This window comes from Lygodium microphyllum, chromosome 13 (assembly GCF_053477565.2).
Source record: "Lygodium microphyllum isolate KBCC chromosome 13, Lygodium_microphyllum_v1.1.10, whole genome shotgun sequence".
In the NCBI taxonomy this organism is placed as follows: Eukaryota; Viridiplantae; Streptophyta; class Polypodiopsida; order Schizaeales; family Lygodiaceae; genus Lygodium; species Lygodium microphyllum.
In genome coordinates, this window is record NC_141147.1 from 71,555,588 (window position 1) to 71,627,676 (window position 72,089).

Sequence of the window (72,089 nt, forward strand, 5' to 3'; positions counted from 1 at the left end):
TCCTGAAGAATTATTTGTAGCCCTTATACACCAACCATGATCAGTGTCTACAGGCCATGCATCATTTTCATACAATCCATGCTCAATGACATTTATCTCAAAACCATGGTCAAGTAAAGCAACACAAGGAGTTTCACGTTCCCCTATTTTTACTACTGTTTCAGTGGTAACTCCAACCAAATGATTTTTTGTATAATGACTTCGAGGAATAAATCATAGAGTCTCTTCCCTATATTGTTGCATCTGCCTTACACCACCATGCATATTGCTACAAGACAATGCATCTTCAGCCACTTTCTTCTCTTTTCCACATGCTATCCACTGATTAGTAGCATCCTGCATCGATAATCTAGTACTTACTTCATGCTTATATTCAGCCCGAATACCCAACAAACCAGTTTACTCTTCAAATTGCAGCAATGCACTAGTGGTATCACCAAAACTGATGCTTCCTCTTAACTATGTCAATGATCTCATCATAAAATTCTCGCTTGGCAATGCCAAGCAGCTCTCCCAAGGTGAATTCCACCCGACTATTTAAGATCCATTCTTCAAGAACCTTCTTAATATCTGTGGCTGTCTCAATGTCAGATTGCAACTTATATCCTAGCTGCTTGCCCTTCTTTTTGCCCTCTTGTTTGTTATCATGTTTTTGCTCCTAATTGACCTCTTCCATAACATGCTTGGGAGGTGGCTGATTTGCAGCTTTAGGCTAATCCACACTTCTTCTTGTCATTCTTTTAGATGTCCTTGCATTATCTTCATCTCTTTTTCATTTCTCTTCCACAAGTACATTCGTGTTTCGTACCTTTGCTAAATATGCATACATTGCATATGCATCTACCGGTGATTCGTAACTAGTTTTACCACGAATGTCTTGCCTTGCATGAGACATTTCACTATCAGTGGCCTTTCTCTTTTCAATTGCATGTAAAGCATGTGTCCATATTTCGGCCTTTGGACCAAGCATCACTTGGTCATGCATTCTATCCAACTATAGACCAAAAGTAGAAGCATGTACCACCACATAAGCATTTCGAACAGCCAAGTCTTCCAACAACTTGTGCATACCTCCCTTTCGAAAATTCAAAACAAGAGGTAGTCCCGTTTCTTGTGCATGGATCTTTCCATCTTTCAAAAAGATGAGCTATCGTGCCAAGGCCTCCTGAGAGGCAGCACAATCCTTTCTCTCATGCTGCAAACTGTCACACCACATACATCTTTTTCCTGGCTTTGGGGCTGCTGTCGGTCCCCTTTCCTCTTGTCCTCTTTCATCCAATTGTGCAACCTTTAATTGAAGATCCCTCATGCCTTTGACCAATTCATCTAAGACATCTTCCCTAACAGACAGAATAATAGCAGGTACAACCATAGGGTTAACCACAAAAGTAGGTGGCTTACTGGATACATCAATTATCTTGCCGATAACATTGGGCAAGCTAGAGGCATGCAAACTTTCTCTTCTTCTATGCCTCTTCACAGGTGCAGTAACAACTTCCTTGACATGTATCCACTTTGTTTTAAGACCTATCAGCTGCCTGTAGAAACAATTCAATTTTCTGACTTGGAAGAGCTTGCTGTTCTACAAGATCCAACTACTCAAATTGACTTTTAAATTCTCTTAACAATTATGTAGCCACAAGACCCTTATTGGGTTGTAAAACCCACTCTTGAAAAGTCTTGCAGGTAATCAAACTAGAATCTTCAATGTAAAATTCTTCCCTGGGTGTCTTCTTGAAAGCTACCCAGTCAGCATCTTGCATGTATAATTCAGTAATCTGCACTTTCAGTTCATGTACAGTAACACGTACAAAATACCATCTCCATGTAGGTTGAGCCACCCCAAAGAATCCCATCTTCTAAGCATAGGTATGTACATATGCAAATACATTCCTACCATTGAATAACTTCACCTCACACTCAACTGTTTCCAAAGATTTCATCACAACACTTTCTGTTTGAGCAGAATCTTGCATCTCCTATTGTTGTTGTTGTACTTGCATAAGCATATTCTTATTTTGCACCAACTGTTGCAAAACATCACTGGAGATTGTGTTCAAAGGTTCTCCTATCTTGTGTTACCTTCTTCTAACAACCTTTCATATCGGGTTCACCAATGTCATAGGGGTTTTTGTCGAAAGGTCGAATCCACCGGGGATCAAAGGTAGAAGGAAGTAGAGATATGAGATGGAAGAGAAGAAAGAGAATATACAAGTGGTAAACATGACAAAGACAAAGCATAATGATTGAATCAATATGTATTGAAAGAGCATGGAATCCTTGCACTAGTTAGAAGCAATCTCTAGGCATTAGATCTCTTGGAGCTTCTTTGTAGAATAAAACGTGCATCAAAATTATAGCTCCTTCTCTGCTACTCAAAACCCAAATCTGATGGCTCCGTTGGCTCTGAAAGAGGGGTAAAACCGTAGGACATTGGCTCACAGATCTCCGAGATCACTCCTTCCTCTTTTAGTTCAAATTGCAGTTTTCAGCCTGTTGATAGTAAATAATATAAAAAAGCAACTTGTTGAAAATCCCATAACTGGCTGAAAAGCAACTTACTTTTTGCATGTCATCCTAATCTAGAAGCTTTTCTAACTTTTTCAGATTTTTACAATAAATAATATTAAAAATAGGCTAAAATTATCCAAAAATCTAGTATTTTTGGATAATCCATGCAACTCACACTAGTACTAACACTCAGATCACATTGACTCTCTAGATCAATAAAGAAGTCGAATGATCATGCATTCCATGCTTTTTCAGACTATGTCCACAGAACATCACGATAGCGTGGTCACTATCCATTATCTGTTCATGTACTTGCGAATTATTAGTGTGGAGAAAGAGAGCTTGTGGAGTATGTGAGATGTCCCTTAAGCATTATACTCTTGTCATATTGGATTCTTATTCCTAGTTACATCTTGTGCATTGTCTCTTTCATTGATCTTGTGTCTTTCATTATTCCGTTGTGTGTTTTTTTGTTCTAACAGTTAAAGGCTACATGTGCTTAGCCACCTATATTTACTTATATACGGTACCTGCACACTTGTATACTATAGGTTGTGGGTGGACCGCATTATTACTTTGTTCTTTATTCATTTAGTGACAATGGAATAAGAAAAGACAAGTCACACATTGTGACTATTGGAGTTTCCACATACTAGTCTCTTCTTCTTGCTTGAACCTCAATAGCTCTTGCTCCTTTCTTGCTTCCACTCGTACTTCCACTTCCACTCAACCTTGAGCCCACCTTTTGCTCAACTCTTCAACTAGTATTAGAGTAAGCATTTGAGGAGCTTCATCACCACTTTCTTCAGTCTAGGAAGAAGAGCTTCACTTCAATCTTTCATGGCTATCCACCATTCATTCATTCAAGGTATACATTGAGTCCCTACATCTTGTCTGCCTTATTCTATGATCTCACTATGGGTGCATTGAGCACTATTGAGTGCTTGCTAAGCTTCAGCATTGGCAATAGAGCAACTAGTTATAAACATGTAGATTGCACCTATGTTTCCAAGCCCTTATACTTCATCTGTCAGCTACCTACTCACTTGGATATTGCCTCCTAGCACTTAGGTAATACTTTGAAACATTTTTATAGCTCATCTACTTCAACTTTGACACTAATTGAAGCAAGAGATTTGAGCCATTACCCCACTCTTTCAAATATTTTATTGTATAGTACTTGTTGAATATCATATTCTTTAGCTAGGGGATGTACCTTATATAACATGTATGATTACCATGTGAGTTCAAAAGAAAGGGTATTTTATTTAGTAAAATTTACATGATTATATTTATAAAAAGGGGTTTTTAATTAAAATTTTAAAAAATTTGTAATTTTACTACAGTAAATGAAGTCATTTTATGACTTTATAGTATATAAAGAAATGATATTTCTTAATATCCTTTGAATACATGTTATATAGATGATTTCTTGCAGTGCACTCCCTCGAGATTCTTCATTATGTAGAGATTTTTTAATGCTAATACACATATTTATTGATGTTGGAATCTTGGTAGATCATTGTGGATGCTCTTTTGGATTGATTTGAGCTTCCTTTGCTCAACCCATTGAAGATTTCTTATTGTAATGCACAGTAACCTCGAGTAAGTTACTCATGAATATATGTGTGCATCACATGATTTCAAAATAAGGTATTTTTAAAATACCATTTTTATATGTTTTTTACATACAAAAGGGTGTAATATAAAGGTGTTATTTACAAATTGAATAGAAAAGGGTTATGTTTAATTTAGGAATAAATAATAGATAATGATATTTATAAATAGGCCTTGAACGCACGTGATGTAGAGGATATATATATAGTAACTTCCTTGAGATAGTAATTGGCAGGTTTCCAAGTTGCAAGTCTATGCTTTAGATAGTTACAAGTGCTTCAGGTGTTCTACATGCTTATATAGATGTTTAACATTATTATACATTCTTATATACGCTTATGATGCACTTGGAGCTTTGCATTTCAACTCCCTTGGATATATTAGGGCTTTAATGAACATTTTCTTCCATAATCATTCACTTCCAGATTTGAAGACATATTGGATATACATACTCTTGAATGTATTTATGATATAGTTGGGCTTCTCGCATTCTATGATACTTATGTGTTAAGCTTTCCTTGATCACTTTGCATTCTACACGCACTTCTAGTGGGGGTGACACTTGTATTTACTTTGCAAAGCTTGGTTCTTTAGAGATAGTAGGAGTCTCTTGCCTATGTACATACTCAATTGATATACATATGTACTATTCTTGCAAATACTGACTCTTGTGGGTTGATTTTCTTTTAAGCTTTTGGATATCCTATATCTATCTTTGTCAATGGGTTGGCATTGGTAGTGGATGCTTGACAAGCATTGAGTGTATACATCTATATATTTGACATTTTGTATGGTTTGACAATTCTTGGTCCTTGGTTTCTATATATCCCAAATTGCTACCCCAATATTCCTAATAGTGGGAACTTACTCTATATTGATAATTTGCCTGCCCATATATAGTCATTTACTATAGTTTTGTGGATAATAATATTTAATACATTTTTGAGTAATTTCTTTGGGCATAAACACCTTGTTTGAGCACTCTACTACCTATTGTTTGTGGATAGCTATATACTCTATTATTCCCTACCTCTTATCCGTCCTTTTGGCTCATTTTTGGGGCCATTTCTCTATATTTACAATAGCCCATACTCTTGTACTTTGTAATCATTCATAGTTATTATGGAAGGTACTTCTAATGCATTAGTCATTCGATAGTACTATTTTCAACATTAAAAAGCTTGATGGTAACAACTAGCATGAAGAAGGGCATTGCTATGTCTACTCACTTAAATGAGTTCCACCCTATTTTTAGTCAAGTTATCTTGTAGAACATCAAGTTTGAGGATAACATAAAGTGTTTATTCTTCCTTATCACACTATCAAATTCATGGGATAGATTTCATGCTACTATGATAGCTCATTCTCCTAAGGATGGTTTTAAATGCAATGATGTAGAGAGTGTTTTACTTATAGAGAAAGTAAAAAGGAAGGATATCGATGTAGCCCACACTTCTCATGCACTCAAAGTTAGAGACAAAAATGGTAGAAATGGTAATGACACCTTTGGTAGAGACTCATAACCCAACAGGAGCAAGTCTCAATTTGTGCAATCTCATAATAAGTCCTACGGTTCTAAGTTCTCTTGCATGTCATTATTATAGGCAGTAGGTGTCACATTGGGCCGTAGTGCCATGAAATATGTAATGATAGGTGCAATGAGAAAGGAAAGGGAAAAGCATAGGAAAATAAAAAATCAATTGTGATTGTGTCTAAGTCCAATGTGAAGACAGAGGAAATAAATGCCTTGGAGTATAATTCTGATAACTATATTCTTGTAGCTTCATCTCTTGATGCTACTCAATTGGCTGATGCATTATCTACTTGCTTTTAGTGTTGGCTTCTTGATTTGGGGGCTTCATTCCATGATACCCCATATCATCATTTATTTGATAGCTACCATATTGTTATTGATTTTTTTAGACGAGGTGATGACATTGCATTTGATATAATTGGGATAGGTGATGCTATACTGTTGTGATACTAGTTCTTCTTTTGTGCTTCTTTAAAAACTTGGCATCAAATGTTGACTAGAATTGGGTACAAACTTCATCACAAAAAATAATAAACATGGATATTTGGACTTGACACAAAGAAATGCAAATATGGCAAATACTTCATATCACAAACAATAGAGAACAGAATAAAGACAATAGTTCATGAATACGCTTCCATTACTCTGAGCACATGAATAAAAAAGAAAACATATACTATATGTCCATAACCAAATTACAATGAATAAGTTACATCCATACAATAATGCGATTGCACAACAAGCCAATTGATAGATATGAATTGGCACAACTATATGCCTCTTGACCTTTCAACACTATAGCATCCAAAAGAATCAGATGCTGCTACTATAGTGCGAACCATTGTGTCCAATGGCCAAGACGTAGCATGCATGGTGGACTTAAACCTACTAGTCCTAGAATCTAGTGCTATAGGAGGTAGCCTTCAATATTGCTCAGATCATCCTAATTAAGCATAGCAAGTGGGACATGTACATTAGCTAGAGCTAGAATAGGTGTTGTTGCATGGATTGGACTAGGAGGAAGATAAATATGAACTTGAGGTTAGAGAGGGCCAAGAACCAGAACACGTGGAAGAGGATTTCTAAGGATAGAAACTAGATTCAAAAAAGAAGGCCAATTCCAAACTGGAACCAAACTAGGAAGTTGAGGTGGTAGGGGAGGGAGTGGGTGATAATTAAGATGGTGTTCCTAGATCCAAAGATCCATCCTATTTCATTGAGGAAGCTAAGGGATATTGTAGAAGACCACTTTAGTAGCCAATACATGTAGAAAGATAGCTCCAAGTCACAAATCATGAAGCAAATGATTTCGCTCCACTATAATGATGACAAGATATTGCTCCAAATAGTCCACATGATTCTTATAACTTTTCTCACATTCTCTAGATCATATATCCTCAGCAAGAAATTATTTGAGAGTGCTTCCATAGATGGGGCTTGGAGTTGCATGAATTCGGAGTATGCTTGGATGTCCCAACTTGATTTTGGTTCCTCATTCAATGGTTGATTCAGCTACGTAGTAAACTACATTTTGTAGTAGGCATGTTAGCATTCCCAAAACTGTCATCTTTAGTGAAAGGCATGGTCTACCAAGTTCTAGATCCTTTGTGCACAAAGGGAACTAGAGCCAAGTTAGAAGAATTTTGCATGCAAAAAGGAAGAGGAGAACATTGTATCCATCGATCTAGCATCTTGCAAATGACTAGTGGAATATCTTTGAGCAAATACTCAACTTCATCATCCATATCTACCAACAAGTATTATTGATCATTCTGGAGAACTTAAACTTGCTCCTCCAACTCAATCTTTTACGCTTTCATTGCTTTGCCATGTTCCACCAATAGTTTCCTCTTTGGATCATCTACATTGCTACTCTCATTGGAAAGTCGAAGAAATTTGGGATCGGGCCAATAGTTAGTTGCTCATTCCCATCACTGACAAGAAGAGGCTCCTTCAACACTTTTCCCTTAGCTTTACCAAAACAATCTAAGTTGGGAACAACCTCAACTAGGCTGGTCAAAATCGACTAAATCTAAAGTGTGTTGGACTAGAATCCAGAGCCATAGGTTTTCTAGGCTTGAGCCATGAAACCTTTTGTTGAGGGAGAATGGATAGGGGTAGAAGAAGGTGGAGCCACAGAAGTTGAAATTGATCATAGGGCAAACAAAAAAAAGATGAGCTAGTGGCTATTGAGCATCTACATCCAAATAGTTGTCACTAGTGGAAAGACATGGGAACTGGGAACAAGGATCTTGCATAGCCACCCTAAATCAGCACAGTGCTTCCTCAACTCCTCATGTAGTTAATGTTGAAAAGCAAGTTGCATTTCTTTGAGAGACTCCAAGGACAAGACTCCAAGCTATCCAATTAGGCACTGAAGTCTACATAAATGATCATAGAGCAAATTAAAAAAGATGAGCTTCTGGTGATTGAGCATCTACATCCGGATCACTATCATTGGTGGGAAGAGAAGGAAACTAGGTGCAAGGATCCCACATAGCCATCCTAAATCAGTGCAGTGCTTTTTCCCACTCCTCGTGTAGTTCATGTTGAAAAGAAAATTGTAGTTCTTTGAGAGACTCCAGGACATCCAATTGGGCACGCATTAAAATAGCTCCACCTCCGTATGGTGCAAGCAATTATGAATGGAATCCATAAAATCTAGCTATGCCATCTAACACACTAGAAGTCATTGCCACTTCTCTCGAGATTCCACCTATTGAGCTGGCACACTTGAGCACACATAGAGGCATTATCCTATTTCAATGCAACCACCTCTACCTGTAAGAAGTCCGATTTTGAGATTGTTAGCCTAACCTGGCCATGACATAGTTTATGCAACATTGAGCAAAGTTCAAATTAAACATTGCTAGAAACTATTCTAGAGGCAGAAATGACAAATGCATTAAATGCACTAGTGCTTGGGTAGCCACATTAATTTCACTAGGGTCACATCTGCACCATGTCTATCTCCTTGAGATGCCATGTCAACCTAGGTTTTCTTTTGACTTGTTTGAGTAGGGTGAGTGGAGACTTGAAGTCCATCTTGCAAATATTGAGCATGTGGGAGTGCTAGCCTAGAGTAGTTTTAGAGGCTCCTAAAAGCCTCAAGCTTTGTCAAGGCTATTGAGGTTTCTCATGTACCTTCTACTACTGCTCCTATGCCTCCTGCATAGAGTCTACCTCCACACTTGTTGGAACTAGTTGCTATTGTTGTTCAATGGCACCTTCCACATGGAAAGATATAGGGACTATGGGGCCAACATTACTAAGACTCCTCAAAGGATCTTTAGAGCCAAGAGCTGGGAATTAAAAGGTCTGATGCGAACCACTCATGTCCCACATAGAACGAACACATGCACCACAAGTAGCCACCTACTTGTTGTCTTGAGTAGCCATTCACACATTAGATTGGTCTACTTGATTTGGGGGAATTCTAGTAGAAAAAATAGGGAGGTAACCTAGCATGAGATGTTGAAGATCTTGGCCTACATGTAGAGCATCTCCATGAGAAACTTTAGGATATCAAGATTTGATTGGTGGGCCTCCTATAGCTTGTGTAGCCAACACTCACTGGCGATTATGATGCCAGGGCGCATATTCCACAGTGGATTTCGTGAGGTTTTGCGGTGGATTCCATAAAATTATATTTGCCGGGGCTTATACACAAGGTGGATTTCTTATGCCATAAGTTGATGGGGACGCTTGTCATTTTTGGGCATCATGTTAATTTAAAGTGCAAGTGGGTGATTCCATAGCAGGTGATTCCACAAAATACATATTTAAATTAATGGATGTTTATGAGTTTAGAGTGCGCACTCGTATTAAATTAAGGTTAGGACAGAGTTTCAACCTATTTATTTATTTTGTAGCTGAAGACTGCTAGGTATTCATTTTTGTCAATTTAATTTTATTATTTTCTAACAATTGTGAATGCTTCAATTGATGTGTAGAGCAGGCGGTGGTGGCGCTGAGAAGCACTGGGCGATAGCGTGTATTCAAATTATTTAGGAGAAATTATTATTTTTCATGGGTGCGCGTCTTAGGCGTGGCGCCAACATTTATTTTGACGCACTTATTTATTGAAGTGCTTGATATATATTTATTATTTTGTACGGGCATGGGTGTACGATTTAAATATTCATTATTGGTCAATGTATTTGGGCACAACCCGACTCTTGGGGCGCCCAACCACTTTATTCTTTATTTGGACAAAAGCAAACACAAAAGCTAAAGCATGCTAATTGTAAATTTGGGCTATTTTTTAGCTTGAAGATGAATAAAATATTAAATACATACTTTGCGGAGCACTCACACAAGGCATGGGGGAAGATTGTACCCAATTGATCTTTTTGCTTCATGTCATGTAAGTCTATTCTCTTGGATTTTGAGCAAAAAGTAGAGTTCTTTGTTCTTGGGGACCTTCTAGTGCTTGCTACATATGCATACGACATTCGATTTGTGCACCAGTGGTATCAGAGCGAAGCTGAGATCAAGGGCTTTCAATCGCTTATCATCGCAGTCGAAGGCGAAGCTGCTGGAACAATTGAGATCTATAATCAATCTTGTGACAATCCATCAATACCAGTGCGTTCCTAGCGGTGAAGAACCCTCTGCTATGCAGTCGAATTGCAAAGGACCAGCCTCTATTGACGGAGGACCACCTGGGAAGCTCCCTTATCAACACTTTTTTTTTCTCAGTTAGTAGAGAGAAGAGAGAGATTAAAGTTTAAAAGCTTAATAATCTTTCTAAAAAAAGCTTATCTTCATCAATTCAAATGTTTGCGGCAAGAGTATGTTTTGACCCTCGTCGATTACGTTGATGACATGCCACTGTCCTAGTCGTGATGATTAAGAAAACAAATGTTTTAATTAAGCTTTTAAGGATAAAGCTTAAAACTCTTTAAGCTCTTAAGCTTAAACTTTCAAAACTCAAATCTCTCCCATAGCAAGAGTTCACACACAATAACTCCCGAACCGGTTTTTAACCTCTCTGCAAGCCCCTGTTCACACTTGCGTTGTGACAGAGACGAATTCTAGCAATCAAAGAATCACACTTAGACTATACGGAAGACGTATCCGCTTGGAAGAAGATCGACATGAATTTTCGTAACCATGAAAAAGAAATATTGCTAAAAAACCACTTCAAAAAAACTCAAGCCTTGCAAGCCTGACCTTGAGCTACACTCATCCCGCTAACAGGATTTTGAGTGTGTGAGGTTGTTTGAAATTTTACAGGATGATCGATCAAAATATAGAAGATTTTATGGCCGAAGGTGATTTGTCGGAACCAATGATGGAACAAAAACTGGACCTAATTATGATGCAGCTTCAAGAGGAACGAAGACCACGTCAAACTTTGCAAGCTCAATTGGCCAGTCTTCAACAATCTACTGTAAATCAAGATGGACTGCAATCTGAAGATATTATACAACGCACGATCGATGTGACACACGAAGCACAATCTATTCGGAAAGAAGCCAAGATAAGTAAAAGAAATTTCAAATTTTATACTTTCAATGGGTTATGCGATGGAAAGACTATACTTGCCTTTATCAGTCAGTTTAATGATTATTTCCATGAAGAACAGTATGTCGAAAAAGAAAAAATTAAGTATGTCACTAATCATTTAGTGGACAGAGCATCGCTATGGTGGACTGTTGTCCACAAAAGCATTGATTGTCCTACTACTTGGGAGACTTTCCAAAAGAATTTTTTGTAGAATTTTCTTCCACCCCAATTCCACGAAAAAGCAATCAAACAGTGGGATCTTCTGCAACAAAGAGATCGTGAGCCTATTTCACAATATACTGAGCGTTTCTGGAATGCTTTATTGCAACTTCGAATGCTAGAAGATGTACCTTAGGCGACCCATAATCACAAGTTTATGTCTGTTTTACTTGGTCACTTCTATGTGAAAGTGAACATGTTCAAGCCAACGACTCTTGAGGATGCGATTTCCTTGGCCCATGATGCTGAAGAAAAAATTCAACGAGAGAAGCGACCACAAAAATTCTCAAACAATGGTAACTTTGGTACAAATAAATTCAATTCTAAATTTCAAAGATTCAATCAAAACCACTTTGTTCCATCTTCATTCCGTAAATCTTGGACACGACCCCCTGCTTTACCATGAAACACAAATCCAAATCCTAAGCTATCTCTTCAGCCAGATCCCAACATTCCTAAACTTCCCGCTATTACCAATAATGTTTCTAAAGCCAAATCCATAGTCTTTTATAAATGCCATCAACCTGGACATCTAGCAGTGAATTGTCAATCCAAATAGCCAACTGTTCACATCAACTACTTGGGAGCGACTGAAGATGAAGACCATGAAGAAATGCTAGATTTCATGGAAGACGATGACAATAATGGCACCACTTCAGATACTTTACCAAGTATACCAAATCCCCATTCTTTATTAACAATGAAATGTCTTGTGCATGGTAAAGAAAGGACTATTTTACATAATGATGGGAGCACATATGATTTTATTTCTATAAAATTGGTCAAAGAATTAAATTTACATATCGTTTCCACTCATTATCGCATTAAGGTTGCATTCTTAGGCACTAGATACAATGGAACACAAGAAGTGAATGACTTAGAAATTAAAATTGGTGATTATGCTGAATGTAGAAATTTATTAGTTGTGCCTTTGCAATCTAGTGACATTATCTTAGGAATGTCTTGGTTCCATCAATATAATCCCGATATAGATTTTTCCACACACTCAATGAAGATCCATTATAATGGAAAACAAATCACATTGCATGATATGCACACTTCTGATAATTTTCCATTGCTTAGTCATACACAGGCTAAACGTGCGTTAAGAAAAGGTAGTAAATCCTACTTAATCTGGGTGAATGAAATTGAAATTAAGGAAAATAAGATGCATCCTATGCACGCACAATTTCTTTTACAATTTAAAGATTCTTTTGTTGTTGACTTACCATTTGGTTTACCACCCACACGTCCTGACGATCATAAAATAAACTTAATTCTAGATTCTCAACCACCATGTAAAGCACCTTATCAACATAATCAAATTGAATAGAAAGAAATTCAAACTCAAGTTGAAGAATTGTTAACCCGAGGACTCATTAGGCCCAGTAGTTCTCCATTTGGTGCACATGTCCTATTAGTTTTAAAAAAACAATACCTATAGGATGTGCATTGATTATCGTGCCCTAAATAAGATCACTGTCAAGAATAGATATCCGATCCCTAGGGTAGACGGCCTCATGGATAAACTACAAGGGATTGCAATATTTAGCAAAATAGATATTAAATCTGGATACCATCAAGTACGATTGGACACATCTGACATTTTCAAAACTGCATTTAGAACTCAATTTGGACATTATGAATTCCTTGTTATGCCTTTTGGTTTAACTAATGCACCAGCCACATTCAGTCGTATGATAAATCGCATATTTTTGAAGCATCAACATTGTGTCATTGTTTTCTTTGATGACATACTGGTTTTCAATAAGAATGAGAACGAGCATTATGAACATTAATCTTTGGTTTTCAAATTATTGAAAGAGAATCAATTATATGAAAACCTTGAAAAGAATGAATTTTTTCAAACCATCATGATGCATGCTCTATACGGTGGACTGTTTCCTCTTCCTGTTGAAGCAGCAGAAACTTTCATCTTGGTGGAAAAAAGTTTGGAAACAAATTGAAGAGCAGGAAAAGAGAGAATGATCATTCATGGAAGATTTAGTATTCATTGAGAAGTTTCCAGACATCATCAAGTGGGAGATTGTGAAGAAGCTCCAAGAGTCGTGGTTTGTGGAGGTTCACGAAAACAAGGAGGAAAAGAGTTGGAATTTGTTTGTGGATGCTCAATAGCAAGATACGTGGGATGCTTGATGCACTGGCAATCTTCTTTTGATAATTTCAGAATGGAATATCTCCCCCTCTGTAGTGGTTTGAAAGCCGAATTCAGAGATGTTGAAAAGAAGGAAGTAGAAGAGATGTTGGCTAGAGAATCCTCAAGAGACTAAAGATCTATTTGATTCTATTTGTTGAGTACAGACCAATTGGTTGGAGCCAAGCCCCTGATGAATGACGCAATTAAGATGCAAGCGTTAGAATGAGTCCAGAGGTATGTGATAAGAGAGAAGGAAAAAATCAAGGCTAAGAACGAGCTCGCAGCAGTAGAAGCTTCCTTTGACGCCCTAAAAGCACTCTTTACAAAATTTCCCATGGCAACTCAAGCTCCCCTTCCTAGTCAGATTCTGACAGGCCAGCAAATGTAGTTCCATTGCCAGTTTTTAAAGATACAATGAAGTGATTTAGGACATATTGTTTCATTTGAAGGTATTAAAGTTGACCCTAAAAATATAGAAGTAATTTTGAATTGGACGATGCCTAGAAATGTGCATGAATTACGTTCTTTCTTAGGTCTTGCTAGCTTTTACAAAAAATTTGTGAAAAAAATTTCATTGCTTGCATTACCTTTGACAAGATTATTAAAGAAAGGTATTGTATATCATTGGTCTGAAAATCAGCAAAAGTCTTTTGATTTATTAAACATGCTTTAACACATGCTCCTATATTGCAACTTCTTGACTTTCATAGACCATTTTTCGTAGTAGTCACTGATGCTAGTGGATCTAGAATAGGAGCTGTCCTTATGCAAGATTCCCATCCCATAGCCTACTCTAGCTGCAAGCTTAAACCCTCTGAACTTAAGTATTCTACCTATGATAAGGAATTGCTAGCTGTAGTGCTTTACGTCAATATTGGAAGCACTATTTGATGGGATCTGAATTCATGATTAAAACTGACCAACAAAGTATCAAACATCTCTTTAGTCAACCACAAATCTTTGACCGACACATTAAATGGGCTACTTTTATTCAAAGTTTTCATCTACTTATCCAATATCAACCCGAAAAAGAAAATGTTATTGCCGATGCCTTGAGTAGAAGACCAACTATTCATAATATCTATGTGATCTCTCTTGATTCCCTTATCCCTATGAAAGATACTTATGATCAAGACCCCTTCAAGCTCATTGAAATAAATTAATTACCAATAACTAGACTCCAATTGATTCATTGTCTTATGTTGATGGATTTATGTTTAATGAGAAAAGGTTATGTGTAACGGTTCCATTTAGATCATTTGTGTTGCATGAACTTCATTGCCCTCATATCAAGGCCATAGAGGTATTATTTCCACTTTACTTACATCGATTGAAGATTTTTACTGGCCACAGATGGAATTTGATGTTTCTAACTTTGTATCTGAGTGTTTAATTTGTCAAAGAGTTAAGCGACACCGTGGTAAGCAGTATGGTTTGTTAATGCCTTTACCAATTCTTGAAAGACCATTGGAACATATTTCAATGGATTTTATTATTGGTTTGTCTAATACTAGAGCTAATCATGATATGATTTGGACTATTGTAGATTGGTTTAGCAAACAGGCATATTTTATTCCATGCAAGAAAACATTAACTGCATCTCAAGCTGCTCAATTGTTTCTGAAAACTGTTTTCACTAACCATGGTTTACCAAAAGTTATTATTTCTGATCATGATTCTAGATTTTGCAATAATTTTTGGACTACTTTGTTTGCAAACTTAGGAACATTATTCATCTGTATTTCATCTTGAAACAAATGGGAAAATAGAAGCTATAAACAATACAATCTTGGATCTTTTGTGTGCATACACAATTTCAAAACCACAAACATGGGATACACACTTGCATTTACTTCAGTTTGCATATAATAACACTCCACATACAGCTACACTGAAAGCACCTTTTGAAATCATTAATGGATATAGATTGCCTACACCTATTACTTCATTGCCAAACAAAGTTAAAGCTGCTGATGATATTGCCAATATGCATGCTACTATTTTTGATGAAGTTAAAGATACGATTGCAAAAGCCCAACAATCATATACTAAACAAGCAAACAAGAAAAGAAAAGCTATGAATTTCACAGTTAAGATTATGTTTGGTTACGAATTGAAAAGTGAAGACTACAAAGTGTCGAGAAACACCCTGTTGTAAAGTTAGCTCTTAGATTTTATGGACCTTTCAAAATCATTCAAAAAAATCAATGACAATATATGATGCCAGGAGGCATATTCCACGGTGGATTCTATAAGGTTTTGCGGTGGATTCCGCAAAATTATATTTGCCGAGGTCATACACAAGGTGGATTCCTTGTGCGAAAAGTTAATGGGGGTGCCTATCCTTTTCGGGCGTCACGTTAATGTAATGTGCAAGTGGGTGATTCCGTAAAATACATATTTAAATTACTGGACGTTTATGAGTTTAGAGTGCCCACTCGTATTAAATTAAGGTTAGGATAGAGTTCCAACCTATTTATTTATTTTGTAGTTGAAGACTGCTAGGTATTCATTTTTGTCGATTTAATTTTATTATTTTCTAAAAATTGTGAATGCTTCAGTTTGATGTGTAGAGCAGGCAGCGGTGGCGTTGAGAAGCACAGGGCAATAGCATGTATTCAAGTTATTTAGAAGAAATAATCATTTTTTATGGGCGTCCGTCTTAGGCGTGGTGCCAATATTTATTTTGACGCGCTTATTTATTGAAGCACTTGATATATATTTATTATTTTGTATATGCATAGGTGTATGATTTAAATATTCATTATTGGTCACTGTATTTGGGCACAACTTGACTCTTGGGATGCCCAACCGCTTTATTCTTTATTTGCACAAAAGAAAACACAAAAGCTAAAGCATGCTAATTGTAAATTTGGGCTATTTTTAAGCTTGGAGATGAATAAAATATTAAATACATGCTTTGTGGAGTGCTCACACAAGGCATGGAGGGAGATTGTACCCAATTGGTCTTTTTGCTTCATGTCGTGCAAGTCTATTCTCTTGGATTTTGAGCAAAAAGTAGAGTTCTTTATTCTTGGGGACTTTTCGACGCTTGCTATGTACGCATACGGCATCAGATTTGCGCACCAAATTGGGGCACCAAAAATCTCCTCCATTTGGGGTAGTGTGAGTGTAGACTAGGGCTCCCGATTGCCACTTCCAAATAGTAATAGAGCTACCCCTAAACGCATTGTGAGGTAAGCTTGTATTGATGGCCATTGATATAAATGGGAGATTCTTTATGAAGTTGAGTGAGGATGTGGATAACTACAAGGTGCACCATCATAACCACCCATGGCAATGTTACAAACTTGTAAAATCGCAATGCCTACACCATCTCTTGTATTGTATCCCTATGTCTAGGTAGCACAAGTGTAACCCTCTCAAATAAGATCTAAGAATCACATTTCATGGTGATAATAGAGAGTGTAGGCATGTGACAAGCACATAGAGCAAAAGATCACAATGATGTAGATGAGCAAGAGGAAAGAACACAAAAGGCAAAGAAGGAGAACACCATTAGGACCAAAATACTTCAAAAAAGGAACTTGTATTGATGGCCATTGATATAAATGGGAGACTCTTTATGAAGTTGAGTGAGGATGTGGATAACTACAGGGTGCACCAGCGTAACCACCCATGGCAATGTTACAAACTTGTAAAATCACAATGCCTACACCATCTCTTGTATTGTATCCCTATGCTTAGGTAGCACACGTGTAACCCTCTCAAATAAGATCTAAGAATTACATTTCATGGTGATAATAGAGAGTGTAGGCATGTGACAAGCATGTAGAGAAAAAGATCACAATGATGTAGATGAGGGAGAGGAAGAGGACGTAGATAATAGAGAGTATAGGCATGTGACAAGCATGTAGAGTAAAAGATCACAATGACGTAGATGAGCAAGAGGAAAGAACACAAAAGGCAAAGAAGGAGAGCACCATTAGGACCAAAACACTTCAAAAAAAGAACTTATAAGAAAATGATTAAGTTACTAATTATCTAAGGTTTTAGAAGAATGAATGCTCCAAATTTATCCATTTAGATGCGATTAATGAGAGAATATATTGTTCATTTAAGAGGTCAACCATTTAATACCTACGGACGACGAATTCATGTTAGGGGTCACCTTTTGGCAATTATTATTTCCTCTTGAATGGCTATATATTCTACTATCATATTTTTCCACTAAAATCACGTTTTTTTAAAAAAAATAGCAATCATTTGAACCATCATTCTCTCATCTTCTCTTTGTTTCTTAGTTCTCATAGCAGATTATATTTTATTGTAAATGTTCTCACCAAAATCACATCTCATTCTTGTTTAGTTTTAAGTCTATCAAGATATAAGAAGGATCAACCTAGCAATAGATAAAAGTATTAGTGACATTGTTCATCATATCCGCTTCAAAATTGAGAGGATCTCATGTGTGCAAGATGCTTCGGAGAATATGAAGCCGGATATAACTTTTTACTTGATATTATCTCTTGGAAGTCATTTTCTCATCATACTCTCAACTGTAATTGTTGTAGCACTATTGGATTTCAATATCCTCGAATGATATTCTTAGAAGCACTATCATATTTCAATACTTGGATGTTGGCTTGATGTCATAATATTGCCTATATTATCCTATCCTTCACAATCTCTTAAGATCTCTTTCCTTGATCTATAGCAGGAAGAAACAGAAAGGACTTGACTGTATTTCTTCCTCTCATAACTATAATTCTAATGCATATTAATTTTAGGATTGAAATTATCACTACACTATTGATGCCTTATCCTTGTATATCTTTCTTTAAATGTAATATATCTCATATTTTACAAAAAAATATCCATTAAAAATAATCATTGTGATGATAGATCTCCTTTACTCTATATCATTCATGATCTTATCTATTTTTTAATAATGACTTAAAGAGTATTGTATGATGCTATACAAAGTTCTCTACATGAAATAACATGAAATTTTGATAAGTCAATAGAGTTAGTTTGAAAAAAGCATCACTAGTCCTATATATAATGATATGAACTTTTCCTAATTTATTGGAGTTAAATAAATAAGTCATTAGTAATAAAATTTTTATAAAAACCCATGACAATAGATATAATTATTCAATGGCTCTTCAATCTTTTTCTACAAGTCAAAAGGATAGAATATATGATTTAGTAAAGGTATACTATACTCAATAACTCTTCAAAAAGATAGTCTCTCCTAAATAAAAGTAAATTAGTGAATTGATAGAATTATTAGTAAAAAATGGCAAAGAATACATATTATTCCAAACTATTCAAGACCTCTTGTATATTTTTAAAGCTCCTAAATAAGATACTCTAGACTACCTATAAGATAAGAAATGTCTTGAGAGCGGATTTGAAAGCTAGGATTTAAGTACAGAAAGACCACGAGAGGCCTAAAATAGCAAATTTTTATAAAAAATGAAACGATTGCTGATCAAGGAGTTGGAGTTTTTCTAAATGCATTTCCTTGTCAAGAATCCAATGCAAGTGTTCATTCATCAATTGGAATCTATTTGAACCCCCATTTAAGGTTGCAAGGTTTGGTGTTATGAAGTAGTTACCAGAGTCGAAAGCCAAAAAGTATATGATGGATGCCAAATCTATAGTTTTCGATGCAAAAAGAGTCACACATCCAGTCAAATCGCAAAGCATTTATCCCCTCAACTAGTCCAAAACCACTTGCACTTAACTGTGAGCACTCCAAATTGAACTAGTTAGTTTAAAGCTTAAGCTTAAAAGAAGCTTAAGAGAGCTAAAAGCTCTCAAAATGAAATGAGATGGTGGGGCATTTCTTTCAGTGCCTCAAATTGTAATATTCCCGTTCAAAAAATATTACTAAACCCGACTTCCCGCACACCAGGTAAACCCTGTGCAAGGGCATATTCCGTATGGAAATTACCGACAATTTATTTCGTAACCCGCATGTGTGGCAATCGTGACCTCCGCATTGGCAAACTGAGCCCGGCGGTTCAAATCTGCAAACTGTGGGTAAACACCCTCTTGGGAGGGGATTAAGTGGATAATGTGCTAATAAATTGCAATTTTTTTTTGCTGATTTTTCCCCAGCCAATGTGTGGCTGAGGGAAGGGGATGGGCTAGGTAGGAGAGGTGGGTTACAAGAGGGAGTCGTGGGCTGCATGCACAGCCCACGTGGGGGAGGTCCCCTCTCCCCCCCTGATCCAGATAACCCCCCCCCCCCCCCCTTAGCCTTGTGGGGGAGAGGAAGAAGGCCAGAGGCTGCCTGAGGAAGGAGGGAGAGCACAGGGATGCCATGCAGAGAGTTTGAGAGACTACCGACCAGCAAGGAGCTGCTGCTGTGCCGCGGGAAGGGCCGCCGAGTTAATCGCCAACTGTCGATGCAGCGTTGACAGCCGCCGCCATCTCCTTGACAAGTCCATTTTTTTTTCCCTCCATTCGACATCATCTCCTATTTCGTTTAATCCTTAATCATTCCCCTTGACCACGTGCTTCGTGGGGAAGCAGAAGCTTCCTATGCTTTGGAAGCTTCTTAAAAAAAAACAAGGCCTAAGACCTTGTGCACATGGGGTCTATCCCGGGGGTTAAAAGCCCTCCCTTAAAGCCCATTTCCCATAAGCCTAATTCCCGCAGCTTCATTCGCAATAGGCCTTTTCCACAAATAGGCTTCAAAGCCCACAAGCCGTCCGTAAACCCATGCCTAGCCACCCCGATTTTCCCTAAAGAAGCTCATAAAGCCTCCTTTCCCACAAGCACCATTCAGATCTAAAGTCCCACAAAGGTATCTCCTTTGTACAAGGGAGAAAGGCAAAAATCTTGAGGCTACATACCAAGGCGAGTGAATTCGTAGACCGCGAAGGCAAACCAGAAGCCGAATTCATGCCTATGATGGCCCCTAAAAAGTCTCAAGGCCCACCTATAGGAGGTTCATCTCCTAGTATTCAGGTGGATATTTCCCCGAGCCCACAAGTCTAAGTTTTTTTTCTATTTTGATTTCACATAGAAATATTGCATTATGCACGATACTTTCATGGATTAGGATGCACCTATGCATGTCGAATCCACCTAGCTAAATGAAATTGGAAATAAGTGGTTATTTAAACATTTACTAGGATTGACAAGATATGAAAATTGTTCATTGGTACTTTCAATGGAATGAACGAAAAAAACATAAGTTGTCTATGCATTTTAGGACCTTATTAGAAGATTTTATTTTGTGCATTGCAAAGTGACGAACCTAGAACAACTGATGCCTATCATTATAAGGTCGAAAATTATTAAAGTGCACCTTTGACTAGGCATGGAAAGATTAATCACATGTCGCATTTTTAGAAAATCTTCATTGGATGATTCATTAGGGGAAGTCATTAACCCCATTGAGCGCGGAAATGACTATATGAATTTGCATGTGGCATGTGATTGTAAATTGAATAGGTTAACTCTAGTTTTTTTTGGCATGAAGCTCACTACGTTGTAGTTAGGAAATGATTGCATGTTGCACATTCATCGTACGAAAAATTTCATTCATCAAAAGTTGTATTTAGGGAAAGGCTGCATGGTTCATTAAAGCATGAAATCTTAAAAGTTTAGAAAAAGAATTGTGGGCAAGATTCTTGAATGCAAGTCCTAGTAGGATCATTAGAAGTTATGCCACAATTTAACATGCATTTTGGTCTTAATAAGAAAAGTTAGGGTTATTGCGAATCTAGTCGTACGTAGAAGCAATGAATCGCGTGCTTACATGAATTGTGACATGTTGCAACTTGTTTTCCATTTTAGATCAAGTTAGCATCCTTAGGAATGGTTCCTCCTTGTCGCAAGACAAGTAAATTGGATTATCTAAATCACCTAAACCACAAGGGATTCGCATAGGTTTGTTCAATCGATACGATAAATACCCCAAGTGCTAACTAGGTTTTAGCACGACTCCGCTTAGTTTCACACTTGTTGCCAAGTTGAAACCCTCATACCCAAAGGTCCTACCCACATTCACGGAATGTAGGGACAATTGGATGCTCTTGCGAGAAACGATCTAGGGTTTCTACCCTAAGGATCACTCGTTCAAATGATGAAACTCGGATTGAGTTGGAAACCCTAGGACTGAACGTTATCGGCCCAGTGCAATTAGGAATGGGTTGGGTAAGAAGACACCCTAAACCCTGCTTCTTATCTAATCTTGATTCTGACCAGAAAATGTCATTCAATGGGCGAAATGATCCCATGGAATAGATGCGACACTTGTTGCAACGTCGCATGGTCTTGTGGTTTGGTCACAAGAAAGAGTTGCCATTCCTTGGAATGAGATTTGCAGGTTCTTGCGCAAGTTTAACTTACAAGAGGATGAGTAGTCATCCTATTATAACACCTTTCTTGGAAAAATTTTGCCAAGTTAAGGGAAACTAGGTATGTGCTTGGAAGAAAAGGATCAATTTACAGTTTAGAGCGACATGGTCGCCAGGATTTATTGTTAATGTATGAAACCTAAGGTATTGGTTAAGTTGGGTTAGCAAGGTATGGCCCTAACCCAAGGAAAAAAGGGTTAACAAGCAAACCCTTGGGGATCTTGCCAAGTCGCAATTGATCCCAGATTGAATGCTAGATGCATTCGGAGAGAAGGATTCACTCCTTAGCAGTTGGCCAAATAAACGACCACTAGCATTGATTGTGCTTGTAACAGTTTAGGAGCACTGTTTGCATTGTTTGCTCAAGGAACTAAAGGATGGAAAGATATTTAATGCTTCAGGTTGAAGGCCTAAAGGGAGAGGCAGCCTCAGTTACCCCCGACTGTCTGCCTGACCCTAACCAAGGGGATTGTTAGCCGCATCGAGAACGTGGACCGAACCCGCCGAGTGAGGTCTCTCCGTTGAGCGCTACTTGGAGCAAGAGGACGCTTGGGTGCTAGGGGGGGCTCTGGCTATAAATCCCTTGCCTTCCAAGCCCTGAACAAGAGGCCAAATGACTCGAGATTGGATCTCGAGGCCCGCATACTAGTCTATGGGTGGAATCTTGGATTAGTAATCCCTGTGGATTGTTGGATAGCCTTCGGGCGGATTATGGATTGTCTTTGGGCGGATTATGGATTAGCCTGTCGGCTGGACTTTATGGATGTATTCCAAAGATAAATAAGATAACCCATTGTAAAGAAATCTATTTGACACTGCTTTTCTATGTCAAGTGCTAAGATTACGTGAAGGAACTAGTGTCTAACGGGCTAATTAAGGAAGCTACTTGATGCATGTCCAACTAAATGTGATAGGTAATTAGACAACTAAAGCAACCTTGAGGAAAGTGCAGTGGATGTAGCCATGGGTCCGTCCTACGGATGGGTGGTCCTGGTTGGTCGTGAACTTTTCTCAATCGGAATGGACAACAAGGAGCTCTTCTCAAGAAAATGAACAGTAAGGGCGTTGACCTAGAGTTTAGGTTACAAAAATCCCGGTTTATGCTGTTTTAGGGGAATGGAATGGGACTATGCCTTATGGGAAGAGAGGTCAAGCCTTATATCCCTCTCATTTCCCATTCTCCTTGAACCAAGTGCAGCATGAATCCACTTCATCCCTGGCGTTACTACGTAAAGTAGTTTGCTTAGGGTTTGACGCTAGCTATCGTTTAGGAAAATGACCATTAGAGGAAATCCTAATTCAGGTCGGTCCTAAGTGGGAACGGTCGGAATACTTCCACTACGTGGTAGACACGGGAGGTCCTAGATCGCAAACTCCATAACATTCCATGGGAGTGCCGGGCGGAGCTTTCTAGACTCTCTTCCCGATGGACTGCTAAGACCTGTCCTGAAAGGAAACAGGTGGACAGGTTACAGTTGGTATCAGAGCCAACCAACGAAGGATCTGTCTTTATAAGAAATCCTAATAAGAAGAAATAAAGAAAATGTTGCTATTAAGAACATTTTCTTACTTTCGATGCTGCCTTGCAGAATTATGAAGCATGGAACAAGTTCTTAGTGTTTCGAGTCATGTTTATGACCACGATGCATTCCTCAAATTATCGACGAAGGATCGATATGATGAACATCCTAGACTGTATTTTTAATCCATCTCCTTTGTACGTGAAACGGAGGTGGATGGGTGACTCAGGAATCTACTACATAGCTGCCCATGGGTTTGCGTACTTTCGAACCAACCTAAAGAGGATCAAGTGGTTGGAGGACCTAAAGATCGTGAAGCTGTTCATTTTTGTGGAGGCTCACGTAAACTCAACTTTACATGTCAAAGGTCGGAGGGTTGAGCTGAACTCATATGTATACGAGGAGGTGACCCACATAATCCCCGCCCACAAGATCAAGGTGTTGGGATGCTACAAGAAGAATGGGTTCCAAAGGAAAGGATATCCTAATCTTCCGATGACTTATCGATTCCTGAAGATCCATGACCCGAAACCATACTATTATCCAATTCCCGTGTCTAAATGTAACACAACATTATTCTCCCTGAACTAATGTACCAGTTGCTCTACCATCCCAAGAAATATTGTACTCTGAAAGGGCTAGGCCCATATAAATGAAATAATACTTCTTTTTATCAATGTTTGTCTTGTCTATGAGAATTGATAAAAAGTTAAGTGGCTAGGTTCTTGGCTGAAAGATGAATTGGGTATGAAATATAATCATAACGATTAGCAAGTTGTAATGTTAAGAATCCTCTATCCAGGCATAACCCCAAGTATAGATTCCCAGTCTGTCCCCTATATCAAGTACGGTGGTGATTCAGGAGAAGAAGTTTCTTCTCAAGTAGATCAAGCCACCAGAATTTGACGGGAAAGGAAGGACTACTGTCCAAGCGGATGCTGAGATTTGGATAGAGTCCATGGAAGATTACTTTGAAGTGGCTGGTACTACAACCCCCACCAACCAGGCAATGCTTTGCCAAACTGAAGCTCACCGACGAAGCCAAGCTTTGGTGGAAGCAATGGTGCAGAGATCAAGGAATCTCGAAAGGATCCGTTACCTGGGAAAAGCTAAAGAAAGCTGTGCAAGGAAGATATTTACCACCTCCGTATCATACGCAGAAAATGAATGAGTTCTACAAGCTGAAACAGTTGGGACTAACTCTTGATGCATACTACTCAAAGTTTGTATCACTTCTGAAGTATGCGCCACAGATGGATATGACACAGCAAGTGTCAAAATTTTGTGCCGGTTTAAACCCACCAGTGAATACCCGCCTCGAATCTATGCGCCCAATAGATCTACAGGACGCACTTATTCGAGCTACGCCCATAATTTAGGAGGTGCAGGCTAGGCCAAGAAGTAACAAGACTTGGTCTTACAATGACCAGAACAGAGGAGCATATAGGCCCCAAGCGAAGAGAGTTCAAGGTAAAAACCGGGGACAAAGATAGAAAGCAAGGACCAATAATGTCAATAACTTCGTCTCTACCCAAGGTAATGGCCGCAATCTCTGTTGCTTCCACTACAACGAGCCCAGTCATTTCAAAAGGCAATGTCCCAAGATTGGCGGAGGACAATGTCAAGCTCCTTTCCAAGGAACCGGTCGTGGCTAGGGAGCCACCACCCGAGGCAGAGGAAGAACCGCATGTGTTGCCAATAGGGAATTGTGCGAAGAAGAAGACCCGATCATGGAAGCAGAGTTTGAGAGGGCAATAGTCCATGCCGCTCTTCACAAGAAAGGCCCAAATCGCAAGTTTTTCGTGATTCAAACACCATTGGACTATCAAGGTAAAGGTTTCAAACCTTGATTGATTGTGGTAGTACACATTCCTTTATCTCACTAGCTTGTGCAAGAAGATTAGGACTAGCCATAGTAGAAGCACCTACCTTGCTTGTGGAATTAGCAAATGGTCGTAAGGTCTTTCTGGGAGGAAAGTCGACTTCGGTCAAATTCAGGTTCATGAACCTAAGTATCCATGAGTGTTTGCTCGGAATGGATTGGCTTAAACCTAATGATGCCCACATTCATTGTGGAAAGGCCCAAGTTTTCTTTCGAAACTTTGAAGGGGAATTGGTCACAACTCAAGGAGAGGTTGGAAAACCAAAAATTCAATTGGCCAAAGCATCTCGGATTATAAAGGGAGTTAGAAAGGGACTACCTGTCTACTTGATTAAGCTTAATAAGCTAGATCAGAAGCAAGAGTCTAGTGAAGGACCTTCATGGCTAAAGGAGTACGCGGACGTATTTACTGAAGAGCTCACAGAACTTTCGCCTCAAAGGGAAGTTGATCATGAGATCAAGCTAGTGCTAGGAGTTGCGCCAATTGCAAAGAGGCCTTATAAAATGTCCATCCTAGGAGCAATTGAGCTAAAGGAGCAACTCAAGCAACTGTTAGATCAGGGCTACATCCGTCCCAGCAATTCACCATGGGAAGCTCCAGTGCTATTCTAGAAAAAGAAAGATGGAGCACTTCGACTATGTATTGATTGCAGAGGGTTGAATCAATTAACTGTTAAGAACAAGTACCATATTCCTAGAATAGATGAGCTTCTTGACCGTCTTCAGGGTGCGAAGATCTTCTCCAAGATTGATCTCAAGTCTGATTACTATCAAATAAGGATCAAGGAAGAAGATATCCCAAAGACGGCCTTCAACACAAGATATGGACACTTTGAGTTCCTAGTCATGTCATTCAGGCTTACGAATGCACCTGCCACCTTCAACAGGTTAATGCAGGATAACTTTGGGCCATATCTTGATGACTTCGTACTCGTCTTCTTCAATGACACATTAGTCTATTCCAAACAGGAAGAAGATGATGAACCCCAGCTTCGCATTGTCCTTGAAACAATGAGGGCACACAAGCTTTATGCTAAGATGAAGTGTGCATTCTTCAAACGTCATATTAAATATTTGGGATTCATCGTATCAATGAAAGGAATCTCAATGGATCCGGCCAAAGTCAGAGATTTTCTAGAATGGCCAATACCAACAAGTGTCAAAGAAATACACAGTTCTCTTGGATTGACAGGATGGTATAGGGTCTTTATCAAAGACTATGCTTTGATTGCAGTACCTCTAACAGATTTACTGAAGAAACAAACATCCATTGCATGGTCAACTGCCGAACAATCTAGCTTTGATAGGTTAAAGAAAATTTTGATATCAGCACCTATGCTGAAATTTCCAGACCTCAGTAAGGAGTTCGAAGTAGTAATTGATACCATCGTGCTTGCCTTAGGATGTGTGCTTATGCAAGAAGGTCATCCTGTAGCTTACTCTTCAAGAAAACTGAAGAGCCATGAGAAGAATTATGCTACGCATGACCTAGAACTGTTAGCTTTCATCCATGCTCTAAAGCTTTGGAGACACTACCTTTTGGGTAACAAGTTTACTCTAGTGACGGATCATAAAAGTTTCAAGTGGATCTTTACCCAGAACAAGCTCAACATGAGGCAACGTCGGTGGATTGAAATGCTGGAGGAGTATGATTTTGAAATCAAATACCGACCTAGAAAGGAGAATGTAGTTGCCGATGCACTCAGTTGCAAGGCATTCCTCAATTCTCTAATCTTGCAAAATCCATCAATAGCTAGATCTCTAGCCACAAAGGTATCCATGCCAAACAACCCAATACTTGAGCTAGCTAGAGAAGAAACATGCCATGATACAGCCTATCAAAAGATGCTAAGGGAGATCCCTATCAAGGATCAGGACCAAAAGCTACATGCTAAGTATCATGAATTCTCTATTAGTAGTGGACTTGTCTACTATAGAATGAGATTATGTATACCGGCAAGCCAGTCACTCAAGCAGAAGATACTGTGGGAAGCTCATGGTTTCCCTTTCTCAAGACATCCCAGCTATGCCAAGACTCTCAATGCAGTCAGGAAGAGCTACTTTTGGGAGAGGCTTAAAGGTGACGTTCTCAAATATGTCACCGAGTGTTTGTCTTGTCAATGTATTAAGGCCAAACATGTCAAAATGCCAGGAAAGTTGCAACCACTTGACATTCTCCAAATGAAATGGGAATTCATCAGTATGGGCTTTTTTGTTGGCCTACCCCAAGTTCAGGGAGAATATAACTCCATCATGGTTGTGGCTGATATGCTTACTAAGGTTGCACACCTTATTCCTGTTAAGACAAACTATAAAGCCTCAGACATTGCAAGGTTGTTCATCAAGGAGATATTCAAGCTACATGGGTTGCCCAGAAGAATCATTAGTGATCATGATTCCCTCTTCACATCACACTTCTGGAGAGCTATCTTTGAAGCCATTGGGACTCAACTCTGTTTTAGTATAGCCTACCATCCCCAAACTGATGGGCCAAATGGAGCGAGTCAATCAAGTCATCGAGGATATGCTAAGGGCACACTGCTGCCATGAACCAAAAAGGTGGATTCAATACTTGCCACTGGTTGAGTTTGCCTACAATGCTTCTTACCAACAAAGTATTCAGATGACCCCTTTTCAAGCATTGTATGGGCATGACTATCAAAGTCCTTTAAACTTCTCAAATCCAACCTTGAGGGTTGAAGCTTCAAGGCAGATGCTGGAAGAGATGGATGACCAAATGAAGTCAATTAGACAGGACATCCAAGCCGCCAAGGATAGACAGAAGGCATACACAGATTTGAAGCGTCAAGATAGAACCTTCGAGGAAGGAGACATGGTCTTCATTTGTGTACGGCCAAAGAAGAGTTCCCTATCCTTAGGAGATTGCAAGAAGCTAAGTCCAAGGTATTGTGGACCATACAAGATCCTCAAGTGCCTAGGACCCAATGCTTATAGACTGCAACTCCCTGAGAACCTAAAGGTTCATAATGTATTCCATATCAGCCTATTGAAGAAGTATGTACCTAATCCTAGCCATGTACTTGATGACCAACAAGTTGTAATGCCTAGCCAAGGAGTCCTTGAGCTACGGCCTAATAGGATCTTAGATGTTAGGGAGAGACAACTGAGATCTAGAACCTTGAGAGAATGCCTCGTCAAGTGGAAAGATTATCTTGAGGAGGATGCCACTTGGATGGATGAAAGCACTCTCAACCAACAATCCCCCCAGTTCTTCTCGAGATGAGGACATCTCGATTCCTCCAAGGGGGAGAAAATGTAATATTCTCGTTCGAAAAATATTACTAAACCTGACTTCCCACACACTGTGTAAACCCTATGCAAGGGCATCTTCCGTATGGAAATTGCCAACAATTTATTCCTCTGTAACCCGCATGCGTGGCAATCGTGACCTCCGCATTGGCAAGCTGAGCCTAGGGGTTCAAATCTGCAAACCGTAGGTAAACACCCTCTTGGGAGGGGATTAAGTGGATAATGTGCTAATAAATTGCAAATTTTTTTTGCTAATTTTTCCCCAGCCAATGTGTGGCTGAGGGAAGGGGATGGGCTAGGTAGGAGAGGTGGGTTACAAGAGGGAGTCGTGGGCTGCATGCACAGCCCACGTGGGGGAGGTCCCCTCTCCCCCCTATCCATATAACCCCCCCTCCCCCTTAGCCTTGTGGGGGAGAGGAAGAAGGCCAGAGGCTGCGTGAGGAAGAAAGGAGAGCAGAGGGACGCCGTGGAGAGATTTTGAGAGGCTGTCAACCAGCAAGGAGCTACCACCACACCACGAGAAGGGCCGCTGAGTTGATCGCCAGCTGCCGATGCAGCGCTCACAGCCACCGCCATCTCCCTAACAAGTCCATTTTTTTCCCCCTCCATTCGATGTCATCTCCCATTTCGTTTAATCCTTAATAATTCCCCTTGACCACGTGCTTCGTGGGGAAGCAGAAGCTTCCTATGCTTTGGAAGCTTCTTTAAAAAAAACAAGGCCTAAGACCTTGTGCACATGGGGTCTATCTCGGGGGTTAAAAGCCCTCCTTTAAAGCCCATTTCCCATAGGCCTAATTCCCCAACTTCATTCGCAATAGGCATTTTCTGCAAATAGGCTTCAAAGCCCACAAGCCGTCCATAAACCCATGCCTAGCCACCTCGATTTTCCCTAAAGAAGCTCATAAAGCCTCCTTTCCCACAAGCACCATTCAGATCTAAAGTCCTGCGACGGTATCTCTTGCGTATGAGGGAGAAAGTCAAAGATCTTGAGGTTGCATACCAAGGCGAGTGAATTCATAAAACGTGAAGGCAAACCAAAAGCCAAATTCATGCCTATGATGGCCCCTAAAAAGTCTCAAGGCGCGCCTGCAGGAGGTTCATCTCCTAGTATTCACATGGATATTTCCCCGAGCCCACAAGTCTAGGTTTTTTTTTCTATTTTGATTTCACATAGAAATATTACATTATGCACGATAATTTCATGGAGTAGGATGCACCTATGCATGTGAAATCCACCTAGCTAAATGCAATTAGAAATAAGTGGTTATTTAAACATTTACTAGGATTAGCAAGATATAAAAATTGGTCATTGGTACTTTCAATGGAATGAACGAAAAAAACATAAGTCGTCTATACATTTTAGGACCTTATTAGCAAGTTTCCTTTTGTGCATTGCAAAGTGACGAGCCTAGAACAACTTATGCCTATCATTATAAGGTCGAAAATGATTAAAGTGCACCTTTGACTAGGCATGGAAAGATTAATCGCATGTCGCATTTTTAGACAAATCTTCATTGGATGATTCATTAGGGGAAGTCATTAACCCCGTAGAGGGTAGAAATGACTCTATGAATTTGCGTGTGGCATGTGATTGTAAATTGAATAGGTTAACTCTAGTTTTTTTGGCATGAAGTTCACTACGTTGTAGTTAGGAAGTGATTGCATGTTGCACATTCATCGTACAAAAAATTTCATTCATCAAGAGTTGTATTTAGGGAAAGGCTGCATGGTTCATTAAAGCATGACACCTTAAAAGTTTAGAAAAAGAATAGTGGGCAAGATTCTTGAATGCAAGTCCTAGTAGGATCAATGGAAGTTATGCCGCAATTTAACATGTGTTTTGGTCTTAACAAGAAAAGTTAGGGTTATTGTGAATCTAGTCGTACGTAGAAGCAATGAATCGCGTGCTTATGTGAATTGTAACACGTTGCAACTTGTTTTCTTCTTTAGATCAAGTTAACATTCCTAGGAATAGTTCGTCCTTGTCGCAAGACAAGTAAATTGGATTATCTAAATCACCTAAACCATAAGGGATTCGCATAGGTTGGTTCAATCGATACGATAAATACCCCAAGTGCTAACTAGGTTTTAGCAGGACTCCACTTAGTTTCGCACTTGTTGCCAAGTCGAAACCCTCATACCCAAAGGTCCTACCCACATTCATGGAATGTAGGGACAATTGGACGCTCTTGCGAGAAACGATCTAGGGTTTCTACCCTAAGGATCACTCGTTCAAATGATGAAACTTGGATTGAGTTGGAATCCCTAGGACCATCGGCCTAGTGTAATTAGGAATGGGTTGGGTAAGAAGACACCCTAAACCCTGCTTCTTATCTAATCTTGATTTCATGACCAGAAAATGCCGTTCGATGGGGGCGAAATGATCCCATGGAATAGACGCGACACTTGTTGCAACGTCGCATGGTCTTGTGGTTTGGTCACAAGAAAGAGTTGCCATTCCTTGGAATGAGGTTGGCAGGTTCTTGCGCAAGTTTAACTTACAAGAGGATGAGTAGTCATCCTATTATAACACCTTTCTTGGAAAAATTTTGCCAAGTTAAGGGAAATTAGGTATGTGCTTGGAAGCAAAGGATCAATTGACAATTTAGAGCAACATGGTCGCCAGGATTTATTGTTAATGTATGAAACCTAAGGTATTGGTTAAGTTGGGTTAGCAAGGTATGCCCCTAACCCAAGGAAAAAAGGGTTAACAAGAAAACCCTTGGGGATCTTGCCAAGTCGCAATTGATCCTAGATTGAATGCTGGATGCATTCGGAGAGAAGGATTCACTCCTTAGCAGTTGGTGAAATAAACAACCATTGGATTTGATTGTGCTTGCAACAGTTTAGGAGCACTGTTTGCATTGTTTTCTCAAGGAACTAAAGGATGGAAATATATTTAATGCTTCAGGTTGAAGGTATAAATGGAGAGGCAGCCTCAATTACCCCCGACTGTCTGCCTGACCCTAACCAAGGGGGGTGTTAGCCGCACCGGGAATGTGGACCAAACCCGCCGCGTGAGGTCTCTCCATTGAGCGATACTTGGAGCAAGAGGAATCTTGGGTGCTAGGGGGGGCTCTGGCCGTAAATCCCTTGCCTTTCAGGCCCTGCACAAGAGGCCAACGTGACTCGGGATTGGATCTCGAGGCCCGCATACTATTCTACATGCGGAATCTTGGATTAGTAATCCCTATGGATTGCTGGATAGCCTTCGGGCGGATTATGGATTAGCCTGCTGGCTGGACTTTATGGATGTATTCCAAAGATAAATAAGATAATATGTTGTAAAGGAATCTGTTTAACACTGCTTTTCTATGTCAAGTGCTAAGATTACGTGAAGAAACTAGTGTCTAACGAGCTAATTAAGGAAGTTGCTTGATGCATATCCAACTAAATGTGATAGATAATTAGATAACTAAAGCAACCTTGAGGAAAGTGCGGTGGATGTGGCCATGGGTCCGTCCTACGAATGGGTGGTCCTGGTTGGCCGGGAACTTTTCTCAACGGAATGGATAGCAAGGAGCTCTTCTCAAGGAAATGAATAGCAAGGGCGCTGACCTAGAGTTTAGGTTACAAAAAATTCCGGTTTATGCTATTTTAGGGGAATGGAATGGGACTATGCCTTATGGGCAGAGAGATCGAGCCTTGTATCCCTCTCACTTTCCATTCTCCTTGAACCAAGTGCAGCATGAATCCGCTTCGTCCCTGGCATTACTATGTAAAGTAGTTTGCTTGGGGTTCGATGCTAGCTACTGTTTAGGAAAATGACCATTAGAGGCAACCTTGATTCAGGTCGCTCCTAAGTGGGAACGGCCGAAATACTTCCGCTACGTGTGGCAGACACCGGAGGTCCTAGATCGCAAACCCCGTAATATTCTATGGGAGTGCCGGGTGGAGCTTTTTTCCAATAAGCACCATCAAATCAAGATTCAAAAATAAGAAATAGCTGAAAGGACCAGATGATCAAGATTCAAAAATACCCCTACAAGGGAGAGGTCTTAATGACCCTAATGCCACAAACAATCCATTAGGAGGAGGAGCAAGCTCTAGTGCTCCCCTTCTCCCAGTAAGTCAACCCACTTCAAGTAGGGGTGCACTCATACCGTTATGAACTTCTATAGCAAGCCCGGTTGTTATTATGGTGCAACTTATTGCAATTCGTGTAGAAACACTAAATTTTCTAGCTTTAGGTTTTCCTCTACCAATCTTTAATGGGTAAGCGGAGGAGGCTGTGGAGCCTCACATCAATGAGTTCCACAAACTCATGTTTAATTGCCAAATTCAGGATAAGAGACATCTAATGATGTTCTTTAACATGACCCTAAAAGGGAGGACTAAAATGTGGTATCATGGGTTATAAGATAGTATGATAACCATCCCTTTATTTTATGTAGTCTTTAAAAGGGAATTTGCCCCTGAGAGGTGGACAATATTCGCTACACATGCTAAATGTGACATGTCAAGAGTCCCATGAAAATTCCTAAGCATATGCCAAGAATATGAAAGAGGTCTTTCTCAAATTACAAGCCTCTATCCTTATCCCACCTACTACTATCTAACTGCAATATTTCTTGCATGGATTGGATTTCAATATCCAAGTGCAGTGGAGTAGTGTCCCTTTTGAAAATATAGACACTGCTATGACCCGAGCAGAAGAAGTAGGGTCCTTCTTATAAGCAGCCTATGCATCAAGGGCAATTCTAAATTTGAGCTTTAGTCCTAGAAATAATTTGGGATTAGTGGTGATAAAGGTGCGAGCACCAATACCCCTATGACCAACCCAAATAGCAAAGAAGGATGATGCAAAATATGCCTTTGTTGCCAACTCTTCCAAATGTTGTTAAAGACAAAAGCTAGCCAAAGAGCTCCTTTTGTAAGCCAACTGTGAGTATATGTAGCATCCCCATTGCAAGCTGTGCAATCTAGGGGGTAGCACCCCATTGCAAGCTATGCAATCTAGGGGGTAGCTCCTGAAGCCACTTGTTATGTAGCATTCCCATTGCAAGCTGTGCAATCTAGGGGGTAACTCCTGAAGCCACTTGTTATGAGTCCTCAGCATAAAAAATTGTAGAAAAAGTAAAAGATATGATGAAACATTATGTGGATATGATCGTTGAATAATATTGATAGATCACCATACATGTTAATTTCTTAAAGTTTTAGCAAAATTTGATGGGTACTAGAAATGTTGATGATGGGGCCAATCATGATTTAGTTGTAAGTGGTGTAGTGGGTAGCATTTCCTTTGTAATTTTCCTAATGTTAAATGTGATATATGTGAGAATTCTAGTCACTTAGTCACTACCTATTGGAGTAGGGTTAGTTCTCTCCATCAAGGTAGTCAGCAACCTAGGCCTATGAACCATCATGCGAATAACGAGAATACTAAATGAGAGGGCCCTAAGAAGTTTTGCAAAGGGGTAAAGCCACACTCAAGAAAATGCAAGAATTGACAGAAAAATCTAGAGCTGGCCAAGCTTCAGGAAATGATTAGAAGACATGTGCGACCTCACATGCAATGTGTCCATTGTGGAGGGAACCACGTCCCAACTGAGTGCACGAATCCTAGATCCAGACCTTGTGCCAAATGTAATAGGTTTGGTTTTAGTGAGAGTTTATCTCCTAACAATATTAGGGTAATAACTAGGGTTTAGAAATTGAAAGGCAATCAGAAAGATGGCCCTAGTACAAGAAAAGTTAACCCTAACAATATTAGGGTAATAACTAGGGTTTAGAAATTGAAAGGCAATCTGAAAGATGGCCCTAGTACAAGAAAAGTTAACCCTAAACCTAGTAGGGATGATAAGAAGGTGTTTGACACCCAATTGATGTGTTTAAGGCCAGTCTGATCTTTTTTATTAAACATATAGAATGGTAATCATCACTGATAATAAGAAAGAAAAAGAAAAATAAAATTTGTATGTGTGTCAATCTTAAGAAATTGGACAAGCAGATGGTGAAGGACTATTATTCTTTGCCCTTTATTGATTAGATTTACATCAGCTCGTAAGGCGAGTGATATACTCTTTTATGGACTATTTTGTGAGTTATAATTAGATGGCCATAACTAAAGAGGGTAAGTTAAAGATGACATTCATTATAGTTTTTGGTACTTTTACATATCATTGATAGCTTTTGGCCTGTGTAATGCTCCTGGGTCTTAGCAAAGAATGGCCGACAAGATGTTTGCCAACATATTCCATGAAGAGCTGAAGGTTTTCGTAGATGATTTGGGAATAGCTACCATAACTATCATAGACATTTGATTGTTCTACGCACATGCTTTGAGTGATGTTGTGAGTATTGCATAGCATTGAGTCCTCATAAGTGAGTGTGGCTGGTATTGCCACCAACCCTAAAAAGGTGGTTGTAATTGTTGCTATAAACCCACCCACTTGCCCTAGGGAAGTTCACAGTTTTTTTTCATTTGTGGGGTACTATTATCGATTCATTAATGCATTGGCTAAATGTTTATTACTGTCATGGGAGCACTAGATTATGCTTGAGAGACTACACTAGATGCAAGATTTGTTACAAAATTTCCAATTACAAGATAATCTCACATAGGGGCACAAGGTACAATGATAACAAGATATAGAAAATCTTGCAAACCAGGATTGTAGGTATAGAGAATAGGACTTGATAGAATATGAAAGGATCCCATAACATGGGACTGTAGGTATGGATGGATACAAGATATCAGAATTACAAGATCCCCCTCGACAGCGATGAATAAGATACAAGACAGGATCTCCTACTACAAGCTTACAAGGTGATGAGACAACAAGAGTATAATGGAAGACAAGACAAGACAAGACAAGATACCATGACTAGACAAGAACTAAAACTAGAACTTGAAGTTACTTACTTTGAGCTCTCAACTCCTTGAGTTGCCAAGACTAACATTTGCAAGACTGAGGAGCTATGGTGTGTCTCTCCTTTTCTAGGTGTTGGAGGGAAGCTAAAGATCTTCTAGAATGTTTCATGATGACATCATCAATTATCTTAATGATGACATGGCATATCTTCTAAAAGGTTCTATGATGAAATAGTAAGGGTGGGATCATATGGTTGGCTCAAGGATGTCCTGTTAAGGGTGCATTCACATGGGGTGTGGATTCATATGGTATGAGCAAGAATTAATTCATACACTTGATCATAGCATGTCCGTGACATCACCCCTCCCTCTAGCGACGAGCTCCACAAGGAGCGACTTAGTGGTTTGGTCCAAGTTTTGTTGGATTTCTCCTTCAACTCAAAGCTCTTCTTGAGTTGAGTTGCGAATATATATACAGTGAACCCCTCGAGCATTTTAGAGTTGCAAGGTTGCGGACAACAATTTCAGGGTACATGGTGATTTCAACTGTATTGACAGAAAGTGGTGCACAGGTTACAGATTTCAAATCTGTAAATTTTTAGGTGTTTGCAAAAAACAAACATAAGGTTTATTTGTAAAAAGATTGTAGATTACATGTACTATTGAGCAATCAGTGAAAAAGTTTGCTTGGTGTATTGCTGTGCACGTGTTGTGAAAGATTGCAGAAGACTAGCTTGGTGTGTTGTATCCTTGTTTGTGATAATGACAGAGAACAGTGGAAATCCCATTATTGAGAAGCTCGACAAGAACAACTACCCTTCATGGAAGTTCCGTGTGACAAACTTCCTCATTGGAAAGGGCCTTTATGAGTTTGTTTCAAGTGAAGAAAATGAGCCAGATCTAGGTATCCCTCCGACTGCAGATGAATTAAAAGCATGGAAATAATGGAATGCAAAAGACAAAAAGGTGATGTACTGGTTATTTGTAGTCATTGATAATACGATGTTGGGACATATGAGGAATGTAGAAACTTCACACGTAGCTTGGACAATTTTTGAGAACTGTATATTTTCAGTAAATACAAAGGCATGAAAGATTCAACTCAAGTAAGAGTTGAATGCCTTGAAGAAATGAAAAATGTCTGTCAATGAGTATGTGTTGAATCACTACAACAAAAAGGCCTCATAGATGTACATTTAGACACGATTTTTGAATATAGAGAAATTCTTACGGGCGCGTCTATCCGCCCGTCTATTTGCGCGTCTACCATTTTGCATCTATAATCGCATGTATCAACAAATTTACATGCACAAATAGACGCGCAATAGACGCAGATATACACACACATATAGACACGCTGGTAGACGCGCTTTTACAAGCACTGGTAGACACGAATGGAAAATAAAAAATGTCATTTAAAAAAAAATATTTAATTTCTTTTTTAAATTTGAATTATGGAGCGCGTGTATAAGTGCGTGTAGTCTGCATTATAGACGCGCGTATAAACACGAATTATCTACAATTTAGACGCGTTGATAGACGCGCAAAACAGAATTGGAAAAGACAATGTATCTTACGGGCACGAGAATTGAAAATAAAAGTCCATGTATTCATTATATATCAAAAGCATTTACAAGGGAAGTTTAAGTGCTTGCGACCTAAAGCGTGGCCGCAAGCAGTAGGCTCAAAGAGATATCATACATATACAAGAAAAGAAGGCCTCATGAGGAGGTATGGTGCTCCTCTACGAATCTGAAGATGAAACATCTTTGCTAGTACCACCATGGCTACTAGCATCGCTATCCCCCTCCGCGCTATGCTCCACATCCAGGTTCGTCTACACACAAAATAGATCAAGGTTGCTTACATAGACAAGGTGGAGAAAAAGTTATAATTAGCTATACTTTTAATAGGAAAGTAAGAAAAACATACCTCCTCTAGCTGTCAAATCCTCATGGCCCGGTTGTATTGGTCCTCAATGATGAGACCCTCCTCATAAAAGTGAAGCCATGTCGCTGCGCGGTTATGGCCTCGATGGTAACCTACCTCTCTAGGAGTAGGTGTCCTACCAAGATGGTAGTCAGCAAAACATTTAGAGATATACAAACAATTATGAGTCACAATATATTAGACTAAAATATATAAAGAATGGAAAGAAATATAAATTTAAAAAAACTAAAAATCAAAATATACTTACAAACTCTGCCTCCCATGACTCTCTATCGCCCGATCCGTAATGCGACGATCCCATTGTTTCCATTTGGATCCGTCGTGCCTCTGCGTGCTGGCGACTCTTCACTTTCTCAGTTGCTTTCTTCTTGGCTTTCTTCCACTCTATGCGGTGGTACATAGGTGGTTGGCTATAGGCTCCACGCCCCTCCTCCAGCCTCCGCAGTGAGTCCCTGGCCCGTGTCATGAGGTGGAATCTTTTGTTGTGAAGCATATCCCTCACTTTTGTACATCCCCAATCATCCGAGAATCGCTGACCCTCAGGATTTGGGTACCTCCTATGGACTGCCCTCAACACCTCCTGCCACAAGCCGCTTTTTTTATTTTTGAAGGCAATGAAACAATCTTTATACGTTGCATGCACGACGCTCCTCATGTACGCCATTACATCCCTTCCCTCATCATCATGAAAGATGCCACCAGTATCTATAACTCTATAGTACTGGCATACAACCTCCTCTATGTGATCTATTGGTGAGGGTGATCGCTCGCCACCTCCTAGGCAACCCCCACACAAGCCTCGTCCTCCCCCTCGACTCTCCCTCCTCCCTTTCTGTCGACTACCCTCTGCCTCACTGGACGCACGAGCTTCTGTAGATGCACATGTTTCTACAGATGCTTGTGCTTCAGTCGATGCACATGGAGCACGTGGAGTACCTACATATAGAGTACCTACATATGGAGTACCTGCATATGGAGTACCTGCATGTGGAGTCTGGGAAGTAGTGCCAGGCAAAGATGCCAGAGGCATCCCAGACATGACATTGAACACCTTGTCCGCTGTGGGAGAGCGGCCAAGGTGTCTGGTCATCTCTCCCATGAAGTCTTTCCTACTAGGAAAACCTCCAAAAAATGCATTGACCCCCCTGCCAAAGGAGGCCAATGTATCATTCATACGATCCACATCTGGGTCATTGCTAGATGAACCAGGATACGACATCTGCAAAAAAAAAACATAGGAAAAAGACAAATTTATTTGCATACAAAAAATCATATATTACCTACATTTTCAAAGAGCTTTCTTTAGACATTGAGTATAACACTTAAGTGCTAATGCTTCTCTTAAACAAGAAAACTGATAAACACAAACATGGGATTGGTCACATTCATCATTGCAAAAATATATTGTTTACTATCAGAACTGGGAGACCTAGCGCGTGTATCCCCGCGTCTACATTGCAAGTTAGACGCACCCTCAGACGCTCTCCAGAGTGAACCTTCTATCCAGTGCGTCTATCTACGCATCTAAGATGCAGCACATACGTGCTAACAGACGCACATTCCAGGTCAATGCGCGTGTATAATCGCGTGTAGACTACAGGTCAACCTTCTGTGCAGCGCATGTATCATTGCGTGTACACTGCATAGCACACGCGCTCTAAGACATGCCCTCAGATGCTCTGAGAGGAAACATTTTTCGCGTCTATGTTTGCGTCTACACTAAGATGTAGACGCGCTATCAGACGCGCTCGGTCGGCCGATTTTAGGCCGACGACCGCCATTGATGATTTACAAAATGCAATATATAATGGAATCATAAATCCTAAATACACAGACAGAGTAGAGAGAGGAAGAGAGAAACAAAGAGAGAGAGAGAGAGAGAGAGAGAGAGAGAGAGAGAGAGAGAGAGAGAGAGAGAGAGAGACTCACCTTGGGTGTTTGGTGTGGCGGGTGGTGGCGCTTCTTCCTTCTCCTTCTTCCTCTCCTTGGTAAGTTACCCTCCCTTTATGCTTGCTTGTTTGCATGCTGCTTCTTCTTATTCTCCTCTTTATTGTTCTCTCTTTCTTCCTCCTTGGCTTTCCTTTTTCCCTTCTTGTGTGTTTGAAATGAAAGAAGAGGTGAGTCATGAGGAGGTGAGGTATGAAGAGACTAGGTGAGGCATGAAGAGACTGCATGTCGGCTAAACTCAAGCTTCAGATGCGCAAAAAACACAGGAAAGAAAAGGCACAGTTTGAAAAGAAATTATTTAAGTATGGTTTGAATTTTGACTTGTGCGTCTATTTTCACGTGTATATGTGCGTCTATTGTTCAGATAGACGCGAGTATAGACGCGAATATAGACGGGAAAATAGACGCCAATATAGACACGTAGTTAAACGCGAATATAGACACGCATTTGGGCTTTATCATAATTTTTTGTTTTTAAGATAAGTTTTGATAGTGAATTCTTATCATAAGTTTTAATGTATTTATGATGATTTTTGTGTATTTAAAATTGGGATCTTATGTAAACATATGAATGACAAATATTTTGATGTTGTAATGAATTAGGTTTAATCATGTCGACGTCGTCATCACCTAGTGCGGTGCAAGCTAGTGAGTCAATGAGCACATCCTCAAGTGAGGATGAAACATTGCGTCTTCATAATCAAGATGCATGGCTATGACGAAAAATTAAATGCATGTGTGATCGTTGTCGAGGGTGTATTTTTCAAGCACGTCGAATTGCAATGTCAGACCTCAGCTTGTATGGAGAATGGGACCGAGAAAAATCACCGGTATTCATTGTTTTTTTTTACCACTAAGATTGCATGTCTATGTTACGTGAATTATATATCAACGTACATGAAACTCCCTTTTGTGGTTGAGCAGGATGCAGTGCCACATCCTCAGATGCTCCCTCCCGGGCGTCGAGAGGCTGCAAAACGTCGATGCGAGCAAGCAGAGTCTTCAAGAAGAGTAGAGACTGACGATCATGATAGTAGTCCTCATGAAATGCACCATCAAGTCGTAGAGGATGAGATTTTGGACAACATGATATACCATCTATTTTCGCAACCGGTTTAGAGAGAAGGTCACTCTAGGAAGCCAGATGATCCACTATATGTAGCATCATCTACTCCGTTGTATGAAGGTTGTACGTACTCTGTTCTTCATGCGTCCCTCGAGATACTTAACTTGCAAACAATTTATGGATGGAGTAATGTCAGTTTCGATGCGTCATTGAAGTAGGTATCAATTCAGTTTGGCTTATGAATCATAATATTAATTGTTCTATTTTGAAATCAGACAGAAATATATGTTGGTGGTTTTTTAACTCACTTTTAAAAATATATGTAGGTTATTATCATAAATGCTTTCAAAATGAAAAAATTTGCCAACTAAGAGAGAGCAAGCAAGACATTACTTGACATCTCTAGGAGGCCTCGATTATGCCAAGATCCATGCATGTGTCAATGATTGTGTCTTATTTCATGGGATTCATGAGTTTGCATGAGAGTGTCCTGTTTGTGGTGAATCAAGATACGAAGTGGAGATGAAGTCAATGAATGTGCCTCGTAAGGTTTTGCGACATTTTTCGATTGTTCCACGTATAAAACTTATTGCAAGTGTAAGTCTATTGGAAATCTCATGTCATGGCATGCTAGCCATCGTTCAAGTGATGGAAAATGGAGGATCCCTGCAGACACACTGGCATGGCAACATATAGATAATTTGTGGCCCATTTTCAAAGAAGAGCCAATAAATTTAAGATTTGGTTTAGGTATGGATGGAATCAATCCATTTGGTATCAAAAGCACATCATACAGTGTATGGCCAGTGGTATTGGTGAACTATAATATTCCTCCATCCATGGCAATTAAAAAGGGACATGTGATGTTGTCCCTTATGATTCCTGGAAAGCACAAGGTAAAAAACATGGACATTTACTTAGAGCCTTTGATTGAAGAGTTAGAAATGTTATGGGAAGGTATTGAGGTGCAAGATACAAGTGCATCTGCATCCTCTAGAGATTTGACATTGAAGGCCATGTTGTTGTGGACCATGTACGACTTTCTAGGATATAGAGAGTGTTCAGGTACATGTATATAACTCTATATTTGAAATTCAAGACTTGAATCAATTGCATTTTATTAATTCACTTGTTTTTTCAGGTTTAACCACGTCAGGATATCATGCATGTCCTATTTGCGGTCCCTCTCTAGTTTCCTCTAGGCCAGCACGTTTAAAGAAGGTTATCTACGACAATCATCATCGATTTCTTCCTATTGACCATCCCAAATATGTTCTCCCTACTAATGGAATGACTCCACAATCTCTAACCATTCGAGATTGGAAGATGGATTAATGCCAACAGCCACCCTCCACTCGGCATGAGTCAGTAAGAAGTGCATTTCTCTCGATTGACTTTAAAGTATTTAGCATGATGAATTGTTCACATAATATATTGTTTAATTGTTAGGTTCTCTATATTTTTTTGTCTTTTGTACTGGACTGAAATCAAGATCAATCACCTGTTGGACCCCATGCTCATATTCAAAAATGTTGTATCTACATTATGGGATCACTTGATAGGGGCTCATGATTCAGTTAATGTAAGGGAGGATTTACGTAACATTGGTTGCATGAGATGAGCCTGGCCATGCATTGGACCCAGAGGAAAGATTGAGCTACCCCATGCACCTTGGATGTTGTCAAAGAACGAGGAAAAAATAGTGAAGGAACAAATATATAGCTTTCGAACATCCACAAGATGTATGAGATGTCTCAAGGGAGCCTTCATAAAGAAAAAGAAAAGAGGTGTGGAGCAACTATCTAGTTTGAAGTCCCACGATTGGCACAAAATGATTCAAGTAAGGGTATCTCTAACCATGAATATAGTAATTAGTGGAGTAACTATGTGTAAACTTTGGGGTATGATGACTTTTTCCTCAACTAATCATTTGATCTATGAATATTGTTTACATTTAGTTCATACTTCCTACTAGCATATCCGATTGTGTATCCAAAGATGTATGTGATATCATTTACAAGATGGGAGAGCTTGTGAGGTGTGTATACATTGTATTTTTTCATTATATATCTTTGAATTTCTACACAAAAAGAAACAATTCTCAAATACATCTTGACAGATACGTGAGCTCAAAGGAAATTGATCCAAACACATTGCAAGATGCTCGAGTATTATCTGTTGAGGTGGTTTGTTTGGTGGAGGAAATTTTTCCTCGATCCATTTTGACTACTCAATTACATTTACTCGTACATTTGATTGATGAGATCGCACTTTGTAGGGCAGTTCATGTAAGGTGGATGTTTTTTCTTGAGCGCTTCATGAAAACCTTGAAAGATTTTGTGAGGCAAAAAGCACGGCCTGCGGGAAGCATGGTTGAGGGTTGGTTAGTGCAATCATCCCTTGTTTATATCTCTGAATATCTTGCTGAAGTGGATCCCTCTCAACCACGACTATGGAAAGATGATGAAGACTTGAGGATGACTTCTATAGTACCTCAAGGAAAAGGAATGAGCAAGGGCAAGAAGAAAAAGCAAAAGACAAGAATTTCGCACTAGATATGGACGTAATGTCTCATCTCCAGATCATCTAAATGCGCTCCCACGTCATATTGATATAGATTGGTTACATGAGGAAATAGAGAGAATGGAAAAAGAGGAGGAAATTAATATATCTCAAGAAGAGTGGGAATACGCATGAGGTTGCTTATCAAAGGTGAGACATACTATCAATTAATTTGTTTCTATAAGTTTTATTTTATATAAATAATTGACATGTTTGATCTTTTATCTTTTACTACTAGTGCACATTATTCAATGCACTTTGGTGTGATGGTAAACATCTTCGAACTCAATGTATAAATGAAAAGAGAAATACCCAAGATTGTGGTGTCCTTGCTCACTTTGAGGATGCCAATTGTACCATGGAAGGTTATTGTGGCTTAATCCAAGATATTCTGAAGCTTGACTTCAAACGATTCTTTATATATGTATTGGATGCGAAGTGGTTTAAAGGTGGTAATAAATGGTGAGCATTGCACAATTAGACGTCATCCAAGTGGTTTTGTAATCATTGACTCTACAAAATTTCACCAAAACAAGAATGACACATTAGTACTGCCTCAACAATGCGAGCAGGTATATATGCAAAGGCTAATTTTTTTATATGTATACATGTGATACATATACACAATATAATAAGTACTTAAGTTTTTTTCTTTTGTTTTTCAAATACAGGTTGTGTATCATCCAATGGTAAACAATAACCGATGGTGGTATATCATCCCTATATCTAATCGTTCAAAACCAATATATGGTAATATTACCAACATGGAGATAGCAGATGACAATCCAACAATTAATGATGATGTGCATGATGACACCATAATGGATGATATGTGTGATATAGTACAAGATGAACCTCACGAGGATGTTCAAGGAAACGCAGAAGAAGACAATAATGTGATTGTCGATGATATTGATGAAGTTATTGAGCAATATAGCAACACATCTGATAGTGGGATAGACTTATTTGTTTCGTTACCTCTTGGTAACATAGACCTAGAAGTAGATAGTTTAGCAAGGGCTGATCTCATTGAAGATGAGATGGATCATTCACTGTAACATGCTTAATTTTCTTATTGATTCAATGTATATTCCTAATTCTATGCTTTTTATCATGCGTACATATGCATACTCAAGAATCAATAGTCAATTTTAAAGCTTATAAATTGAATTTTTCATAATAAAAAGGAAGTATCTTTTATCATCTTCAAGTACGTAGAGAAATTACGAGATACATATTGCAATGCTTGCTACTAATTGTAAGGTTTCTGTTGCTTGCCGCTAGTTACTTATATCAGGCTTGCCAACTGGAGGAACTGCCATTCATTAGAGAGCAATGAAAAGGTAATTATTAACTCTATTTTTTTAATTCAATGATTCAATGTGTATTCTTAATTCTATGGTTTTTATCATGCACACATGTGCATGCTCAAGAATCAATTTCAGGTGGTTAAATAATTATTAACTTTGGTTTTTTTAATTATGTGAATTGCTAATTTTAGGTGGTTAAATAATTGTGTGTCTGTTGGCGCGTCTATATTAGCGTCTATTTGCGCGGATATATAGACGCAAAATTCGTGTCTATTTACACGCACGTTTACACGCACTTATAGACACTCTAATAGGCGCACCCGACTTTGCACGTCTAACATGCACGTCTATGCCTCGTTTCTGTTGTAGTGAATGTGAGGAGCATTGCAGATGCTTTAGCAGTGATTGATGCAATGCCTGATGATGATGATTTGGTTTCATCCACTTTGAGTGGCCTTAATAATAAGAAGGCATAGAAATCATTTGTTACTTCAGTATACGTATGGAAGCCATTTCCAGATTTTGATGAGCTGATCTCTCTCATGATTACCGAAGAGATCAAATTACAGGGTGACTCGTCTGAAAAAAATGGTGAATAGGTTTAGCCATTTTACTCAAGTTTAGAGGGGACGTGGTAGATCCTCTTCAAGAGGCTATCGTATGGGACATGCTGGTGATAACCAGCAAAGGAGGTTCAATCAGCAATTTGGTGAAATGTAGGTTTCAGGAGGCTGAGGAATCTTTAGAGGCAGGGGGAGCTCTAGAGGAAGAGGTGGATGGTAGAATAGAGGTTCTGGAAATCCTGCTATTGTTTGCCATTATTGTGGAAAAATATGTCATATTGCAGCCAATTGTTATGCTAAGAAGAATGATATTCACAGTGGTAAATTGCAGCAAGGAAACTATGCATCGTCTTCATGATAGAATGAAGACAAAAATGAGTGTTTGTTATGCAGCATATGATGAATGCAGTTATAGGAAAGGGGACACATGATGATGTATGGTATGTCAATTTAGGTGCATCTAATCATATGACCAGTCATGTTGAATGGTTTGGAGAAATGCAAGACTTACAAAATACAGGCTATGTGTAGATGGGTGATGATTCATACCACCCAATTTCACACATTAGAAAGGTTCCCTTGTCCTTGTATGATGGCCAGACAAAGAGTCAGACAGATGTATTACATGTGCCATCAATCATAAAGAATCTAGTGTCTGTTGGCCAAATGGTAGAGCAGGAGTTGCAGGTTTGATTCAATGCAAAATGTTGTTTTATAGAAGACTTTAATGATAAGTGCAGGTTGGTCACAAAAGGAAGTAGAGTTGGCCGCATGTTCACTTTAGATATTGGAATTCCTACAATGGATGTTGCTATGTATGCTAAAGGAAAAGGAGTAGTTGCACATATTGAAATATGGCATCAACGTATTGGACATGCAAATGTGCAAAGGTTGAAATTAATGTAGTCCAGAGGATTGGTTACATGGTTGCCTTCATTTAGAGTTGCAGAATTACATAAAGTCTGTGAAGCATGCCAGTTTGGTAAGCAGGCAAGACAACCCTTCTCGCAGGACAGAGAAGTGAGTAGAAAAATACTTGATGTAGTGTATATAGATGGTTGGGGGCCTACACAGAATGTATCTCTTGGTGGGAGCAAATACTTTGTTATGTTTATTGATGACTATTCAAGGAAGTTATGGGTATAATTCATGAAGGAAAAGAGTAATGTGTTTGAGTACTTCAAATCTTTTAAGGTAGCTATTGAAACAAAAACAGGCTTAAAAGTGAAGTGCTTGAGATCAGATGGAGGGGAGAGTATCTCTCTAATGAGTTTAGTGGCTTCTTAAGGACTCATGGGATAAAGAGGCAATTTACTTGCAAGTATATCCCATAGAAAAATGGGGTTATAGAAATAAAAAATAGGCATATTGCAGAAGTCGCACGGGCATTAATGGCTGAAAAGAATATTGCCCAAACATTTTTGGTCTGAGGCTGTCCATACTACTACCTATATTATGAACAGAACCCCCACAACTGCAGTTCATGGGATGACTCCTGAAGAATGCTTTACTGGCAAGAAGCCCGATGTATTGCACTTGAAGGTATTTGGATGTATTGCATATGTTCATGTGCCAGATGAGCTACAGAAGAAGCTTGATCCAAATGGAAAAAAATGTATTTTTATTGGATACTCTTTAGAGCAGAAAGGGTCAGAAAGGGTATCGCTTTTATAACCCTGTCACAGGTGAGTTCAGAGTGAGCAAGGATATTATCTTTGATGAGATGGGCAGCTGGTATACAACTGATGGTGATGTATTAGATGATGTCCACTTTACATTATGGACTTTTTTATGAGGTAGGTAATGACGTATAGGTCTTTGGATACACAGATGTGGATTGGGTTGGTAGCATGTCAGACAGAAGATCTACTACTAGATTCATGTTTTCTCTTGGTAGTACAGCAGTTACATGGAGCAGCAAAAAGCAACCTATAGTTGCTTTATCAACTACAGAGGCTGAGTATAGAGGTGCTGCTATGGCAGCATGTGAGGTGGTATGGTTGTAAAAGTTATTAGGTGATTTGGATGTGCAGGGAGATGGTCCAATTTTCACTCATTGTGACAACATGAGTAGCATACAGTTAGCTAGGAATCCAGTGTTCCATGCCAGGAAAAAACACATTGAGGTGCACTACCACTTTGTGAGAGAGAACGAACTTGTAGGAGAGATTGACTTGGTATATGTCAGCACATAGGATTAGATAGCTGACATTTTCACAAAATCATTGCCTACACAACAGGTGAATCTTGGACCACTACATTATCAATGACTACAACAAGCTGTCTCATTTGGACTGGCTATACAGTAAAAAGAGGCTCCTCTTGAAAGATTATCTTATATACCTCAATCACCTACTCGGGTCTCATATGCATATTTTTCTCATGGAAAATAACATCATGCCTATAAATAACCTTTCAAGCCTATGGATCCCAAAGATGATAGCCCATCTTATCTACATTTCCATATTCAAGAAAAGATGCATTTTATAGACTTAGGATCCAACTTATTGGACTTTTCTTTGGGCATATAAAAAAAAGTCTCATATCTAAAGACTTGCAAGTGTGCATGTGAGGGAGATTCACCAAGTCATACCTCCTCTATAACTCTTCCACCAAGATTAGTACACGAGGATCTATTAATGATATGCCCGGAAATAATGAATATCTTAGTCTAAAAGTGCTAGTGTAAGCATGCTTGACTAAGAATACTATAGACTCTTTTCTAAATAGTCTTATTCATGTACTATACAATATCACTTTGAGGTGGGATGATCAACTAATACTTAGTACCTCTCTCATCACATAACTATTCAAACCCTTAGAGACATATTCATCCCATTATCAAACTATAGGCATTTTATCCTATACCCAGACTAGTTCTCGAGCATGGTAAGAATTTGCTAAAACATAGGTAATATATTTGATTTCTTCTTAATGGGATAGACCCAAACCTTATATAAATAATGATCTATGAATATAACAAAATACTTCCTTCCACCCAAGTACTGACAAGGCATGGACCCATAAATATTTGAATGTATAAGAGCTAAATGATCACCCATACACATAGAAGCATACTTCTTATACGAATTACAAGTCTTCCTACCATATAAAAAATGATCACATGAATCAAAATAAGAATAATCTAAGGGTGAGAGATACTGCAAAAAGGTCAATAATTTCATTTCTTTTAAAGACATGTGCCCAAGGTAACAATGCCATAAGGTTACATGTAGAAGCCAAAACATGGTAAAAAAACCCAAAAACAAGCAAAGGGTAGACCCTACGGACCTATGCACCTTTAGAAAAATTATACTATCATGGATGATCTTCCATGAAGAATTACCAAAAGATACATAGTACCTATCATCATTCAATTATCTTGCTAAGACAAGGATTTTCATCAAATCTAGGATATGACATATATCATAAGCACAAAAGGAAAACTAGTATCACAACAGTTGATGCCAGGAAGCATATTCCACAGTGGATTCCTTGAGGTTTTGTGGTGGATTCCGTAAAATTATATTTATTATCAGGGCTCATACACAAGGTGGATTCCTTGTCCGAAAAGGCGATGGGGATGCTCGTTATTTTTGGGCGTCTTGTTAATTTAATGTGCAAGTGGGTGATTCCATAGTGGGCGATTTCGCAAAATACATATTTAAATTAATAGACATTTATGAGTTTAGAGTGCGCACTCATAATAAATTAAGGTTAGGATTGAGTCCTAACCAATTTATTTATTTTGTAGCTAAAGACTACTAGGTATTCACTTTTTTCTGTTTAATTTTATTATTTTCTAACAATTGTGAATGCTTCAGTTGATGTGTAGAGCAGGCAGCGGTGGAGTTGGAAAGCACTAGGCGATAAGCGTGTATTCAAGTTATTTAGAAGAAATTATTATTTTTTATGTGCGCGCATCTTAGACGTGGCGCCAATATTTATTTTGACGCGCTTATTTATTAAAGCGCCTGACATTTACTTATTATTTTGTATGCGCATGGACGCACGATTTAAAATATTTGTTATTGGACATTGTATTTGGGTACAACCCGACTCTTTGGGCGCCAATAGCTTTAATTCTTTAGTGGGACAAAAGAAAACGCAAAAGCTAAAGCGTGCTGATTGTAAATTGGGCCATTTTTTGAGCTTGAAGATGAATAATATATCAAATACATGCTTTGTGGAGCGCTCACACAAGGCATGGGGAGAGATTGTACCCAATTAGTATTTTGCTTCATGTCATGAAAGTCTTCTCTCTTGTTTTTTGTGCAAAAGTAGAGTTCTTTTGTTCTTGGGGACCTTCTGGCGCTCGCTATGTGCACATACAACATCCGATCTCTGTGCACCAGTGGTATCAGAGCAAAGCTGAGATTGAGGGCTTCCAATTGCTTACCATCTCGTGGGCGAAGGTGGAGCTCCTGGAATGATCGAGCTCTACAGTCAGTCTCGTGGCAATCCATCAATACCAGTGTGTTCCTCACAGTGTGAAGAAACCCCTGCTATGCTATTGGATGATGAAGGACCGGCCTCTACAAGTGGAGGACCACTCAGAAAGTTCCTTTGCAAAAAAAAAAATTCTCAGAGAAAAAGAGATAAGTAAATTCTATTCAATTGAGATTAGAAAGCTTATTAAGCTTAATAAAAAGTTTAAGGGCCATAATTTCTATGTCCGTGGTGGAAGTGTGTACTCCCTGGCGACACCGACGTCAACATACCGACGTCAACATACTCTCATCAGATAATTTGATTAAGCTTCTTTTCAAAAAAGTTAAAGCTTAAAGCTTTAAGCTTACTAAAGTTTCAAGTCTACTAAGTCACAAAGGTTAAAATCTCAAGATTCAACCTCTCCCATAGCGACTGTTCGTATACAGTTAGTCTTGGACGGGTTTTGACTTCCATTGAAGCCCCTGTTCACACCTGTGGACTAACAGAGCCAAATTCCAGCAAACAAATTGCTATACGCAGTCTGCACGCATGAATTATTTTCTTGGAAGACGACCATGATATCAAATTCTACATCCACAAAGAAGAAATAGTACAAAAATCCATTTTAAAAAAAGAAGAAGAAATAAGCATTATAAACCTGACTTTCAAGTGTGTGAGGTCTTTTGGAATTTTGCAGGATGTCCGATCAAACCATGGAAGATTTTATGGCTGAGGGTGACCTACCCGAACCAACGATGGAGCAAAAACCGGATTTGATTATGATGGAGCTTCAAGAGGAACGAAGAGTACGTCAAACTTTGCAAGCTTAATTGGCCAATCTGCAATGATTTACTGCCGACTAAGATGGACCACAATCTGAAGATCTTATACGACATACGATTGATGCAACACTTGAAGCGCAATCTGTTCGGAAAGAAACAAAGATAAGTAAAAGAAATTTAATACAATATTAGTGAGTTTGGGAATCTCCCAATTCCCATTTTTTGAATACTAAAAAGGTGGCACCCGGATAACATGCCCATAAATTTCTCAAAACCATATGATGTGACCTATCATTGGAAAGCGCTTGAAAAATGGAATCTATTGAGCTATAGAGCGCTTGATTTTGAGTTATAATGTTCAAGTTATGACAAATCCAAAGATTTGACCACGTGTCCCAAACTTATGGGAAATTCCCATATTCCCCAATATGGTGTTATTTCAAATTTTGTACTTTCAATGGGTCACGCGATGAAAAGACTATACTTGCTTTTATCAGTCAATTTGATGATTATTTCCATGAAGAACGATATGTTGAGAAAGACAAAATTAAGTGTGTCACTGATCATCTAGTGGACAGAGCATCCCTATGGTGGATTGTTGTTCGCAAGAGCATTGATTGTCCTACTACTTGGGAGAATTTCCAAAAGAATTTTTTTGCAGAATTTCCTTCCACCCCAATTCCACGAAAAAGCAATCAAACAATGGGATCTTCTGTAACAGAGGGATCGTGAGCCTATTTCGCAATATATCGAGCATTTTTGGAATGCTTTATTGCAACTATGAATGCTCGAAGATGTACCTGAGGCAACCCATAAATACAAGTTTATGTCTGGCTTACTTGGACATTTTTATACGGAGGTCAACATGTTCAAGCCAACGACTCTCGAAGATGCAATTTCCTTGGCTCATGACACTGAAGACAAAATTCGAGGACGAGAGAAACAACCACAACAATTTCAAACTAATGGTAACTTTGGTTCAAAACAATTCAATTCTAATTTTTGAAGATTCAATCCAAACCTTTTCCTTCCATCTTCATTTTGTAAATCTTGGACACGACCCCTCGCTTTACCATTAAACACAAATCCAAACCCTAAGCCATCTTTCCAGCAAAATCCCAAGATTCCTAAACTTCCCACTATTACCAATAGTGTGTCTAAAGCCAAACCCATAGTCTATTACAAATGTCATCAACCTGGACATCTAGCGGCAAATTGCCAAACCAAAAAGCCAACTATTCACATCAACTATTTGGGAGCGACTGAGGATGAAGAACATGAAGAACTGCCAGATTTCACGGAAGACAATGACGATATCGGTACTACTTCAGATACTTTACCACGTATGCCAAATCCCCATTCTTTATTAACGATGAAATGTCTTGTGCATGGTAATGAAAATATTATTTTGCATGATGATGGGAGCCCACATGACTTTATTTCTGCAAAATTGGTCAAAGAATTGAATTTACATATTGTTTCTGCACATTATTGCATCAAGGCTGCATTCCTAAGCACTAGATACAATGGAACACAAGAAGTGCATGACTTAGAAATTACAATTGGTAATTAGGTCGAATGTTGTCGAAGGGTTTTCGAAAGAAAAGTCGCGACCACAGAGGACCTTGACGAACTTCATGATAGAAGATCAATCAAGCGAATAAGCAAGACGAGAAAATGATGCCAATACTCTGTTTTTATTTCTGCCAGTGACTAAAGACGAATAGAAAGCCAAAGGGGTGGCATGAATCTGATTGAAATACAATGTGTTGTGTAATGAATAGCCATCTAATTAGCTATCTGGGGAGTCCTAAGAATTTCCTCAAATGATAATTTTTTTTCCATCAATGTTTGTGTACAATTTGCTCTTCCAGGAGTTAACAGTCATCGAGCATCTGCAGTATCTCTAGGATGAAAGTACTAAATGTTGACTGTTCATAACAAGGCATACTACAGAAATCCAATACTCTCTAGACTATCACCCTAGAAGTGCTTCTCATGGTCACTTCCTCTCTCACGAGTAACCTTGCAAGTGCTCCAGTGTAACACTGAAAAAAAAAACCTCTAGAACGCTCTGTTTTTGTCAGCTTGTATGGTTCACTCTGTTCGAAAAACCGCTGCAGACTCTCTCGCGTTTGGGTACCTGCTGGAGTTTGGGAGAGGTAATCATGAACCTTACACTCTGACTGCGATACAGATCCGATGGAAGCAAGGTCCTCTTGAGGGTTGCAAACAAGTGGATTTCAGATTGACGGCCATCCGTCGGAGCAGCAGAGCAGTGCGGCTATCTTCTATCGCTTGAGATTTTACCATGGCGGTGGTAGATGCCATTGTCAATCCTGAAGTTTAGTTTTTCGACCGCTGGAGTTTTGATGATGTTGAGATCCACGACATCTCTCTAGCTGATTACATTGCCGTGTCAGTGGGACAAGCATGCTACATTTGTGCCACGTACAGCAGGCCGTTACTTTGTGAAGCGTTTTCGAAAGGCTCAATGTCATCTTTGTGGAAAGCTCTCCCTTTCCTTCTCAATTCCACTCCCAGCTATTATGCAGAGGTGCACGGCCAATCCAGTCAAACTTCTTAATACGATTGTGTCTTCTGAATTGCAGGAGCTTTTTCCTAGCTTCATGTTGCTTTTCTTCCAGGCGGAGTTTTTCTGGTGTAAATTCCACAAAAGACCCCTTTCCTCCATCTGCTTGAATAAGCTTTTGTGCAATGCGACCTTCAAAACGAGCACCATATGACGCATACATGCAGTCATCAAGTTCTCGTGGCCTTGATATCCCTCTCTTTTTCAATGTGGCTTTTCAACATACAACACGAAGTTGTCTCTAGCAAGCATTATGCTTTTTCCCTCTTCCTATCCATAGCAGTAAGTTCCCTATTCAGGCCCAATGCTTTACAGCAAAAAGCAGGGGCTACCTTGCTTTGTTTTCACACTTGGATCCTCCTAATCCTGTCCATGATCACAAAATTTATCAAGTCTATGCAAAGTACTTGACTCTTGTCCACCAATAGAATCCCTTATTTGTCAAAAACCTTTCCAATAAGACATCCATGTTCTCTGCTGTTGGCTTTCTGAAATCGAATATGACTAAATTCACCAGTTGAATGGTTTTTTTTTTTAATGGTGAGTTCCCCATAGTTGTCAATCCATAACTTTTCAACAACCACATTATGAATGCAGGTTGTTATTTTGCTCCATGTGAAGTGGTCTCCAAACCTTGGGATGCACAAATGTACTACTCCAACTGGAAGAACCTCAACACTTTGGCCCTAGAACTTATTCTTGATTTCAACTTCACCATATATTGTGTAATCTTCAAGTATATTCTCACAATGAAATGCCAATACAGGTGGATGATGGCTTACCTATTCTGCAATAAAACGACATCTCGCATCTGGGGATTGCCATTCATATGTTTCTCCAACACACGGGTTTAAGATGATAACTTGAAACACACTTACAGGAAAACTAGGGATCATACACACACAAACACGCAAGCCACACACAGAACAAAATGCAAACACAATGACTAGGTATACACAAAACACGAATGTCACACACACAAGCTTTTTGGTGGATTCCACACCTTGGATACACAACAATATGACATCCACCCCCTCTGAACCTATGCATCCTCTAGATGGGCCAACTACCCATGATCATTGTCGTCAAGATCCATGAATAGATCAATCTCTCCATTGACTATTTCTAGTATATCAGCAAGGTTATCTATCATATCATCTGTCTCTTCTACTAGAATTTCTTCTCGTTGCTCTTCTCTTGCAAATTCTTCCAATGCATAATCCTCATCATCTCTTTTCTTGAAAATCCTGATTCTTTTTCCTGCAATGGGCACTCTAAGCACTGTCCCATCCAATTCTGTCAGCTCATATGTTGCATTATCAAATACATGTTTGACTATGTACGGCCTAAACCATCTTTTCACCATCTTCCGAAGTGCACTATGCTGATTTTCAAGGCTGCTATCAAAGACTAATACCCAATCTCCCTCTTCTATTGCTCTAGGCCGCAAGCGATGCCTACTGTCAAACCTGTCCTTATTTCTAAGTCTAGCAACCTTCAACCTGTCAATAGCTAGCTGAATATCCTCTAGTCTTCTCTCCAACTGCCGGATCTGAAGAGCTAAGAGCTCCTCTCTTGTCAAATCCTCTTGCCAAGGTAAAACTGACCAAGTCAAAGCACAAGTCTCAGTTCAGCATAATTGGTTTCTATCCATACATCAACTCTACAGGCATATATCCTGTGGTAACACTGTGAGTCGTATGATCAGCCCACAAAGCAAATGGTCTCGGCCATTCTCCAGTCATTCTCCAATCCGTCCTCTACATGCTTTGGCTAATGCTTTCACTATCGGTGGATACCCTCTTTCACTCTTTCCATTTCCCTCTGGATTGTATGCTGTGGTTAGAGCCAACTTGATTCCTAGTTGAGAGAAAAAATCCCTAGCTTCATCTGCATCTAATTCACCGCGATCTGCAGTGATCTTACCCACATAGCCATACCTGCAAAAAATTTCTTCCAATAAAAACTTACACACTGCAATAGTGGTCTTCGTTCTCAAAGGTTTGCCCTCAACATGATTCGTAAGATCCTCTCTAGCCAATACAATATATCTCATCTGCCATAGACCCATCAGCATAGTAACCGATTCAACTACCCACTTATAATGAATGCATAGCGGATAGGTCGGATGAAGCTCATCTCGATGACGCACTACAGAATACATCTGACAGTCTTTGCAAGTCTCTACAAAGCGAGAAACATCTCTATACATGCCTTTCCACCAATATTTTTCCTTGATTTTCTCATAAGTAGCCCACACTCCTCTATGACCAACCCAAGGACTCTCATGAAACTCTCTCATCACCTGTAAGTGGGTCTCTTTATTGTAGACAACCCACAAGGGTAATCCACCTCTTTTCTTCGGGTGCTTCCAAAGAAATCCATCCTTGAGAAAATAACCATAGGCTTTTCTTCTAATCTTCTTAAACTCTTCATCTATCCATTCATCTCTTTTGCTTAGTATACCAAGGTACTTGCCAATCTGCAACCAATCTCCACCATAGAGTTCTTCTATGAAAGCCACAATATCATAGACATGGCAAACATGATCAATCATAGCGATTGAAATTCCTACATCATCCACTTCTGCCAAGTAGTGTCTCCTCATCATCATATCTGGCTCTAGATAGCATATCCGCCACTGGGGTTGGTTGCCTCTTCTCTACGGGAGGGAAAACCACCACTAGCAAGAACTCGCAAGATGCAAAGGAAAGCCAATTCAAAGGGTGACTCCTCTTCCTTAGATGGAACCAAAGAATCTAGACCTATCTGGTAGCACATCCCTAAGAAAAACCGATTTTGCACACATTGCCAGAGAGCAAGCCATGTGGATGAGGAGTGTCACTCCAAAGCCCAAGGTCTTCCACCTAAAAAGCCTCTGTAGACTGGTGCGACTGCACAGTCCAGTGGGGCTATGTCTTATGCTCCTACTTCATCTACTCCTTCAGCACCCACCATTGCTACTGGACATGTGGCTCGAGTACATCCTCAGCAACCCATCTCTTTCACTACCCCTAAGAGACTAGTTGATTGGCCTGCAGGTTCCAATCTCATTGCACTTCATGCATCTATCTCACCTTCCTCCCCACCTCGTCAAGCGTTCCCTTGGCAAAGCCCTGCTACTACTAGACATACGCGATGGTAGACACCTTCTTAAACTAGCATGTCTCTAGGTCCTTTCAGATACCCTAGATCTGTCTAGCATTCATTTTTTGCACTCTTAGAGTCGGGCCCATAGGATTCATTGTCCTTAGCTTTTCCATTCTTTTGACTTCCGCTGCATTTACTCACACACATACACATTCATTTCATTTATTTTGAGTTAGATTTTCTTTCTGTTATGTTTTTCTTTGGAGCATCTCACCACTAACCTCTGTGTTTGCAAATTCTCATCTCTTTTGCAGGGTTTTGTCTTTCAGTGTAGGGCTACCTTGCAGATTTCTTTGGTCCTGTCAAGATTGTGGGAGAGAAGGAAGGAGTCTCGCTTGAAGCTTTCTTGCTTGCACAATGGGGGAAGACACACAAAGGTGGAGGCTGAAAAACAGTTTTCCTCTTCTTAGTTGTGTAAGCCAAAAGAACTCCAATACAAAGAAATAGAAGAACCCTATATATGGGTCTCAAACCAAACTCAACTAACTAAGGTGGCATACTAACTGAGCCACGAACTAGAGTAGATAAGGATAGCTATCATGTAGCTATTATTCATGGGCGGTGTACCAACCGCGTCTGCAACTGACACGTCGGTGACATAAATGCACAACGGTCACCCTGGCGTATCACGAGTGGAGCTCGATATCTCAACACTCCCCCTCGAGCTCAATCCCAATTCCTGCACACCAAGCAGGTCTCTGAACTTGCGCAGCTTCTCTGCGCCCAATGCCTTCGTGAATATGTCAGCTACCTGATCCTCTGTGCTGACATAAACTAGATCAATAAGACCTAGTAAAACCCTCTCTCGTACATAGTGATAATGCACCTCAATGTGCTTTGTTCTAGCATGATAGACTGGGTTATTTGCCAAGTGTATACTACTCATGTTGTCACAATAGATGACAACTGGCCCATCTGTAGACTGATGCATATCATAAAGTAGCTTATGCAACCAAGCTACCTCACATGCAGCCATTGCTGCACCCCTGTACTCAGCCTCTGTGCTCGACAAGGCAACTGTAGGCTGTTTCTTGCTGCTCCAAGTGACTGCAGCACTCCCAAAAGAGAACACATATCCACTGGTAGATCGTCTATCAGAAATACTACCAGCCCAATCAGCATCAGTATATCCATGCAGCTGTATCTGAACCCCAGTCTCATAAAATAGTCCATACTGCAATGTGGACTTCACATACCTGAGTATGCGCCTAGCCGCATCCAAATGCGGTTTCCTTGGAGCCTGCATAAACTGACTTACCAATCCAACAGCATAGCTCAAATCTGGCCTGGTAATAGTCATATAAATCAAACTTCCTACTATGCGTCTGTACATAGTAGGGTCTTCTAGAAGCTCACCTGCATCTGTGCTCAGCTTCACATTCTGCTCCAAAGGAACTGAAATAAGCTTACAGCCTGTCATCCCATATTTGGACAGCATGTCCAATCCATACTGCCTCTGCAAGAGCTGTATCCCACTTGGTGATCTAATCACCTCAATGCCCAAGAAATAACGCAGCTCTCCCAAATCCTTCATCTCAAACTTCTGCTTCAATAGCATTTTCACATGAAGGATATCTTCATCACTGTCACCTGTCATAATCAAATCATCAACATAAATGACAAGTAGCATAATACCTTTCTCTGTTTTTCTCACATAAAGTGAGAAATCTGCCTTGGAAATCTGAAAGCCAATAGTGACAAGATATTGCCCTATCTTGTCAGACCATGCTCTAGGTGCTTGCTTCAAGCCATACAAGGCTTTCTTCAACCTGCAAACAAACTCAGGATGAACAGCATGCACATATCCTGGTGGCTGCTCCATATAGACCTCTTCTTGCAAATCACCATGCAAGAAGGCATTCTTTACATCCATCTGATGTAAAGACCATCGCTTTGATGCAGCCATAGCAATGACTGCTCTTACGGTTGCCATCCTTGCAACCGGACTGAATGTTTCTTCATAGTCAATGCCATATGTTTGTGCATACCCCTTGACTACTAATCTTGCCTTGTATCTGTTCACAGAACCATCTGCATTGTGCTTCACCTTATAAACCCACTTACAGCCAATTGCATTCTTATCTTTAGGCAAAGGTACTAACTCCCATGTAGCATTTGCTTCCAAGGCATCCATTTCTTCATCCATGGCTTTCTCCCATTTTTCTTTTCCCATGGCTTGCTCAAAAGAAGTGGGTTCTGGTTCCTGTATCACCTTGACCATATATGCATAGTGAATGGCTGTAAATCCATCATATTTCAGCCTATCCACAAGATACCTAACTCTGGTAGACCTGCGCAAAGTGGGTTCACTCCCAGGTGCTCTCAAAACATCCCTGGTCTTCCTTACTCCAGGTGTAACAATAGAAGGAATACCCAACTCATCATCAATGCTCTATTCTGAGCCACTGGATTCACCATCCACATAAGAGTGACCTGCATTCACATCAAACATGGGCTGATCAACCTTCTCTTTTCCTTTTCGTGATACCTGCATACCACTATCTGCATTGCTTTGAGAAGAATCTCCTGATCTCAATCTGCCTGTCCATGGCGAAGAATGTGAACCACTGCTAGAGGACGCTCCAGGTCCACTAATATTTTGTGACTGCTGCTGTGAATTCTGTGCAGCATTACCATTTTGTGCATCTACATCATCAATCACATTTACTGGTTTATACCAGCTACTCATCTCATCAAAAACAATATCTCTGCTCACTGTAAACTTACGAGTAGAAGGGTTATAGCATCTATACCCTTTTTGCTGCAGAGAGTAACCAATAAAGATGCACTTCTCAGCTTTTGGATCCAACTTGGATCTCAACTCATCTGGCACATGTACATAGGCAATGCAACCAAAAATTTTCAAATGAGAAATATCTGGTTTCCTACCAGTATACCTCTCCTCTGGAGTCATTCCATGTATTGCTGCAGTGGGAGTCCTGTTCATTATGTAGACTGCTGTAGCAACTGCTTCAGCCCAATAAAAATCTGGCAGGTCTTTTTCATTGAGCATGGCACGAGACACCTCTCCAATATGTCTGTTTTTCCTTTCTGCAATTCCATTTTGCTGTGGGGTATGACTGCATGAATATTGCTGCTTTATGCCATGCTCGTGCAGGAACCTTGCAAACTCATTTGAGAGGTACTCTCCCCCTCCATCTGACCTTAGGCATTTTATCTGCAGACCTGTTTCTTTTTCAACCATAGCTTTAAGAGTTTTGAAATGCCCAAAAACTTCACTTTTCTTTTTCATAAAATACACCCAAACTTTTCTGCTATAGTCATCAATAAAACTGACAAAATAATGACAGCCTCCAAGAGATGCAGCTTTAGTTGTCCACACATCAGAGTGGATTAATTCCAATGGCTTCTCACTCTCTTGAACATGTCTAGGAAATGGTTTCCTTGACTGTTTTCCAAACTGACAGGCTTCACATACCTTATGCATTTCTGCAACCTTGAATTTTGGCAATCCTGCAACAATATTTTGGGCCTGCATTGATTTAAGTCGCTGTACATTAACATGACCAATGCGTTTATGCCAGATATCAATATCTGCAACTACACCGGTCCCATGTGCAAACATTGCTGCACTCAATTCAGACATGTCTGCATCCAATGTAAACATTCTGCCCTTCTTCTTTCCTTTTGCTATCAAGCGACCTTTATTTTTCATATCCTCAACAAAGCATCCATGAGGATTAAATCTGACCTGCAAGCCCTGTTCAACCATTTGACCAACAGAAACCTGATTCTTGGTGATATTCGGGACATGAAATACATCGGACAGGTATTTCTTTTTCCCATCCTGCATAGACAATGGAATTTTTCCAATCTGCACAATAGGATGTGCAGTATCATCACCAGTCTCCACAAATCCTGGTTTTTCCATTTTCCTTGCATCCTCCATCCATTCTGCATGACCTGTCATGTGGTTTGATGCACCTGAGTCAACATACCATACATCATTGCTTTCTTCTGCACTTGTCACAGAATTGTTCATGTGCTGCACCATGAACAAATGCTCATTTCTGTCATCACCCTGTCTGCTAGAAGATGCATAATTCCCTTGTTGCAGTTTTCCATTCATGATGTCATTCTGCTTTTTATAGCAGTCTTTAGCCATATGACCCATTTTACCACAGTAGTAGCATTCAACATTACTGTTTGCATTTTGACCTCTTTGCCATCCACCACGACCTCTTTGGCTCCCCCTGCCTCTAGAGTTACCACGTCCTCCTCCATAGGACTGGTTTTCTTGAGTTTGCTGCATATTTTGATTTCTACCACGGCCTCCAAATCGGCCTCCTCTACCTCTGCCTCTACCTCTTCCAGCATTTGAGTAGAAGACAGCTTCTTTTGAAGTTCCTCCTGAAGAAGATGCACCACCATTTCTCTGTTCCTTAGAAATTAGAAGAGCAATCAACTCCTCAAAATCAGGAAATCTTTCACGAACTGAAATGGATGTCCGAAACTGTGCATAATCCTTTCCTAGACCATTCAAGGTCACATAAACTAAATCATCATCTTCCACTGGTGACCCAATGGAAGCAAGTGCATTTGCAATCTTCTTTACCTTCATGTGGTAGTCGTTGATGCTCATATTTTCTCTTTGCACATTGTGCAACTCTTGCTTGAGCTGCATTTTCCTGGCTTGCGTATTTGTGCTATACATCTTTGATAGAGTATCCCATGCCTCCTTTGGCGTACTTGCATCCTGAATATGCACAATCATGGAGTCTGAAATGCTGATAGACAGCCAGTACATAACTTTCCTGGCTCTCTCATGCCATGCTTTGAATGCCTGCATTTGCTGTTGATTGGGAACATCAGGAAGAACTGGTTCTTCTTCATTTCCTGCAACAAATTCCCAATATCCTTTTCCCATAAGGAAATTCGTCATTCTAAACTTCCATGCCTGGAAGTTGTTCTTGTCAAGCTTTTCAGTGACAATCTGTGAAAGAGAATCAGATGCCATTACAGAAGACTGCAAAAAATTCTGTCACTGCAAAAACCACAGCTTCACCCTCACAAGGGAAAATCTGCAAAACTGGCGAAAGTGGTATTTGACCACACAGTCACTTCCTAGTGACGATTTTGCATAAACAGGAACCAAGGATGATTCTGAAACTCCCAATGTCTCTGCGCACAAGCATACGAAGCAATTTCTACAGTAACTTTTCACCGACCTGTAGAACAGTGGCTGCACAGCATAAAACTGAGCCTTTTCCTGAGTGCGTGCAGAAAACTTCCGTCTGCAAAACAGGCCCCGAAATGGCCTCAAATCAAAAAAACAAGGTCGCCGAGGGCTAAAGCCCTCACCCGCAGCATATACTGCCCTCTTGCTTCACCGTGAAGGGCGTCTCAACCTGAGACAATGCACTCCTGCACTTTCCGGCTGTGCTACCTGCAGAGATCTGCTCCCAAAACAGAAAATGAAAGCAACACTGCTCCTCTTACCAGAACACCGCGAGCTTGGCTTGCTTTCTTGAGCTCCTTACCACAAACAAGGCTCTGATACCATGTCAAGATTGTGGGAGAGAAGGAAGGAGTCTCGCTTGAAGCTTTCTTGCTTGCACAATGGGGGAAGACACACAAAGGTGGAGGCTGAAAAACAGTTTTCCTCTTCTTAGTTGTGTAAGCCAAAAGAACTCCAATACAAAGAAATAGAAGAACCCTATATATGGGTCTCAAACCAAACTCAACTAACTAAGGTCGCATACTAACTGAGCCACGAACTAGAGTAGATAAGGATAGCTATCATGTAGCTATTATTCATGGGCGGTGTACCAACCGCGTCTGCAACTGACACGTCGGTGACATAAATGCACAACGGTCACCCTGGCGTATCACGAGTGGAGCTCGATATCTCAACAGGTCCTACCTGGGCTAGAGATGTGGGGATGTGCACCGTTTCTTTCATGGTTTCATCATCCTAGGAGTGCTTGCTCTTCTTCGAGCATGGCGGTTTCCCCTCCCGAGGCGAATCGTGCAACATCTCTCTCGATGCTATCATGGTGGTGACTTCTACCTTACTCTTCTAGCGGGGTGCTTCATCCACTTCCTCTTCTTTCATTCCTTATGGTTCTCGCCACCATCCAAAGATCAACATCAGGCTCCTCTTCCTTCTTTGGCATCTACATCCAGGTTGAGAGGGGGTTCCTAACCTTCTTGATATTCTACATGCTTCAGCACCTTGTCTTCGATATCGGCTTCTCCCCCCTGTTGTACCTTACCCTTTGCATTGCGTGATTTCCTCATCTTTATATTAGGGCACCTGGGCAAGTGAACAATTTCCCATGAGGGACACTGTCCAAGTGACACTCCCTGCATGAGCATTCTTCAGTATGTAGCATACTTTGCATCTCATTGTGCAGAGCACCACTTGAGCAAATCCTAAGCTGTTTCCCCCGATGGCAAATGTCACCATACCACCATCCTCCTTCATCACCTGGATACCTCATCATCTATTTTTCCTCATCATCAATACCTTGAGTGGATGGGTTGGCTTGTTTTGTTTTGTGATGTGTTGGGTGTACCCTCCCTTCTCCCATCTTCTAGGTCACTATTACTCAATCGGCCACATCCCATAAAATTTACCTCACGTATTTATTTCATTTTATTTATTTTTAAGTTCCATGTAGTTCCATCTGCCTTTGTAGGGCTTGGTAGGCCATTGGGAAACCGACGTGCACCCTTTGTTCGATGCCCTGTCATCTCTAGGGTGACTACTTGGATCCCCTTATTTAAAATACCCATCGCCTCTTTAGTCTTGGTAGGCCACTAGTTAGCCGACGTGCACCCTTTGTTTGATGCCATGGCTACTTTGGGGTGGGACACCTTGGAGTAAATAAACATCACAGTGGTTAGCCTAACCTTTTAGCTTAGTTTTGAGCCTGAAAGAGAATGTTGAGCTAAAACATGCATGATTAGCCTCTTAAACAGTCCCAAAACATACTAAAAATGCTCTTTTGGAGTAAAACCCTAGAACGGGGAGCGGTTCGAGAGAATTTAGTGGAAACCCTAAAAAGAGAACCGGTTCAAAAGAGTTTAGTGGAAACTCTAATTTTTGGGGCACCCTTCCACATCTATAAATAGACAAGCTGCCCCTATTCAGCCTCATTCCGTCTGTGCAGGTTTCTCACTCCACGTGCGGATTTCAACCATCAGCCTCCTCCCACATGGCTGCCCAACCCTCGAGATTGTTGCCACTCCATGCGTGTTTTCTCTTGCTGCTACTAGCACCTTCATCCATGCTGATGTCAACTATTGTGGCAACATCATTAGTTGTTGTTTACAGCAAACTGTGCACAGTTTTCAACCCCTGATCAGTGGTACACTTATGCATTTACCAGTTTTCAGCCTCCAAACTACTATGTTTTGGTGATCAGGCTGCTGCCATTCACTATTCAGTACTCCTACACTCTGAATAATGGTCACAGACTTGAGATCCATCTCCGGTGGATGTCACACTCTTGCCCTTGAGCACACTGTACACTCTTACATTCATTTACAGCATTTATTCACTTCAGAGTTGTGTTCTCTCTCTCCCTTCTTCTGTTTGTGTTTAAGTTTCTGTGTTTGAGTTTTTGAGTTTTGTGTTTAGGGTTTGAGTTTTGAGTTTTGCGTTTAGGGTTCAAGTTTTGCCCTCTGTCTATGTCTGTGTCTGTTTCTTTGTGTTTTTGTTGTGGTCATACACTCTCTGTGCCCTCAGTGCAAACCCTAGCAGTTTTCTTCACGCTAAGCAGTTGGGAACAACATTAAATGATGTGTGGTATAGGTAGCATTCAGATTCCAGGCTTTTCTTGTGTGAAAGTCACAAATTTCTCTCTTCTGGCATTCCCTCACCTTCTCCAACTTGTGTTTAGTCGTTCTCAGTTTTTCTCAACCATTTGGATCAGATCTCAGTTAAATTTGGTGGACAATAGAGAGATCTTTGCTATAATCCCTAAATTTCTACAGAAATTAAGATTTGACAACCGCCTCAGGACTCGTGCCAACAGGAGAAGGCATCCTACACTAAATTCAATACAACTTATGCTCAACCATTCTTAGCTTTTCGCAACCATTTGGATCAGAGCTCTGCCAAATTTGGTAGACAGCAAAGAGATATCTACTGTAAACCCTAAATTTTTGCAAAAATTAGGGTTTGACAACCACCTCGGGACTCATGCCAATAGGAGAAGGCATCGTACACTAAATTCAATACCTATCAAGGCATGCATGCAATTATGGGACAGCCACGTTACTTTGGTGGTGGCACTAGTTTCCATGTTATGGTGGGTCAGGAACCGCATACAAGGATGTATGACACAACTCCTTATCATATGCGGTGACCAATGCGTGGAGTGCAAGGCCCGCTGTATCCATTCAAGTATGGCTTGTCATAAGCATAACCCCATGTATAACAATGTCGACATGATGTTGGGGCACAAAGTACAAATTTAGCAATGCATATATGCAATCCACTGCATTTGGGACTCATGGTATTAATGCTAGTCATGCAAATGCTCTATATAATGTTGACCATGTGGAAAAATACTACTAGTAATGTATGCAATGTATGGGAAAATGTATCTTGGTATGGCTAATAGTATGTAAATTCCCATGTGTAGTCACATTGCAATGGTCCAAAGTATGCAAACAAGAATTTTTCTAATGCACCTGGTGCTCCTAGCATGTCAAGTACACATGAGGGGCTAGTCAACTAGATGCAATGTTGCATATTAGTTAAGTTGGAATTGCAGCAATGTGAAAGTATAAAGCATTGCAATGCTTCAAGGGAAGAAAGGCCTAAAACCTAGTGGAGGTTTAAGGTGAGGTACAGTTTCCATATGCTTCTTAGCAAAGCTTCAACATTGTTTCACCAAAACATGCAAAGTGGATGGAAGAGGATGACTTGGCAAACCATCCTCAATTGTTGCAACTTTATCGAGATGCCTTTCAGTTAGAGCCAACTTCGGTTCGCACTTAGTCAAGTTCAGCAAAGCAAGGGTCCAGAGTATTGCCTAATGCTTAAGGGGGAGGTAGCACTTCCACTCCTCTAGTTGTGGACAGCTCTCATATGTAGTGGATCTCATATGTATTCAATATATATCCAAGGTACTGTGTTAACAGTATGTCTACCATGGGATCACTACTCAGTGTACTAGTCACTGTGAGATATATATAGATGAGTATGGTTATTACCAGGCTCGGAGATTGTACTTTTGCATCAATTTGTGATCAGTTTATGATCAGTTTAGCATGAGTTTTTGCCTCAATTTTGAGACAATATTTCTAATCAATTTTTGATCAGTTTAAGAACTGTTTATGGTCGTTTTTGGGATCAGTTTTGCTACCAGTTTGTGATCAGTTTGGGATCACATTTGCAACATTTTGCGATCAATTCTCAAATCAAGAAGTGATCTATTTATGATCAAATTATGCATAGTTTTCAATGGTTTATAGTTTCCTCCATGGAAAGCAGCATGTGAGTAAATGCCATTGAGAGTTTCAGCCATGTTTTATGCTGAAAATATGCTTTAATGTGGTTTTGAAGTCAAAACAATTCAAAAACATGAGTTATGGATGCATCCAATGGGCTTCTAGCAACAACTTTGGACTGTATTCCAGATTTATATCATGTTTATGCTAGTTGAAAATTTGCAGTAAGTTTGGGGTATATGGTATGGTTGGACAACAATGGCCAATGTTGCGACTTTGATGCCTTATGGAAATTCCGGTGCAATATGCTTTTCCTTTGGCACGATATAGTGCAATCAAGGATGATTGTACGAATTTCAAGGGGGAGGTCTATCATAGGGATGTGAAACTTTGAGATATTTTAATCTTGCTGATAACATTTGATTAAGTTATTAATCAATTGTGCAAGGTTGTTCAACACATGTGATACACATGATAATTATTTCATGGTAGTAGGCCAAGGACCCCGAGGATGCAATAGGTGTCAAAGGCAAAAGTTGTGATAAGCTATATCGATGGAGTCTTGGTGGGGTCAGTTGATATCACATTTTACTCTAGAACAATTATTTGACCAATAAGTGTCAATGTTGACACTAGGAACTAGCATTAATTAGTTAACCAATTTAATTAGCATTAATTACAAATGGCCTAACCAATTTAATTATGAATGGGCACATTTAATTTTGGGTAAGATTAGAAGGGCTGAAATTAATTTTTAAAATTATTTAATTTTGAACATTAATTAAATGGTTAGATAGTGCTGAAAAATGGGTTTAGAAGGCTACCACTTGGCCAAAATGTCCATGCAAGACTAAAAAAACGTTTTTGGGGACTAGAGAGAGGGATTCAATTCATTCATCCTACAAGAGAGAGGAAGAAGATGCTATTGGTCTGATTTGCAGTCATTGGAGAACCATCTCAGGCAGTTAAGGGCAAGAGAAAACCAAATTGGAGTAGGCGATAGTAGTTCTTACCTTTCCAAGAGCTGGCATTAACAATTTGGGGCCTCCTAAGCAGACTAGCGATAGCATTAAATGCTGTCTAGTACAAGAAACAATCAGATTTCAAGGTTTCCTCCCATGAAAATCAAAAATTTCTCTCTTCTGGCTTTCTCTCACCTTCTCCAGCTTACCTTCAATCATTCTCAGCTTTTCTCAACTATTTGGATCAGATATTAGCCAAATGTGGTGGACAGCAAAGAGATCTCTAATATAAACCCTAAATTTTTGCAAAACATAGGGTTTGACAACCACCTCGAGATCTGCACCAATAGGAGAAGGCATCATACATTGAATTCAACACGTGAAGTTTGTGTAATTGTCAAGAAATTCAGACGTCAACCCTGTTGAGATATCGAGCTCCACTCGTGATACGCCAGGGTGACCGTTGTGTATTTATGTCACCGACTTGTCAGTTGCAGATGCGGTTGGTACACCGCCCCTGAATAATAGCTACATGATAGCTATCCTTATCTACTCTAGTTCGTGGCTCAGTTAGTATGCCACCTTAGTTAGTTGAGTTTGGTTTGAGACCCATATAGAGGGTTCTTCTATTTCTTTGTACTTGAGTTCTTTTGGCTTACACAACTAAGAAGAGGAAAACTGTTCTCAGCCTCCACCCTTGTGTGTCTTCCCCCATTGTGCAAGCAAGAAAGCTTCAAGCGAGACTCCTTCCTTCTCTCCCACAATCTTGACATGGTATCAGAGCCTTGTTCGTGGTAAGGAGCTCAAGAAAGCAAGCCAAGCTCGCGGTGTTCCGGTAAGAGGAGCAATGTTGCTTTCATTTTCTAATTTGGGAGCAGATCTCTGTAGGTAGCACAGCCGGAAAGTGCAGGAGTGCATTGTCTCAGGTTGAGACGCCCTTTGCGGTGAAGCAAGAGGGCAGTATATTTTGCGGGATAGGGCTTTAGCCCTTGGCGACCTTGTTTTTTTTATTTGAGGCCATTTCGGAGCCTGTTTTGGAGGCGGAAGTTTTCTGCACGCACTCAGAAAAAGGCCCAGTTTTATGCTGTGCAGCCACTGTTCTACAGGTCAGTGAAAAGTTACTGTAGAAATTGCATCGTATGCTTGTGCGCAGAGACATTGGGAGTTACAGAATCATCCCTGTTGCCTGTTGATGCAAAATCGTCACTAGGAAGTGACTGTGTGGTCAAATACCACTTTCGCCAGTTTTGCAGATTTTCCCTTGTGAGGGTGAAGCTGTGTTTTTTGCAGTGACAGAATTTTTTGCAGTGTTCTATAATGGCATCTGATTCTCTTTCACAGATTGTCACTGAAAAGCTTGACAAGAACAACTTCCAGGCATGGAAGTTTAGAATGACGAATTTCCTTATGGGAAAAGGATATTGGGAATTTGTTGCAGGAAATGAAGAAGAACCAGTTCTTCCTGATGTTCCCAATCAACAGCAAATGCAGGCATTCAAAGCATGGCATGAAAGAGCCAGGAAAGTTATGTACTGGCTGTCTATCAGCATTTCAGACTCTATGATTGTGCATATTCAGGATGCAAGTACGCCAAAGGAGGCATGGGATACTCTGTCAAAGATGTATAGCACAAATACGCAAGCCAGGAAAATACAACTCAAGCAAGAGTTGCACAATGTGCAAAGAGAAAATATGAGCATCAATGACTACCACATGAAGGTGAAGAAGATTGCAGATGCACTTGCTTCCATTGGGTCGCCAGTGGAAGATGATGATTTAGTTTCTGTGACCTTGAATGGTCTAGGAAAGGATTATGCACAGTTTCGGACATCCATTTCAGTTCGTGAAAGATTTCCTGATTTTGAGGAGTTGATTGCTCTTCTAATTTCTGAGGAACAGAGAAATGGTGGTGCATCTTCTTCAGGAGGAACTTCAAAAGAAGTTGTCTTCTACTCAAATGCTGGAAGAGGTAGAGGTAGAGGTAGAGGAGGCCGATCTGGAGGTCGTGGTAGAAATCAGAATATGCAGCAAACTCAAGAAAACCAGTCCTATGGAGGAGGACGTGGTAACTCTAGAGGCAGGGGGAGCCAAAGAGGTCGTGGTGGATGGCAAAGAGGCCAAAATGCAAACAGTAATGTTGAATGCTACTATTGTGGTAAAATGGGTCATATGGCTAAAGACTGCTATAAAAAGCAAAATGACATCATGAATGGAAAACTGCAACAAGGAAATTATGCATCCTCTAGTAGACAGGGTGATGACAGAAATGAGCATCTGTTTATGATGCAGCACATGAATAATTCTGTGACAAGTGCAGAAGAAAGCAACGATGTATGGTATGTTGACTCAGGTGCATCAAACCATATGACAGGTCATGCAGAATGGATGGAGGATGCAAGGAAAATGAAAAAACCAGGATTTGTGGAGACTGGTGATGATACTGCACATCCTATTGTGCAGATTGGAAAAATTCCTTTGTCTATGCAGGATAGGAAAAAGAAATACCTGTCTGATGTATTTCATGTCCCGAATATCACCAAGAATCTGGTTTCTGTTGGTCAAATGGTTGAGCAGGGCTTGCAAGTCAGATTTAATCCTCATGGATGCTTTGTTGAGGATATGAAAAATAAAGGTCGCATGATAGCAAAAGGAAAGAAGAAGGGCAGAATGTTTACATTGGATGCAGACATGTCTGAATTGAGTGCAGCAATGTTTGCACATGGGACCGGTGTAGTTGCAGATATTGATATCTGGCATAAACGCATTGGTCATGTTAATGTACAGCGACTTAAATCAATGCAGGCCCAAAATATTGTTGCAGGTTTGCCAAAATTCAAGGTTGCAGAAATGCATAAGGTATGTGAAGCTTGTCAGTTTGGAAAATAGGCAAGGAAACCATTTCCTAGACATGTTCAAGAGAGTGAGAAGCCATTGGAATTAATCCACTCTGATGTGTGGACAACTAAAGCTGCATCTCTTGGAGGCTGTCATTATTTTGTCAGTTTTATTGATGACTATAGCAGAAAAGTTTGGGTGTATTTTATAAAAAAGAAAAGTGAAGTTTTTGGCATTTCAAAACTCTTAAAGCGATGGTTGAAAAAGAAACAGGCCTGCAGATAAAATGCCTAAGGTCAGATGGAGGGGGAGAGTACCTCTCAAATGAGTTTGCAAGGTTCCTGTAGGAGCATGGCATAAAGCAGCAATATTCATGCAGTCATACCCCACAACAAAATGGAATTGCAGAAAGAAAAAATAGGCATATTGGAGAGGTATCTCGTGCCATGCTAAATGAAAAAGACTTGCCAGATTTTTATTGGGCTGAAGCAGTTGCTATAGCAGTCTACATAATGAACAGGACTCCCAGTGCAACAATACATGGAATGACTCCAGAGGAGAGGTATACTGGTAGGAAACCAGATATTTCTCATTTGAAAATTTTTGGTTGCATTGCCTATGTACATGTGCCAGATGAGCTGAGATCCAAGTTGGATCCAAAAGCTGAGAAGTGCATCTTTATTGGTTACTCTCTGCAGCAAAAAGGGTATAGATGCTATAACCCTTCTACTCGTAAGTTTACAGTGAGCAGAGATGTTGTTTTTGATGAGATGAGTAGCTGGTATAAACCAGTAAATGTGATTGATGATGTAGATGCACAAAATGGTAATGCTGCACAAAATTCACAGCAACAGTCACAAAATATTAGTGGACCTGGAGCATCCTCTAGTAGTGGTTCACATTCTTTGCCATGGACATGCAGATTGAGATCAGGAGAATCTTATCAAAGTAATGCAGATAGTGGTATGCAGGTATTACGAAAAGGAAAAGAGAAGGTTGATCAGCCCATGTTTGATGTGAATGCAGGTCACTCTTATGTGGATGGTGAATCCAGTGGCTCAGAACAGAGCATTGATGATGAGTTGGGTATTCCTTCTATTGTTACACCTGGAGTAAGGAAGACCAGGGATGTTTTGAGAGCACCTGGGAGTGAACCTACTTTGCGTAGGTCTACGAGAGCTAGGTATCCTGTGGATAGGCTGAAATATGATGGATTTACAGCCATTCACTATGCATATATGGTTAAAGTAATACAGGAACCAGAACCCACTTCTTTTGAGGAAGCCATGGGAAAAGAAAAATGGGAGAAAGCCATGGATGAAGAAATGGATGCCTTGGAAGCTAATGCTACATGGGAATTGGTACCTTTGCCTAAAGGTAAAAATGCAATTGGCTGTAAGTGGGTTTATAAGGTGAAGCACAATGCAGATGGTTCTGTGAACAGATACAAGGCAAGATTAGTAGTCAAGGGGTATGCACAGACATATGGTATTGACTATGAAGAAACATTCAGTCCGGTTGCAAGGATGGCAACCGTAAGAGCGGTCATTACTATGGCTACATCAAAGGGATGGTCTTTACATCATATGGATGTAAAGAATGCCTTCTTGCATGGTGATTTTCAAGAAGAGGTATATATGGAGCAGCCGCCAGGTTATGTGCATGCTGTTCATCCTGAGTTTGTTTGCAGGTTGAAGAAAGCCTTGTATGGCTTAAAGCAAGCACCTAGAGCATGGTCTGACAAGATAGGACAGTATCTTGTCACTATTGGCTTTCAGATTTCCAAGGCAGATTTCTCACTTTATGTGAGGAAAATAGAGAAAGGTATTATGCTACTTGTCATTTATGTTGATGATTTGATTATGACAGGTGACAGTGATGAAGATATCCTTCATGTGAAAATGCTATTGAAGTAGAAGTTTGAGATGAAGGATTTGGGAGAGCTGCGCTATTTCTTGGGCATTGAGGTGATTAGATCACCAAGTGGGATACAGCTCGCAGTATGGATTGGACATGCTGTCCAAATATGGGATGACAAGCTGTAAGCCTATTTCAGTTCCTTTGGAGCAGAATGTGAAGTTGAGCACAGATGCAGGTGAGCTTCTAGAAGACCCTACTATGTACAGACGCATAGTAGGAAGCTTGATTTATATGACTATTACCAGGCCAGATTTGAGCTATGCTGTTGGATTGGTAAGTCAGTTTATGCAGGCTCCAAGGAAACCACATTTGGATGCGGCTAGACGCATACTCAGGTATGTGAAGTCCACATTGCAGTATGGACTATTTTATGAGACTGGGGTTCAGATACAGTTGCATGGATACACTGATGCTGATTGGGCTGGTAGTATTTCTGATAGACGATCTACTAGTGGATATGTGTTCTCTTTTGGGAGTGCTGCAGTCACTTGGAGCAACAAGAAACAGCCTACAATTGGCTTGTCGAGCACAGAGGCTGAGTACAGGGGTGCAGCAATGACTGCATGTGAGGTAGCTTGGTTGCATAAGCTACTTTATGATATGCATCAGTCTATAGATGGGCCAGTTGTCATTTATTGTGACAACATGAGTAGTATACACTTGGCAAATAACCCAGTCTATCATGCTAGAACAAAGCACATTGAGGTGCATTATCACTATGTGCGAGAGAGGGTTTTACTAGGTCTTATTGATCTAGTTTATGTCAGCACAGAGGATCAGGTAGCTGACATATTCACGAAGGCATTGGGCGCAGAGAAGCTGTGCAAGTTCAGAGACCTGCTTGGTGTGCAGGAATTGGGATTGAGCTCGAGGGGGAGTGTTGAGATATTGAGCTCCACTCGTGATACGCCAGGGTGACCGTTGTGTATTTATGTCACCGACTTGTCAGTTGCAGATGCGGTTGGTACACCGCCCCTGAATAATAGCTACATGATAGCTATCCTTATCTACTCTAGTTCGTGGCTCAGTTAGTATGCCACCTTAGTTAGTTGAGTTTGGTTTGAGACCCATATAGAGGGTTCTTCTATTTCTTTGTACTTGAGTTCTTTTGGCTTACACAACTAAGAAGAGGAAAACTGTTCTCAGCCTCCACCCTTGTGTGTCTTCCCCCATTGTGCAAGCAAGAAAGCTTCAAGCGAGACTCCTTCCTT